The sequence below is a fragment of the Protobothrops mucrosquamatus genome, unplaced genomic scaffold (assembly GCF_001527695.2).
Source record: "Protobothrops mucrosquamatus isolate PMUCROS unplaced genomic scaffold, P.Mucros_1.0 scaffold511, whole genome shotgun sequence".
Taxonomy (NCBI): domain Eukaryota; kingdom Metazoa; phylum Chordata; class Lepidosauria; order Squamata; family Viperidae; genus Protobothrops; species Protobothrops mucrosquamatus.
The window spans coordinates 212,006-284,094 of NW_015386825.1; the positions used below are offsets into that span (position 1 = coordinate 212,006).

The window sequence follows — 72,089 nt, forward strand, 5'->3', positions numbered from 1 at the left end:
CAAGTAGTCCTTGACTTATGACTGCCATAGAGCCCCAAATTTCCATTGCTAAACAAGACAATTGTTAAGTGAGTTTTGTCCCATTTTATGACTTTTCTTGCCAGTTGTTCAGTGAATCACTGCAGTTGTTAAGTGCGTAACATGGTTGTTAAGTGAATCTGGCTTCCCCGTTGGCTTTGCTTGTCAGAAGGTTGCAGAAAGTGATCACATGACCTTGAGACACTGCAACCATCATAAATACATGCCAGTTGCCAAACGTCCAAAATCTGATCATATGACCATGGGGATGCTGCAACAATTGTAAGTGTGAAAAAAGGTCCCCCAACAACAAAAGGCCACGGTTTTTTTCGTATGCTGTTGTAATTTCAAATGGTCACCGAACAAATGATTAGTGTAAGGCGAGGACTATTTGTACACAATTGATTTTATCCCACTGTTATGAATCTGGCCATGTCCACAGGTATAATTCATTTGTTTTAATGTCATTGAAGGCTGTGCAAATAGAGCAGATTTTTATGCATATTGCCAGGCTCCTTAATTTCTAATGCAAAATGTCCAATCATTTTATTATAAGCGTTCCTAATTGTATTGGTTATACTCCTATTAAATTTTGCACTGTAGCTTGCTTTTAGAAATCTTTTGATTAATTAAAGGTGAAGTTACCATCTGTACTTTACAAATAGTCCTCAAGCTATGACCACAACTGAGCCCAAAATTTACGTTGCTAAGTGAGTTTTGTCCATTTTATGACTTTTCTTGCCATATTTGTTAAGTGAATCACTGCAGTTCTTAAATTAGTAACATGGTTGTTAAGTGAATCATATTTCCCCATTGATTTTGCTTGTCAGGAGGTTGCAAAAGGGGATCACATGACTACGGGACACTGCAACCGTCATAAGTGTGAGTCAGTTGTCAAGCATCCAAATGTAAATCACATGACTGTGGGGATGCTGCAACGGTCATAAGTGTGAAAAATGATCGTAAGTTGTTTTTTTTCAGTTCTGTTGTAACTTTGAACTGTCACTCAATGAATTGTTGTAAGTCAAGGACTACCTGTATCTTATTTTTTTTTATAATATTGCATAGTCTTTACTTTTGAATTGCTTTAGTTTTATTTCTTCTGTAGATATTCTTAACTTCCATCTTTTCAATGCAAGCTGCCAAGATTCTTTATGTGGTTGCATGGGCATAGAAAGGTTGGAATTTTTCCCCTCTAAAACAAAGTTTCATTATAAGTAATCTGTAACAAACATTATTTTTTCCTTAGAATGATTTCTAGAAGTTTTACTTCTGATAAGCCCTGAAAGAAAATGCTTATTATTATTTACCAAGTTCTTTGAAAATGTAGTATTCCTACATATGCTTGAATTATACAATAGTTTGCCTCTTTTGAACAATGCCCATTACAAGTATACATGTTTTGAAGAAATTACAATATTATTTGAACATGTTGAAACTTGGAAACAAGGAATCTCTTTGTCCAATTATATCACAAACATTTTCACTTCTCATTTTTATTATTTGGGTTTTTGTGATATTCGTAGATTTAATTCAGGACTGGATTCTTTTCTGTGTCTGATTTTGGGTGAGAAAATCAAATAAGATTTGCATTTATGTTAAGGCTTTTTATATCACAATAGCAACATATAGCAAGATGATCCACTTCACCTGCTGTTAAGTTTTTTTAAGAGTAGATTTCAAGTTTTGGCTCCTTGACATTAAACCTGATTCTAAAAAAAGAAATCTAGAACTAATATTGGCCTAGGAGCTAAGAATATGCAGGGTTACAACTCTCTGTAAGAGAAAAAAACTGGCCATTATCCAAAATTTGATTATTACAAATTATCATTATAAAATTTCTAGGTTGAAATTTTGCAGGAGTGTCATCAGGTTTGACCAGTGGGGAGGTTAGAATGGACCATGAAAGTCCATTTAAGTCATTAGGAGCAATTAGCTAGCATAAACATTCGAACTTTTCAGTCCACATTACAGCATCAGAAGATGAAGGTAAGCTGCTCAATAAGAGGCAAAAGCACATCAGAGATTCTCTAGCTTGCAAAAAATTTAATAAGCAACACCTGGACAATTCTTACAGTTTCAAATCATCAAGGATATTAGGGCCACCAACCCAATCTCAATGTAGACAGTCAAAAGTTGGAACAAATCACATTATTGAAGGGAAAACCACTTATACTTTCTAGGTACCTTCTCCACAATCTATTACACAGAGCACATAACAGGAGAGGCAAATCAGGGCATGGTTCATAATTACAGTGAAAATCAGATCTGAATGGAAGATTTTTTTAAAAAAACGAACCAATTAGTTCAAAGGGCCATTTAAAAATATCATAGGTGCAGCAATCATTAGAGGAAAGGAATCAATTTCTCTGCAGAACTGAGAGTGTCATGCAAGTTACGCATGTTTAGGAAATCTACATTATCTAATCACATACTTTTGTAAAAACATGGAGAAAACTGAACCCCAAGATGAAGCAAAAAAAACCCCACAAAATCCCCATAACACAAAAAAGAAATAAAGCAAATAAATTCAAAAACATTTATCAAAATTAAAGTACCCGAATTATGCATTTTATTAACAAATGCATTTTTCAACAAAGACCACAGTGCCTCAACCAAACTATATCCCCATGCAATTCTGTAATACAAAAGTTGTATCTACAGCAAACAGCAAGTTTTAAAAATTCTTCACCACAAAGAAGAGGGGAAGAACAAACCTGGGGAGAAGGTGGACACAAAGTGGAGAGAGAGAGAGAGAGAGCATAATTTGAAGAACCTCCTAACTCTTCAGTATACTTCAGTCAGGGATCAGTTGCATATAATGTATTTGTTTAGAAAACCCAAACTGTACCTGCATATAGATCTGAAACGGATTATATTCCCTCTGTACTCCTGTATTATTTGGAAATATTATGCAATAAAGGCCCACAACTGCAACATGGAAAGTTGTCGTTAAAATTATGTTTTAATGGTTCAGTTCTTCCAATTGTAGTTTGAAACATTTGACTTGAAAAATTCTTGTTATACCATTGAATTTCCAACAAGCTCTATTGCTACAACAAGAATGATTTAATTGGCTGCTTCTTAGTTCGAGTGCCCGCTGGATAGAAGTTTTCTACAAGCAGGAAAGACAATTGTAGTAGTACATTGGTCTTAAATTGCTGGAAGGAACAGAAGAGGTAACAACCATTTCTCTTGCCTAGCATATTATTTCTGTCATAGTCACATAATACAAAAACTGATTCTGATGTTATTTTTCTTTCTTTCTTGAGAGCTGGTTTTTTTATGTGTGCAACCAAACACTGTGAACAGGACAGACAAAATACTCTGCTGCTTCACTTGTCTGTGATTATCTGCCATGCCATTAAAAATTATTGGCAAACAAAGGTCTGTATTTACATAAATAGTGGGAAAAAATCCTGACAGAGAAAATGAGCAATGGCCAACCATGCAGGCTTGTTACATTATACCTAAATCTCCCTAGGTAATTGGCAAAGGTGACCACTAATTGCATGCTTGAGAATTATCTCACTGCTAGAATAATTCAATCAAGTTTAAAGGCATTTTCCCAAACAAAGAATATCTTGTATATGCAGGTCTTGAGCCAGCTTGCTAGTCAATCAGATGAGAGGGATCTATTGTAACACTACCAGAACCCATAACTGCAAATAAAATGACTCAAACATCACTAGATTTTAAGATAAGTCTTGAATCCAGTGATGAATGGAGGTACCAAAGTTACTCAGATAAGCCTAAGAGTTGAGCTTAGTGCTGAAGGATTTCCTCTAAGTATCTCCTTACAGTGCTCCATTTTAAGTTAGTTGGTCTTTCCACTTTCACAAACACAACAAAAACAATAACACCAAAATACTTCTAATTTTTGTATATTGGCTTTCCTTCCAATAAAATGTTTATGGTAAAACTCAGATTCTATATTCTCATGGAAATGTATAAATACTATATAAAATATGTGGGAAATTTTTTTTTTCAGATTTTTAATCTCACCTTTATTATTTGTATAAATAACTCAAGATGGCAAACATATCTAATATTCCTTCCGCCTTCTATTTTCCCCATTACAACTCTGTGAGGAGAGTTGGGCTGAGAGAGAGTGACTGGCCCAAAGTCACCCAGCCAGCTTTCATGCCTAATACAAGACTAGAACTCACAGTCTCCTGGTTTTTAATCTGGTGCCTTATCCACTTGACAAAATAAAGTGGAAGAAATTATCACAGATTTTACTGTAACATTAGGTAGAGTAAGAAAGAAATTATAAAGCTTGTATCAGTCCAATAAAACAATCTGAGTGCCTTGTACAAAGCTGTGTTCCTTTTCAGCTACCATATATATATATATATAGTATTAAACCATTGTTGTTAATAATTTATTTTGCAGGAGTGGTTCTTTTTCTTTCTTAAATATCAGCTCATAGAAAAAAGACTTTAGTAGTCCTGCATTTGCTTTATTCATTTGGGATGGGAGTGGGGGTTCCCAGAGATTAGATTGGCTTGTAGTTAACACATTCAGAACTCATTCTATATTTAAAACAAAGAAGTCTGGTGAGCCTATTCCTCATTCATTAAGTCCCAATGGCCTTATTCATCTATGGCATCACTTCAAGTAGCACTGTTAAGTTTGACTAACTAGATTTTGCCCTTCCTGCAAGCCCTAAGTGTGATGCTAGTTCAAAATTACTGTGGTACATTAACAAGTGGCTACTTTAAACTATATGTAGTATCCAAAATCAGATTTAGAACACCTATCGAGTGCTGTGGATGAATGTTGAATGCAATTTGTTGGTCATACCTTATACGTGCCTAAAGACTGGCATCCAAAAATTGTACTACAATGGATACCTCCTAGATGAGGAGTAGGGAACCTTGGCTCTTTTATGACTTTGTGGACCTCAACTCCCAGAATTCCTGAGTCAGCATGGCTGACTCAGGAATTCTGGGAGTTGAAGTCCACAAGTCATAAAAGAGCCACGGTTCTCTACCCCTGTCCTAGACAAAAGAGGAAACGAAGCCAGCCTTGGAAAACCTAACGCCAAACACTTAAAGATCTTAAGATTATTAATGTCTCTTGTGACAAAGCTGAAAATGTTGCGAATGATCAAAATCACTGGAAATCATTTACTGCCCAATGAGCTCTGCATAGGACCTGATGATGTTGATGATGATGACTGAAAATGTCAAATGCTGACACAAGCTCTGAATATGCTAATTCTTGTTTCTATCTATCTATCTATCTATCTATCTATCTATCTATCTATCTATCTATCTATCTATCTATCTATCTATCTATCTATCTTTCTATCTATCTATCTATCTATCTATCTATCTATCTATCTATCTTATCTATCCATCCATCCATCCATCCTATTTCTAAACCACCCATCTCCCTCAGGGAAGGGTTCCGGGCAGTGTATTTATTGTATTTGTATGAAGCTATATGTTTCCATGATGAATGGTATATGATACTACCAAATCCCACAGGTCAAGAAACTCAAGAGCCTTTAGAAATGGAGCAGCATATAAGATAATATATAAATTTAAGTTTTATATAAATAAATAAAAATAATCATTTCCAATTAAAGGTTTCTTGTCGACCTACACGTAATCCTCAATTTCACACAGTAAATAAAATATACTGTAATTATATTTGTTTATTAAGCATTTCTTCAAACCAAGGAGTGTTGGGGGCAATGTCCAAATGCAGTAATACTGAAGATGATTTCTTAGAGGGGAATGGCCATTGTCAGTAAATCCAAATCAGAGGGTATTCAAAATAGTCCCAGAATATAATGGCGAATTTTACTGAAAATATCAGTTATTAAATCTTTCAGCAATTTTTTCAGGGGCAAAATCAGTGTTTCCCTACCTTGGCAACTTTAAGGTGTGTGGACTTCAACTCCCAGAAATCCCCAGCCAGCATGTTCATTGGAGAATTCTTGAAGTCCACATATCATAAAATTGCTTAGGTAGGGAGACACTGCCTTAGATTGACTGAGAATGTTTAGGCATGGAAAGATCTATAGAAAAAAAAGCAACATGCTATTGGGGAATGGAAAATTGTGGCAGTTTGCTAAGGGGAGATGGTTGAGCAGAAAAAAATCTGTTTTTATTTTTTTGACAGCACTCCCAAAATGTGCAAATAGCCAAGGAAGCGGAGTCTGATTTTGGGGGGGACAATTAAAACAATATGTAACTCTTGTTTTAGGCTTAATGCATCACATGTACATGGATCAAAAATCTCCGGGAATCTATTTCAATGTCACTGCATCTCTGCCCTGTCAAAGCTTCTTTCCAGCTTATTTTTAATCTGTTCAAGTCATCAAAAGTTACCCATCTCTCCTCTGGAATTAGAACTGAGTAAGGATCCACCAAATGAGAGTGGAGCAGGACAGCAAGATGATGAAACCTGCAGCTCTCCAACTTCTATTGGATCATGTCTTTCATTCTTAACTGGTAATTCTGCTTACTGATTCATAAGATTTGGATTCCAATAGCGTTGGATACACTGTAGATTTCTGACCTACAGTCTGCCTAACCTCTATATTGTTTGTGAGAACTGACTTATTCTCCCTCCAAATATGAGGGGGGGGAAATCCAGCGTTTAGGAAACAAAACTGTGCTTGCACCAAAACCTGTTGCCAAGATAGTGTTTTCCTATTAATAAAAATGCGTGATTTGCAGTTGGTGTTATTTAGTTATGAATGTAGAAAGATGGACTTTCTACATTCATACATTCTTTTATGATATCATTAGATATCATAAAAAGGTATCTGATGGATATAGCAACAACTGCATTCCAAAATATTTTTATGTGACTCAGAAGCCTTATTAAAAAAATCTCTTTTCCAAGAACAATCATCTGATCTACAGACATCTAACAAAACCGTAGTTGTTAGAAGAGGCACATAAACCTCTTGAATTGGTCAGAACCAGGGTTGCTGTTTCATTCATTTATTTCTTTTATCAGACTTACTTCTGAGCTTTGAACAACTTGAGACATAAAATTGAGCGTGTGAAACCTTTATTCTTCAATAAAGTATCTCTTTGGATTCTTTGCTCAAAGAATGCAGCCACTCTTGCGTCCTGAAGAGCTACTCCCAGTATTAGACGATCCCTTTCACCAGGGACCTGTACCAGAAAGAAGAAATGGGCAAAATTTCCCCTGGGTCAAGAAGTAGGGACAGTCTGGGCCTAGATACCGTTGGTTCCAGGCCAAAAACATCTAATTACCTTTGGACGGGAAAATCAAAACAAGAAAGGATGGAGGATAAAGCTGTTAGTACATGGCTTGTGTCTTGCAGGAAAAGACAAGGTTAGGGATGCTTTGAATCCACTGTATGGGGACCAGACAGCCATTTTGTTTTGCTTCTTTGTCTAATGAGTGGTTCCAATAAAGAAATACCCTTATTCCCCACCACCACCACCTCCAAATACCTTTTCCCCAAAGTATTTCCCGCAAATACTATGATTGTCTAGTACAGTGTTTCTCAACCTTGACAATTTTAAGGCATGTGGACTTCAACTCCCAGAATTCCACAGCCAGCATTGCTGGGTGTGGAATTCTGGGAGTTGAAGTCCACATGCCTTAAAATTGTCAAGCTTGAGAAACACTGGTCTAGTACAACATGGGAAGTTACCAATTTATACTTTTGTGTATTGTGATCATCCCATGTGGTTGCATTAAGTAGAGAATGCAGCATCCTGAGAAATGACCCTTCAGTATAGAACTATTATTTTTGCAATTTTAAGCCTTTTCATTCTAAAATGGAAATAATACTGGATAAAGCTGCAGAAGCTAGGGATAATGCAGAACAACCAGCACAGATTCAGCTGGATATAAACCAGGAACCTTCTGATTTACAATTTAACATCCATCCTTAGTGGAATTCATACGGCAAGAATATCAAAAGAAGAGAAAATTTACTCCAGTGTAATACACTAGCTTTGATCTTACTCTGTTAGATATCAAGTTTTGCCCATAATAGTTCAACAGTGATGACAATATTGTTTGGATTGTTAACTATCTCAGCTTGAGTTCTTCCAGTGAAACCCTAGACCACCCCTTCCTACAGTCTGCTTGTGTGCATCCATTCTTAAGTCTAAGCCTTGCTCACGTAGCTACCCCAATCCAGATGCTGATCTGATTTTGATTTGCTCAAAACATTCAATCTGACTCATTGCCTATAATTCACAAAAAAATGTTCCAGTTTTTGCCAATACTCTTCTGGATTAGTACTACAATGTTGTGGAACTCCAATTGCTGAAAAGTTGCATTTTTATTTATTTAGTTTGTAAACATTGTTAAGTGAGGATCAGCAGATGTAGCTCTTACTTAAATGCCACACCAAGTCATATATTTCCTACATTCATACAAAAATCAATACAAATATTTCAAAACAACATGTATCTGCATGCCTCATTCCCTGGCCTCCCCCCCTCCCGCCCCCTAGTTTTTACTGTCCAGATCACAGATCACAATGAAAAGGGGGGGAAAACCCCACTAGCTTTTTCAACACAGCATCTTTTGCAAACTACCCTCAAAGTAATAGCTTTTCTTTTGAAGAACATTTTAGAAATTAGATATGGATTTCCAACAAATCTCCATCATGCCTACAGTGCTCAGCTATCTGGGAAGAAACACAGGTTTTCAAGTATGTTATAGCTTTCTTGTTCTTTTTTGCTGTTATAATTGATGTAAATAATACCAACAAGTCCAACGTGAGGAGCGGGCATGATTTCTGCTTTAGAAAGAACAGAACAACATAAAAGAAAGAAAAAACAGGAAGGGAGGGAGGGAGGGATGGAAAGAAGGAAGGAAGGAAGGAAGGAAGGGCAATCTTTTAAAATCCCTCTATCATCTTACATTAGCTATTTTTTTTGCAGCAAACACAGAAGAACCATCACAAGTCAAAAGCCACATTTTCTCAGCATAATACTGAATAGATCTCATCCTTCCCTTGCCCCGAAAAATCAGCAAAATATTGATTCAAATAAATTTAACCCCAAACCAAAGGGTCTCCATCCCATCCCCCCAAGTGTTTAAAGTTGATGCCTTCCTTCGGGCACGTGTAGACTTTTCCAGTTGCATTTCCACCTTTCCTCCCAGATTCCTTTGTGCAACTCTATTAGACCTCCACTCTGACATTTCCTGGGCTGGCCCTTATGAGAAAGCTCCATTGGGTGGGGTGGTTTTTTTTGTTTTTTTGTTTTGTAATCCTCTCTAGGCTGTTTTTCTCTTTTCATTTCAGACGTTGAGTCACATTAGCCAAAGCTACAGCAAAAGCCTGCACCGCTGAAAATGGATATTGAAAGTCCAAGATATAGGCATTGCCATCAATCCGTCCAAACTGCATCACCTGAAAGATTGAGGGAGAGGAGGAAGGAGAAAAAGAATAAAATTAGTGGCTAAAGAGAAAGAATAAGTAAGTCAGATGAATAGAAAGTGAGCCATTAAAGGAAGAGAAGAAGTTCACAATCCTTTGCCTTCTATCATGAATTATGTTTTATTTTTATTTAATTGTTGCCCTGCCTTGCTTAGTTTATAAGTAACTTGAAGCAGCAAACATTTCTAACACTCCTTCTTTCTCCTCCTATTTTTCCTCTAACAGCAACCCTATGAGATGGATTGGGCTGAGAAAAAGTGATTGGCCCAAATCATCCATACTTGTAAATCATAAAATATTGTTCACCAATCTCCAAATGGTGGATTTGAGTTCCCAAAATTCCCCAGCCAATGTGACTTCTGCTAAGAATTCTGAGAGTTGAATTCTACATATCTGGATGAGGAAAGAAGGCAGGATTCCCATACCACATTAGCCCAAAGTCAACCAAACCGTATTAGTTATTTTATTTGTAGCCATTTGTTATTAATTTTAAATCTTGAAGCTATTTATAATGAAGTTTTCTATTTCAGCCGAGTGTGGAACTCATTTTAAAAGCCAAAGAGTATGATTTTTCTCTCTCTTAAGAAAAACAAACAAACACTGGCTTAATTTTGAAAACCACTTTGTGTCCGTGTTTATGTACTTTCTATTATTAAAGTTATGTAATATAGCAGCTCTTGTAAGTGAGGAAAAACAGTCAGAATTTCAGATCATACACTTTCTTCTTAACACTTCTGTTCACACTGTTGTTTTTTTGTAGCAGAAATGTTTATATGCCAGACTGGTGTCAAGTCTTCATTATGTAAATTAAGCAATTTGCATCAGTCACATATTGTTTCCTGTTGAGTTATAGAAAAGCTAGAAACAATTGGCTTTTTAAAGAGACTCCTGGAAGGAGATAAGGTGTTAATTGGGAGCCATCACTATGGGTTGTGATTGGTTGCTTAATATTGCTCAGTAATCATAGTTTCCTTTGTAATTGGCTTGCTCCTATGAGGGTCTGTTTGTGTATGTGAGGATGTTTTGTTATTTTAATCTTACTTGAAAAAAAAGGTTTACTCCTTGGAGCAACAATAAAGGCTGAGTATTATCAATAAATACGATATGACGCAAATTACATGATTCATGTCATTTGTGTGATGATATCATAAGGCAAGAGATGTCACAGGGACTTCCTCCCAACGCTTATCATTTCACTGTGGTATTACTCAGAGACCATAATAGTTTCTAGTAATTTGGCTTAGTAATTTTTATTACGGAAAATATCCAGAAAAAATAAGGAGTTATTTTACCTTCCACTCTCTTCCTGGAACAAAACAGATTTATTTTTATATAGTTTCAAGACTTCCATGCTACCAAAAAATTGCAGGTATCTCAAAGAGAAATGTAAAGGTGGGAAATTATTGCTGAACTACAATTCTTAGTAGCCCTAATTAGCAAGGCTAATCATTAGGGATATCAGAATTTGAGGTGCAGTTACATCTTAAAGGGCTAGGGGTTCCCTAGCCATGATCCATACTTATTCCCATCAGTACTTAAACCTCTGGTACAAATCTCACTCTAGGATCAGCATTACGTGTGTGTGTGTGTATACACGCATGTGTCATTCTTTGCAAGAAAACAGGTGGACTGTTCAAGAGCAGTCATATGAAGCTTCACCTGACATATATGTTAAGGCCAAACACAAAAAAGATTTTCCATTTTCTCTTAGTTAAGCTTACCTGTCTTCCTTCCAGCTCAATTTGGAAATTCTTTGCAGATTCTTGAGTCACTCTCCCTCCAAAGTCCAGCTGATAGACTTGGGTTGCCTCATTCCACAAGGGCTGTTTATTTGCCATCACATACACAAATCCCTGGTTTCCCAGCCGCCCATCTTCCTTCTCATTTGCTTTCCGGCATTTAAATTCATCCAGTTCACTGGCTGTCCTCAAGTTTCTTTTAGTTTTCCATCCCTTTTTACTGCCTTGGCTCTGATTCATCAGTTCATCCCCACTAATAAACAATTCGGGCTCACTTTCTGAGCTGTCCTGAAATTCGTTCATCTTGTTCAGTTTTTTTGACTTCAGCTGATCTTTCTGACTCTTGAGTTTCTTCTTCTCCCTGCCCAATCTTGGGCTGGCTATCAGTGAATTGAAGTCAGTCAATGTGGTCCTGGCCTCCTTTTTAACTTTTCCCTCTGTGATAGCCTGCATATTTCCTTCCTCTGCCCGGCTATCCAGTCGCTTGCGATTCTTCTTCCCAAACTTGTCTGTCCTCTGAGGGATGGGACTTTCAGTCAAGGAGAGCACTTCTTGGAAATTATCTGCTGTCTCTGCCATCACATCAGAGCCCACATGACCTGGAGGCTCTACCGGTGGTGGAGACATTACAGATTTGTCCACCACAAGAAGTGCCTTGGGTGGCAGAGCATTCTGGGTACTCTGAACAGAAGGTGGGCATGTGCTATAGGAATTCCATGGATGCAAGGCCATTGGTGGCAGCTGTAAACTTGAGCAAGTACTATTTCCAGGATACATGGGAGGCAAAGGGCAGTATGAGAGGTTTGAGGGATAGGCTGGCTGAAGAACAACAGATGGCTCCTGTTGTACAATTTGGGATGGGGCCAGAGCTTCTTTGGGAGAACAGGTGACCTGCATTCCTTGAAGAGGAGGAGGTGGTGGAGGAGGGATACTATAATTTCCCAAATATGGTGCTCCAACACCATAACTCATCTGGAAAGTGGCAGTGGGACTGGTTGGAGATTTGGGGGAAACAAAGGTTGCTCGGGATATATCCAAATGTTGAGCTTGGCCAATGACTAGAGGGTTGGGTTTACCAGGGTTAGGCAAAGTACTATGAGCTATCCTTTCTTGAGGAACCCATATCTCCTCGCTCACCATAGGTTCCCATTGATACGGAGGTGGCCTTTTTACAGCAATGTTAGGTTCTGCCATGGCTACAGGGACGTGGCGTGCTGATTTCTCCACAGGGCAGTGTTGAGAAAGAGCCTCATCCTCCATGAAGGCAGAGTTTACGTAATCGGTCCGCTCCCGAGAATTGTCAAGTGGGTTCAGTAAATTGTAAGAGGATTGGGAGGCCAAAGGTGATGTACTGGCTGAGTGTGCAATGACTGAATTGTGCTGAGAGCTGCTCCCTGTGGTTACATCAGGCCTCATAGTGCTGATGCCTGATGTGCCACTGCTTGCGTTGATATTACCGATGTTCCCATTTCCATTGTTCGTGTTGCTGGTGCCATTGTTCGTGTTGCTGCTACACTGGCTGCATGTGTACAGGGCAGTTGGCACTCGCTGCTGGTACTGGGCTCCCACAACATTGCTCTTCAGTTTCAGTGGGAACTGCAAGGTGGCCCTCTGGCTGTCCACCAACTGAGCCATTTTCAGGGCTGCCTCCCTACTATTTCTCCGCAGTGTAGCATGGATGATGCTATTGTCCAACCTCTGCATGATACCCCGGCCTTGAGATAGCTGGGCTGCAATTTCTGGATAAGGGGGTGGGTCCCCTGTTGGAATGGAGTAACGAGGAACTGTGAGCCTGTTCAAGGTGGCACTGGTACATGGCTGCTGAATCTTCTTCTCTGATGAAGTAATCCGTAAAGTGGCAGAACTGCCTGGCCCGGGCAAAGTGTATGTGTTCTGGGCACACACCATCCGGGTTCGGGGGCGGCACACCTCTTCGACATTGCCACTGCTGTCGAAGGTGGTGATTCTCTCATAGCCAAGAGGGGTCTGGTAATGGGCTGCTGAATATAGAGAGAAATCACCTTTTTTCAAACAGAGATCTACAGGAGGTTGTGGAGGTATTGGAGGAGGTGGTGGTGGAGCCGTGGTAGGAGCCGCAGGTATGGTTCCGGGATATGGAGGAGGAGGGTTTATTTTGTTCAGTTGAATTTCTTGGGCAGTGCTGAAGACAGCTGGGTCTCCTTCAGCCACCTGGGGAATGGGACGCAAAGCCTTAGCTTTTTGGAAGTGTTCGTGGTCTCTGTCCCCATCTCTGTGGTCCACAATTGCCATCTGGATGGCATTCTGGGGTGGCAAGGGTAACTGAGGAGGGACCTGGAGGATACGTCCCATTTCTACTCCTCCAAAGATCACTTGGCCTGGGCTAGAGTACCTGCTTGGGACTGAATAATGGACTGCATTATCAGCCATGTGGTCTGCTGTTGCCACAGCTGTTGTCTGATTTGCAAGGACATCCAGTTGCACATTCTGATTAGCTAGCAAAGACTGCACCAACCCTATGCTCTGAGTTGGTGACATTGCTTGTGCTGAACTGTGAATAGGAGCAATTGGGATGTTTACGGTGCAAGGTGGATTATTCTCAGGAACTCCTGATGCTCCAGTCACTGTCATATAAACAGATAGTATCAGATTATGATATTGAAGTATTTATTTTCAATAAATATATTAGACTTATAATATCAGATTTATAGTATGGTTTACAGATTGTCCTATCCTTGTCATCTCTAGAATTCATTTTGTTAATCTACCACTTAGCAAATACTTTGATTTACTCCACCATTGAATTTACATTGTTACTCAAATGAATGCATCTGTGTAATATTAACATCTTGTCATGAGAGGCAAATCAAATAGCCGGCAAATATGCTTTACATTCTTCCTGCAAAGCATATTTACCCCAAATCACAACAAATATCCTGGTCTAAAGGGAATCTTGGTTGGCTGAAATTCTGTTAAACCTTGGTGCTAACTAACTGCTTAGTTAGAAAAAAGGATAATGTGAATTTGCCCAAAGGAGAAGGCTAGAATTGAATATAAATAAATCCTTATTAACAATCACCTACTGCTCTTTTATAGTGTGAAAAGAATGAAGAATCTGACTAGAAATGAGTAGTTTCCAGGCTGCAGCGAACCATTATGTCAATCAAACACAATATACCTTCTTCCCAAAGCGATCAAAAGAATGGCTAAGTATTTAACAACTCATAAACATAGGAACAAACTTTCTAGTATTCAAACCTTGGAGCACAGACATCCATAAAGGCTTTGATTTCTATGAGCTGCTGTGGAGAAATCTATGTGTTTAAGGCTTCCATTTACCTAATAAAGAAACTAAGTCATGTTTGTGAGCCATCTGCCAAATAATCCAATTCTTGAATAAATGCTTACGTGACTAAAGAGCTGAGATTTACAGATCAGGCAGGTGTGAAGCCAGACAGTCTGTTTAGAATCAGGGGTTCTCAACCTTGGCAACTTTAAGACTTGTGGACTTCAACTCCCAGAATTCCTCAGCCAGCAAAGCTGGCTGAGGAATTCTGGGAGTTGAAGTCCACAAGTCTTAAAGTTGCCAAGGTTGAGAACCCCTGGTTTAGATAAAATTAGGCTCTTTGATGTAAATTTGGTAAAGTGAGTAGTCATATAATAAATTGTAATTTATTTTATTAGAGCCAAGCAATTATGAAAACACAATAATAATATAACCTCAAGACTGCAAATGCACCTATCCACCACTTTAATCTCAACAATCTTTAAAAAATAAAATTGTACTAGACGTGAAAAAATGCTACCATTAAAGACACTTGAACATAATTTGAAAAAACAAAATACTGATTTGTTTTCTTCCTAGTTTCAGTTGCATTTTGATAAGGTCTTCAATAACCTGAAATGATGGGGTATCCAATTTACACAGCATGTAAATATTTTTCTATAAAAGCAAGATTTCATCTGTCTTCCTAAAACGTGGACATGGAAAAATAAGACGAACACACAAAAATCTAAAATTTCCTGGCAATATTGTTGTTGCTTAATCTCCGGATAATTTGGCAAGAGTTGTATTCAATCAAGGCATATTGATTTTATCATTAAGAAATGCTACTATCTTTTCCAGGTCTGAGTAATTGTTATTGCAAATCTTTGTGCCATATTAAAACTTAGCCTCAGAAAATTCGCAAATTCGTAAATGATGTAATCCTAGTGGTGATGATTAAATTCCCAAAATCGCTGTTAAGTTCCCAAAAGTCCTAATTAGCAATGGTTGGATCTCATCGGAATCCAGTTCCTGCATAAATAATAACTAAGTCAATTAATTAACAGCATACCCACATAATACATAGATTAATTATACTTTGTTTACATGTATAGCCTGCCAACCTTTCTTTGCCCTCTTGGGTTAGTTCTTAATGTTATTCTTCAGAACATTATAAGAACTAGAAGCTCCACCACACTATCGAATATATTTCCAGCTTTACATTTCTTATAGGATCTTGGCAAGACAAACTAGAAAGAACTGACAAAGTCTTGGACACTGCCAAGAATCCAAATTCTATCAAATTCCATAATTGATAGATGCCTTGTACAACATCATCCAGTTCCTGAGGCTCTTCCCTCGCTCAGCCTTCATCAGATCTCTCAGCCCAATAAGCAACATAAAGCAGGTGGTTGACAGTGGGAGGAATTATCTGCACTGGTCAGGATTCAGTAAAGGCTTCTTAGGATCTGTTAAGTCCCTGATGGAAGCACTGAAATAGATTATCAGTTTTGGAGTCCATGGCCTGGTTTCAAACTCCAAAGCAAGGAGTGTGCTCACAATGTCTTTATACATGCTTTAAATCACGTTAATAGAATCGTGTATCCCAAGCTCTTTATTTCCAGCAGAACCACAGTTTGTGTACTCTGGAAAGGAAGTAAATATTCAAGTTCAATCTCACCTGGCAAATCATCTTCATCTTCACTAAAAACATTGGGATTGAAAACAGGTAGGTTGATATAATCAGTGGAAATCTTCCGCACTTCTGGGAGATAAATGGTCATTTGCCTTGGCTGAAGATGCAACAAGCTGGTTTTATAGATAACTGCAGAAAGGATGCCAAAAGAGTGAGGAAATAAAAACCAAAAATCCAAAGATGAAAAAAAAATATTGGAAATTTCAGGCCATACAGAGACTCAATAAATTAACAATCACTACACTTCTGATTTGGGTGAAGCGGTCCTGTGAATAATGCAACAGGAACTGACGTGTCACTCAGAAGCCTTTAGAGATTTTGAAGAATCATTTCAGATCATTCACAAGGCTAGTCATCTCCCCAAATAACTAGAGTGAAAATCTGTTCATAGTAACTTCATCACCTAACATGTGATTATGGGAATTATCCCTTCCTGCCAAGATATAGCAACTGGCATCAAACCATAGACAAGACAGAACATGACAAATCCCTGAGTAAATCTGGACAATATATTATCAATTTTTAATGCAACCAGACACTTCTATTCTAAAATGTTTTTGTTGCCTGTTCCATTAGCTAGACTTTTACTATTTCTGAAAAAAAGTGTCTGTTTTTTTCTAAAACAACAACAATAACCTGTATGGTTAGAAAGAAACTGAAATGAAGGAAAAGTTCAAGACTAAATTTTACCTGCACCGAGATTGGTTGGTAGGAATGCAGCCAAGCCTACAATTTTAAATTTGGTTCCCCAGATATTTGATGTGACCTGAGCAAGGTAATTGTGCTGCAATGAAAAGATATGGAAAAAAAAATTATAAAAATAATTTTAGAGCATTTATAAACATTATTTTAATCAGGATCCAATCTGAGTCAGTCACTGGGATCAGGGATTTATTCTTCCAAGCTTTCGGACTTGTACTGGAGCCCATCTTCAGGGAACTTCTCTCTCTCCAAAATGTGTGCACTGGGTTGTTTTATGCATAGTATTTATGTGGCGCTTGGTTGTGTGTGGCCTTTCAGTTGTTAATTGTTTTAATTATTTCAATCAGTCCTATAAGACTGATTGGAATTATTATTTCCAGACTGTAAATGGGGCCACTATTTAAATTGAAGGTGAAGTCATTTTAGATCAGATATCAGATTAGAACCATTATCTAAATAGAAATTTCAGCTGCTATGACCTAGCTCAAAACAAGGAACATTTTTATGGGAATGCAGGTTCTTCATGGAAGGTTATTGACTAATTTATCATATTAGCCCAGATTGAGCTGATTGATAGATGCTTTTAGACTTCCATGTCTAGGACAGAGAAAGTGTGATTGGCCCAAAGTCATCCAACCAGCATCCATGTTTAAGAAAAGATAGAACTTCAGTCTCCCTGTTTCTAGTCCATAATCTTAAGCATTCTTGAGGAACATTTTAATTTATTGGCTACCCAACTCCAGTGGACTCTGGGCTGATATAATGCTGGTGAGTAATAAAAAGCTGTGAAATACCTGAGTGATGTCTTCCAAAGGAAATTCTCTACGAGTTAAGCTAGGTGATCCAATGGAGGGCTTCCTTATTGGCAATCTGGGAGATCGTGATATCTCCTGAGCAGCTCGTGACAACTTTGGAGATTTGCGAGCTTCTATATTAATTCTGTAAACAAAATTTCAGAAGTTACTTATGCACAAATAGATACGCTCTGTCTCTTTACAACACAGTAGTATGCTGATCTATGGCCTGCTAATAGGATCAGCAAGATACAAGGAACAGTTGTCTCTGGGAGCAAAGGAAGAACAAAATTCCTCTTTTCTCCTTTCCTTTCTCCCAGCAAATGGATACAAGCATGGATTCATATTTTCTATCGGCACGAGGGATTGAAAATCAGTGCATTTTCACTGCTTTCAACAAAAGAAAAACCATAGGGAGTGAAAAAATGGGAAAATGACAAAACTTCCCAGTTCCTCTCAGACTAAAAAAAAAAGGGCATTACTTGTGCTGCTGGAAGCAAAAATGCAGTTATTTTATTTTTCTGGTTAAAAAAAAAGTTGTGCACATGCTTCTATACACATATGGGTGCGTTCAGGATGGAGTTAAGAATTGGAGGAAGGTTACTTATAGACATCCTAAGGGACTAGCTAATCTGCATTATGTGCTACTGGCTTTAGCAGGAGATTTTCATGTGAAAAAAATAGTTTTAGTGTAACAGTATTTTTTTTTCTTTGCTGGGTAACATTCAGGTTCAAACGCAGAACAGTTTTATGTCTACATATCAAACATGAGCATCAGACTTAATACTCTGTGAAAACTATTCTCAGGTCAACAGAGGTTAGGAGAGGTTTAGGTAGGGTAGTGTTCTGTAACAGGAACTTTATGGCTGAAATACTGAATGTTCAAGAAGGATAATGCCCTTTTCAAAATAATTGATCCAGAACCAATCAAAGAACCACTCAGTTCAGCCCAATAGAGATCAACAAAACTATAAAGCTCAGTAAACAGAGAGGGGAAAAATTCCTCACGGCAGAAAATTATTCAAGGAACAGAATGGAACCAACAGCGAAATAAAAATTCTCTTGGCAGTGACGATGAACTGTGGGCAATCAATCTGTCAAATTAAGAGCAAGGGAAGAAAAAGAAAAGAAATGTGTCTGAAAAAGAACAGAAAACTTCCCAAGTCCCTTGTCACATTTTATGTTTTATCAAGCATCTGAAATGGTTCAACATCAGAGAGAGAGAAAAAATTGGTATTCACTTTATGCAAGGCTTGGCACTGATTTAATGAATGTTTGATAACAAACCTGGGAATCATGGCTATTTTACTCTCTTAATTAATCACAGAAAAGAATTCTAAGGTTCTTAGCAAGCTTTATATGAAACAACAACAACAACCCAGCATTTTTTAAATGGCCAGTTTCTTATGTCCTAGGAATATTACTTTTTATTCTAATTTTATAGGACACCATCTTTGCATATTCATATACATAATAATACATATACAGATGGATATGTATGCACATGAATAAGAATAATATATTCATATACATATACATAAAATTCATATACAGCTGGGAGAAAGAATACCTGGGAAGTTTGGGTGATTTACTAGCACGAGTGATTTTGGGAGATTTTTTCCCAGCCCAGTCATCACTCAGTTCAATATCGCTGGAATCAGAGCAATTGCAGCTATCAATCATGGTGGAAATCAAGCTGTTACCATAGACTTCATCTATTATATAAAAGGGGAGAAAAGGAAGACAGAAGCATTCACAGATCAGATCACAATTATAACTCAGTCATCTCTAGCTTATTCTATAAGTAGTAGCTGCTATATAAGTGCCATATGGAACACTCTGAAATCAAGCAAATAGTGTTCAGTTATCTGAATTGGCAAGTGTCTCTTCAGAATTGAAAAAAAAATGCTTTGAGCAGTTAGTGATATGCCCTTGCCCCTTCTGTTAGGTCATAGAATATTATAATAGACTACAATTTAAAAGACAAATGGAAGTATAACAATTATCTTAAGTTAATTTAAAATAGCTGATAGAGGAAATAAATAGCATGACTATTCTTAAGCAGATGAACTAGTTTTATGGATTAGCAGAAGAAAAATTTCTGTATGACATTCTCATGATTTGTTCCATGAACAAGATATGAAGTTTAAGGCACATTGGTACTAGACAATAGCAGACCCGCTGTAGAACTTCTGTGCATCTTAAAACGAGCTATTTCTAATACAATACATGATATTTGCATAATACTCTGCTGAGCACCTAAATCCCACAGTACTATCTTATATTTTCCCATGTGGTGTGACTATATTATTATTATCCTTCTCATCTTCTTTACTACTTTCTCTTATCGGTATCACTATTGTGATTATCATTACTCTACTGTAATAATTCCTTGTGTGTCTAATTACATTTGGTCAAATAATGTTTCTATCCTATCCTATCCTATCCTATCCTATCCTATCCTATCCTATCCTGTCCTGTCCTGTCCTGTCCTGTCCTGTCCTATCCTATTTCCATGCACAACATCGCACATCAAATAGAACTGGAATATAAAAACAGCAAACTCAAAACTCTTTACCTGCTTTTCCATCTGTCTTAGGATCCATGATGACAAACTCAGGCCTGAGTTTACTAATTCGACGTCCTTTCAAGATAGGCACCAGACCACCTAAATATTCTAAATACAATGTATAGCAAGGACCTCCAACTTCCGGGTCATCTTCTGTCCGCTTCATTGTACAGTGAAGCCTTTCATTGCCAGATGTTGGGTAGCTAACAAAATCTCGCATGTTGTTAGGGTCTGGGATAGGAGGCTGGATTAAATGTAGAATAAAAAAAACAAGTCATACCAGCCATTCTCCCACCACCTTTCTATCTTCCAAGAAGATCTGCTCAATGTTACTCTGATTTTTGCACATACTTCAGACTAATATGATTAAGCATTTGGCCTTATTCAGTTGTAATGAAAGCTTTGTTGTATGCATAAGTGTAATAAGCAACAGTGATGTTAGATAAGTGGAGTTTTTTAAAGTAGTTCCTGTAAAAACCAAGCACAAAGGTTTTATGATTCAGCTAGGAGATGAACTACATTAATGTTTATGCAGGTTATTGAACTAAACATTGCTTTGATTTCTTCTTATGAGACTTCGAACCTAGGCCAATGAATTCATGGAAATTTCTCTCAAGTAAAGGCAGGGGAGAGAAGTGGCATTTAATCATGGCCAGTGATATCATAATATCTGCATAACAGGGACACCAACTTTCTGGTCTGTTTTTTGGGCGGGAAAGGGCATTTAAGGGGTAGAACCAATGTCTTCATTCAAGCCATAAAATAGTTTTGCTTGCCACTTGAACACCATGGGGAAAAAATTAGTTTGATCTGGGTTATTATTTCTTAAAACCTTCCCCGACATGCAAACAGGTAAAAAAAATTAGATTCCCCTTATTGCAGGAGTGCTCTGAGCGTCAAAATATGGCCGCTTGGAAAATGCATACAGGTTGTAGGTCATCCACCAGTGTTGTCAAATATTGCTGCCTTAATTTACAATGTAATTCTGTACTTCATTTTTTAATGTCAGCTCCTTCTATAGTTTAAGCTTTACCTATCTTCCACTCCATACTATACTTCCGTTCCATACTATACTATACACACACCATAGTACTGATGATGTTACCTAGACGTAGGTATTGAAACATATGCAAGAAAACAACCCAGCTCAGAATGCACCAAGGACCCCACATACTAATTTTGACAGGTTTATCACCCCACCATTTGTTTACCTTGATTGTTGGTGTAAAGGCAGTAGTTAGATATGAACAAAGCCGAGGAGGGAGGGTTAATTTACTGATATCTTTGTCATCCCGCAAAGAGCTGGCAATTGTTTGTTGGCACAGAAGCTGTAAACTGGACACTCGATGCTCTATTCGGACAACATACAGGGCAGGGCCAGAAGCCATGAGCAGACGTGAGTCTCTATGACCCCAGCAAATTGAGATTATGGGACGCTGTGTGGGGGAAAAAAAATTGTTAAGACTTTTCTGTATCAATCAATCATATTTTAAAGATTTTTCAATAGGATGTATTTTATTGTCCACATGTCTTTCCACATGACTCAGGCCTGAGATGCATGTTCAAGTGTCTATGTCTTTCTAGGATTCTATTACTCCTAACTGTACCAATCTTCAGTTGCTCGGATAGCATATTAGCCCACTACTGGAAGCCTTCTAATCATTTCAATCTTTTCTCCACTGTTTTATTAACAATAGTTAAATAAGTCACAGTGATTCTGTATAAATTCATTCCTATCTGTACTACCATGCTAGCAATTTTTCTATATGAGAATATATGTCTTGGTTTTTTTTTAACCTTCCTGATTCCATGCTCTTCAGCATAACTCTTACTTGTACAGGGGTCTCCAGAGTGTAGATGTGTTCTCCATGAATATTGTAGAACTTGACGAGTGCACTTTTCAGAAAAGAAGCAGCGTTAAGTTCAGCTAGTTGGCTTAGTTTTTCCATGCCTGCTACAGCCAGCAAGTCTCCTTGCGTGCACCACTGAGCCACTACATCTAAAGCCACAAAACAGCAGAAACTTAGCAAACAGTTCCTCTCATAGGTACATACATTTATCTTAGACCCTTCTTCCCCACAGGAATGTTTAATAGGGTTGCCTCTAATTAAGAAATAAGCAAAGCAGCATATGAATGAACATTATGAAAATAACAGTAACAGTCCATCCTCCCTAATTGTTCTTCCTGTTTCATCCTACATGTTGGGGCAAGCCTTTCAACCGCGGTGGGACAATTTTCAAAGTATTTCACTTGACAGAAAAGCTGCATTTAGTCATCACGCAAATTCATAAGTCATGGTTGGCAAACTACAATAGTTGGGTTCATGAATCAGGCTAGGCCACCCCCATATTGTGACCTTATGTTAGCATGGAGAAAAAGGATCATGGAAAAGATATAAATTTGACTTCATCTTAGTTACAGTTAATTAAAACAGCTAATTTTGAGTATACTCCAGTTGCATATTTCCCACTTCTAACACTTTAAAATTTCCTTTGTTAACAACTTTCGATAGTGTGAGGGAAATAGAGTCAAAGATTTTGAGAGTCTGAATAACTGAGCTGAGTCCAGGATATTGAGCCAACAGACTGTGGGGGTACAAACAATAACAAAACTAGCAACCATTTTATTTGAAAAAGAATCCCTTTGTTAAGTTATCCTTTTGACAGGTAGGTGTCACTACCGGTAGCAGAAAATATGCAGACAGCTGCTGAGCTTCATGGGACAGATGCTGTCAAAGCAATCAAAATTAAAGCAAACAAGAAGCTTCCCTTTTGTACCTTTTAACCCTGAGCGGATGATGGTAGGAGATAAGTCATCATAGTTATTCATTAAGCTAATATCTCCTGATGTGAAGCTGACAGTGAGAAGCTGTTTGGTGTTCTGAACGAGGACTGGATATACCGCTGGACCATCTGCAAGGTAAATTAGAAAGAAAAACAGATGTTGAAACCAGATTTCTAGTTCCCCATTAAAGTCCTGACAGGACTTCAAACATCACTCTAGATGTATTCTGCTAAGTTGTGGAGATCTGAAACCCAGCATCATATAACTGGCACTGTTCTATGGATCTAATTCAAGCAACCTACTCCTACTCTTCTGTGTGAGTCAAAACCAGATCAATGGAACACACAAGGCTTCATAAGAATGTGTCATGTTAGCATAATCAATAGAAGTAGGCTTGAACCAGGTTCACCCACTGCTGACTGACTCAGCATCATTTACACACTTGCCAGCTTTATTCTTCTACAGCAGGCGAATGGCACTGTAAAGCAATCCCAGAATGAACCTGCTGTCCTAATTTATTATAAATCAGAAGTTTTCCAATGAAGGGAAACAACAAAGTTGGGAGCAGAAGCCTGTTTTCATAGGTTCATCTGGCGATGTCATAAATATTGGAGTTTGCATGCTCAAAATGAAAACTAAATCCTTGGGATTTTTTTTTATTTTGCTTTCTCTCTTTGACCTTGGGAGAGAAATTGTTTTCTTTTACTTGATAAGGCAGAGGTAGTCAACCTTGGCTCTTTTATGACTCGTGGACTTCAACTCCCAGAATTCCTGAGCCAGCTAAGCTGGCTCAGGAATTCTGGGAGTTGAAGTCCACGAGTCATAAAAGAGCCAAGGTTGACTACCCCTGTGATAAGGCATGGGCAAAATAAGGCACCTTGATTTACAGAAAGGAGTCCTTTCAGCTTGACAGTTCATGGAGGTGGAGTGGATCTGTCTTGATTGGCCACTTTGTTTTGCTAACAAGGCTTCTGAACTCATAATGGAAGCCTGTGTTACTTACAGAAGTGAAGCATTTGTTCCCCTCCCCTCAAGAGAAATGAGATACTATTTTGCCAAGTCACTTCAGTAGACCTCTTCTAAAAAGTGCACGGTTCTAAGGGCCATCTTTTAAATTTGGTTTCAATCAACTCCTTTTTCAATTCATATAACCAGGATGCAATTGATATGTTTATTATAGTGGTGAGAGACAGGGGTTCAGGCTAAAATATAACACCCTTCAAAATTCTGAGTACTGAAAGGCAATTACTTAAAATAGCCTCTCATAGCTTCTTAGCTTGAAGGGACATAATATAAAGTAATCTGGGGATTATTCACTCAAGAAACTTTGATTTCAGAAAGGTCCCACAGATGTTGGAAGATCGTCTTTGGGATACCTCTAAAATAAATATATCAGGAAGAGTAAGAAACTGTTTTAAACTGAGGAATATGCTATTTTTCTCAGGATAAGAACGTCACAACTTAAGCACAGCTAAGACCAACCATGTAGTTGGGGCAGAATCTAACAATTGTTTCCACCTATCTAATGATATCATCCTACCCTCACATTAAAAAATGACTAAATTTTGCTATTCATTAATTTTTGCTAGGATTCTGAGACCACACCCATGGCTTCAGTGGCTGCACGTACTCCAGCTTTAATTGCTTCCCTGGTTGAAACTAAGTTGGAATAGTCTAAGGAAGGCTGGTAGCTAGAGATTATCTCTTTCTACTTCCTTTTTGATAAACAAGAAATCTGGTAATTAATAGCAGTCAAGCTTCAGATTAGCTTTTGAAATAAGTAAAGTACTTGCCCTTTTGAAATTCATGCTTATTGTCTTTGTGTCTTGGTTCTGAGAATAGAAAATCGTGCAAGAACTGATAATGTGAGTTAATCTAGCTGTTCAATAGCTTCAGACAAACAATTCCTTAGGTTTGTGCTTTTGACTGGAAAATGTGCCTAATTAAGCAAAGTATGCACGCAATGTACAATGTGCAAATACAATCCTCAGCAATGATGTGGAAGAAATGTAAAAATCTAGTTAATATACAAATTATGCCATTCTGTTTGCAGATGTCTTAAACATTTAATGCTCTTGTTTGAAAAATAATGCAAAAATGTTTTTATATCACTAGAGTTATTTAGAAGAGGAATCAGATTGCCAAAATATTACTATATTAAAGTATAAGAAGATATGTGAACTATAAGTAAGAATTTCATAAAAAAATATAAAAACAAGAATAACTCTCTACATGTTATATCTCAGTAACCGATATTCAGCAGCATATAGCCTTTGATCCTGGTGGAATCAAAGTAGTATGATTCCAGTTAGTGAGTATTGATAATCTGATCTTCTCCAAGTTTATTTTATTCACCCTTAAACTCATATAAATTAGTGGCAATGACAATTACTTATGAAAGCAAATTCCATAGTTTATGCATTTCTGATTTAATATACTTAAGGAGTTCTACAGAATTTGGAAACCTTTTCACTTGTTATGAAGATGTGTTGACACCTGAAAATAAATCAGAGGTCTATACAGTATCTCTTTTTTCGGCTTTGTTGATCTCTGACTATGTCACCATGGATTATAATTGAAGCCAGAGTGCAAAAAGTATTGGTATATATGTCTGCAGAAGGCATGGGAGGGGAAAGAGATAAAGCAAACATGCAAAATTTGAGAAGATACTATTAATTTATAAATCTTCCTGAACCTGGGACTTTCCTGGTAGGGTTGAAACACAATTTCCAGCATTTCCAGCATACTGCAGTCCCAATACATTTGGAGGGCACTAAAGTGGAGAAGACTGATCTATAAGATACCACTGTATAATCAGAAATGCATTACAATATGCAACTAAGAGGTAGATGAGTCATACAGAATGTAATGGTAATTTAGCGTCATTGGCAACTTAAAATTAAACAATTCTTGCAGTACAAAATTCCTTAGAGGAGATGCATTTGGAGAATACTCCAGCAAGGATGTGAAAATAAATATATACATATTGGAGCACTCAATACATTGTTTTACCATCTCAGTGAGAAGCAGAAAAAAAACATACAAACACTGAACTGAAAAAAAAGTGACCTTGTGGTGGGGAATAATCATCTGAATCTGTATCACTCTCGCTACTGTCTTCCACCAAGAAACTTGGGTAATTCCAGGACATACTAAGGATGCCATCGGACTCATGAAGAAGAACATGTGCCAGCATTCGGCCATGGCAATCCATAACAATAACTTGACCATCAGCAGTACCAAATAAGACCTAGGGAAAAAATATGCCATCATTAGTAAAAGTATAAAAGAACCAAAATTTAAAAAGCTGGAATGACTTTTGACAATCTTATAGCTCAAATAATTTTCAGATTGTAAAATGCTGAATAGTCCACATTCATAATGGATTCAAACTAGGTGGTGCAAGAATCCTCTTTATTGGCCTCAAATAAACTCATCACTTGAAAAGTGCATATTCTCACTTAAAGTCTATCCTATGATAAACAAATTTGCACTGCCAAGAGATAATTTCTCTTCCACAACATTTAATATTTCCTCTTCTGAAGATTCTTTTTCCTCTTTGCTGTTTATTCTCTCCTTCAGAAGAGAATATTTGTAGATAAGAGTTTGATGTTACCAAACTAGGTAACATCATCAGTGCTAGTACAAGGTCCCCACAATTGTCTCCTTTCCCATAGAAGGTTTTTCTCTCTCCCTGTTTCTACAGTATTTAGCATCCTGTTTTCTTCCATTTTTCTTTCCATTTCAATATTTGGCCATCCTATATCCTTTTTCCCAGGATACCACATTTCAACTTGGAAAAGCCTTCCTGTGTGGAATCTAAAATCTAACAATCCAAAACGGTTAGATAAAGGCATACTCTGTGGTGTTTCTGTAATTCTGAAAATTTAGTCCATCCCTTTATGTTGATCATAGTTAAACACTTTAGGCAAATAGAGGCCTGATAACAAAATATTAAGTAACTGGACATAAGATGTCTGATTTAGCAGCAATTAATAGATTATGGTTTTTAAGCACAATAGAAACGACCAATTCACAACCAATTGTGCATCTCCCTGCAGGAAAATTTATGGGAAATAATCAAGTGAAACTGGAATGGAATAGGAAAGCTACAAGCTCCAGTGTTTCTCAACCTTGACAATTTTAAGGCATGTGGACTTCAACTCCCAGAATTCCACAGCCAGCATTGCTGGCTGTGGAATTCTGGAAGTTGAAGTCCACATGCCTTAAAATTGTCAAGGTTGAGAAACACTGAGCTAAACAATCACAAATAAAAAAAAGTTCCCTCCCACAATGTCAGTTACTAAATGGTTAAAGCACAGCTTTTATTTTGTTTTTTAAAAGCAATTAATATGCCTCATGCCTCACACAATATCTCCCCATCAAGCTTCTTTTGTTTTCCAATGCACCGAGAAAGCTATGATTTACACATTTTCACTGATTTTAGAACATACATAACATACTGCACAAGAGAGGTCACATGTGAAAAAATACCCAGGCAGACTTAAGTCACATAATCATCCGCTTTCATAGAGGTTTTCACAGGTTGTAATATAGACTTCATTTATACTGAATTTTGAAACCTAAATATATTCCAGAGACTGTTCAAGGAAACTAAAGGGATAGTATTCTGTCTTCTATATTGTAACACACTGTTCAATACTTCCTGTAGAACAAGCAACACTCATTATTTATTGTTAAAAATGCTGAAGGTTTCTTCAAAGATCAGTTATGTCATTAGCAATGCTCAATTAACAACACCAAAGAATTATTAGAGAGGCAACCTTGTATAGTGGTTAAGGCATCAGGCTAGAAACTAGGGGACTATGAATTCTAGTCCCACCTAAGGCATGAAGTCAGCTGAGTGACCTTGGGCTAGTTACTCTCTCTCAGCCTAGGAAAGAAGCAATGGCAAACCACTTCTGGGAAACCTTGCCAAGAAAACTGCACTAGTCTAGGCAGTTGCTAGTGCCTAGACCAGGAGTAGGCAACCTTGGCCTAGACTCAAAGGCACCAAAAAAAAGAAGAATTATCAATCAATAGTTGTTGCTATTATTAGCTTGACTTGTGTTCTCTTATTGTTTTGATGGATTGTTTTATTGCAATGTTTTGAACAAGCAATACTTCATATTTTGGCGATCCTAATGTCATACTGTAATCTTGTGCATAATTCTCTAGGAGTGATAATAATCGGGTTAACTTCTAGGTAAAGATGCAAAATGTTTCATTGTGCATTTATCCAACCTTAGAAAGCAAGAAACTAATAAAGGTATTAGCCGGAATCAATGCTGAGAGGTATAATTTTGGATCTACATCTATGCTCCCTTCTGAGTCATCTAACCCTGTTGCAAGGTCACTGACAATTCTATGTTATTCTTGCTTCTCTGGGTACTGTATAATTAGCATGCTTGCAGTATTGTAACTGCCTTTCTTTGAGCCCGATAGGTAGACAGAGGTGTATTCAAACAAGGCTTCTACTTTCTCAGTGACTTCTGCACTAAATAGGGGGTCTTGACTCATGAGAAGTTTTTAATCATCATTTTTAACTGTACTGTACTGTACTAAGTCAGTAAGTCACCAAATGTGAGATAGGAAGTACAGTACAGCTGCCAGGGGAGGTGGGAAAAGCCCATTTAGGACCACTAGGAGAAATAATCATAATTCTACTTGGGAAGTGGCTCATAATCAAACTCTACTTGGGAAGTGGCTTTTTGTGAAAAACAATAAATTACCTTTCTTTTGTGTTGTTGTTTGGTTACAGATACTATGTGAAAAACTATAGTGCAGGGGTATCAAACTCGCAATGTCACGTGACGTGTCGCAACGTATCGCGACTTTTTTTGCCATTGCCGGCAATGGGGTGGGCGCGGTTTCGCTATGATGCATCTGGCCCATAGGCCGACAGTTTGACACCCCTGCTATAGAGGAATCTCTATTTCCTTCAGTTCACCCATCTGAGTGTTTTATTAGAAACTAGACTCCTCATACATTTCACAGATCCATAGTAAGAAGTGAGGAAAAGATAAAAAGCATTCCTTCGGTCAGAGTGGCTGAAAGGATAAGGCCCAGGTGAAGGCAACCCACGTTGAAAGTTAGAAGGACAGTTCTCCTGTTCCAAGTCTCTACTCAATCAATAATCCAGTGGGACATTCTAGGATACATTTAGTATATGCAACAACCCAAGAGAATATAGATCCATTCTGTGCACCTACAGTACATTCCAGAAATTTCTGCAGTATGTGACAGGTTCTTTGATAAATTAGTTGATATGTCTAACCCAGGGCTTTTCAACCTTTTCACCCATTGTACCACTTTTAGGATATGGCAATATCCGAGTACCACCAGTCGCCTAGCAAGGTGTCAAAAACTTGATGACCAAAAAAAAAAAAAAAGGAAAAAAGTAATGAAGTACAGATAGTCCTCGACTTACAACAGTTCGCTTAGTGACTGTTTGAAGTTACAATGGCACTGAAAAAAGTGCCCCCCAAGCCACAGCCAAGCAAGACACCTGCCTGCCCACCCAGCGGCACTCTTCCTCCTGTCCGAGGTTTTCATTGTTGTGAGCATTTCTGTTGAGGATTGGCAGCGGGGGTGGGGTGGGGGGTGTTTGGTTTTTATTCCCCTCCGTCTGCTGGGTGGTGGCAGCAGGTTTTGGTCACTTCACATGACCCTGGGACACTGTGACCGTCATAAATATGAATCAGTTGCCAAGCATCTGAATGTAAATTACAAGACCCTGGAGATGCTGCAACATTCCAACTGATTGGCGCTTCTTCTGGGCTCAGCAGAAGCACCAGGATCAGCGCCGAGCTCCAGCTGGAGCCTGGCACTAATCCTGGCACTTCCACTGAGGCCTGACAGCCCCGAAGAAGCGCTGATCCTGCCACTTCCGCTGAGCCCTGACAGCCCTGCAACTCCAGCCATCTCTCGCTCAGGCTTGTGCGGTGCTGCCACCGGTTCAACTCATTCCCCTCCCCCCCACTTTTCTAGGATGGTTGCATATCACCTGCCAGGTGCCAATGTACCACAGGTGGTACCCGTACCATTGGTTGAAAAGCCTTGGTCTAACCCATTTGTTTGGCTTGAAAACATTTCTCAGAGAGATTTGAAAACTACTGAAATAACAAGTGCCCTAGCCATGTTGGTATCTTAAGCAATGAAATTTTGAAATTGCTATTATTTTAAAAGCTAAGTTTGTTCTTGCCCAGCCAAGAGAATGTTGTCCTCCTGTGATCAGAACAAAGATGTATAAGCTTTATCTGGTTCCAATCCAGGTGCATCCATCAATATCCTATTTGCCATCCCTGTCTCTCAAAATCCACTGCTTTTTCTTCACATTTTGCACTTGACATGAGCAGCAGAGTTTCAAACAAACATGGGTAGCTGTTGATTCAGGCAAATGTGGATGGCCAATGATCAAGTCTATTAAGTAAGAAGCATTCTTCTGGATTCACCCTCCAGTGCTATGCACATTCATTCAGGTGGAAACCCTGCTCCAAGCAAATTATTTCTCAGTAAATGTGCACAGGTATGACTCAGTGTACATTTGTGCCATTCCACTCATCTTCAAAAGTTAGATGAAGGAAGGACCTACTTGAAAAAAAATGGGACTAAATATATAAAAATATTCCCCAATCTGGCACCCTTCAAACGGTACACCAAATTGTAGCTCAATACATCTGGAGTACACTAGGTTGGGATAAGTTGGANCTTACAACAGTTCGCTTAGTGACTGTTCGAAGTTACAATGGCACTGAAAAAAGTGCCCCCCAAGCCACAGCCGAGCAAGACACCTGCCTGCCCACCCAGCGGCGCTCTTCCTCCTGTCCGAGGTTTTCATTGTTGTGAGCATTTCTGTTGAGGATTGGCAGCGGGGGTGGGGTGGGGGGTGTTTGGTTTTTATTCCCCCGTCTGCTGGGTGGTTGCAGCAGGTTTTGGTCACTTCACATGATCCTGGGACACTGTGACCGTCATAAATATGAATCAGTTGCCAAGCATCTGAATGTAAATTACAAGACCCTGGAGATGCTGCAACATTCCAACTGATTGGCGCTTCTTCTGGGCTCAGCAGAAGCACCAGGATCAGCGCCAAGCTCCAGCTGGAGCCTGGCGCTAATCCTGGCACTTCCACTGAGCCCTGACAGCCCCAAGAAGCGCTGATCCTGGCACTTCCGCTGAGCTGACAGCCCTGCAACTCCAGCCATCTCTCGCTCAGGCTTGTGCGGTGCTGCCACTGGTTCAACTCATTCCCCTCCCCCCACCACTTTTCTAGGATGGTCGCGTACCACCTGCCAGGTGCCAATGTACCACAGGTGGTACCCGTATCACTGGTTGAAAAGCCTTGGTCTAACCCATTTGTTTGGCTTGAAAACATTTCTCAGAGAGATTTGAAAACTACTGAAATAACAAGTGCCCTAGCCATGTTGGTATCTTTAGCAATGAAATTTTGTAATTGCTATTATTTTAAAAGCTAAGTTTGTTTTTGCCCAGCCAAGAGAACGTTGTCCTCCTGTGATCAGAAAAAAGATTCATAAGCTTTATCTGATTCTAATCCAAGTGCATTCATCAATATCCCATTTGCCATCCCTGTCTCTCAAAATCCACTGCTTTTTCTTCACATTTTGCACTTGACATGAGCAGCAGAGTTTCAAACAAACATGGGTAGCTGTTGATTCAGGCAAATGTGGATGGCCAATGATCAAGTCTATTAAGTAAGAAGCATTCTTCTGGATTCACCCTCCAGTGCTATGCACATTCAGTCAGGTGGAAATCCTGCTCCAAGCAAATTATTCCTCAGTAAATGTGCACAGGTATGACTCAGTGTACATTTGTGCCATTCCACTCATCTTCAAAAGTTAGATGAAGGAAGGACCTACTTGAAAAAAAATGGGACTAAATATATAAAAATATTCCCCAATCTGGCACCCTTCAAACGGTACACCAAATTGTAGCTCAATACATCTGGAGTACACTAGGTTGGGATAAGTTGGAATGGAGGGAGGTTTTCACATTGTGATAGCATCCTTATATTTGTAGCTGAAGAAATGACAGTTTAATATAAACAGTTAAAAGAAGGAAAAAGAAAGCTACTCCAGAGACTAGCTTCACTTCTTTTTCATTTCATTAATCATATCGTGCAAGCTCATAAACATCAAGCATGGAAGGAATGAGTGTTCTCTGTTTCAATAATTCATAACAATTTAAAAGTCAGCATTAAAATGTTTCAACGTTCTAAATATAGAAAGAAAACCATTTCCTGTAGCCAGTCCAGAATGTGAAACACTGGAATAATACATGCACAAAAGAACATCAGCAAACAGAAGTCATTATACTGAAATAAGAAAAATGACACAAATAGCAACACAAAAGCTTTTTATAATAACTCAAAATATTATGTGTTGGTTGGTCTTTTTGTTAAAACTGAACTTTCTAGACGCCTCCATTATTGGTCATTACAACTGCTCTTTACTACAGCAATTTAATTCTTGCTGTCATTCTACACATATTAAGCATACTGTCTAATTAATCACAAATGCTTTTTTCTATTCCGTGTTTATTTGCTATTCTGTGTCATAACAATTAAAACGTTGGAAGAAATATTATGTTTGAAATTGACTTTAAACATAGGAAGAAGAAAACCATCATTTCTTGCTACTATCAGTACAAAAAAGGGTCCAAAGTCTCTCAAGGGAATATAAAGTTCGGGACAGCCACCTGATGTCACTGGCCATGATATTTTAAAGGCTCTATCAAGGAGAAGCTTATAGTGAACATATATGAGGAAAAATAGAGAGTAACCCCTCCTTCCTTTGCACAACAATAACAAAATTAAATGATTTAAACTTATGTATATATTTTACATATATGTTTTAGACACAGTAGATTTTACATTCCAATAACACATATTTTAAGAAATTGAGACATCAGTTTGCTCATTCATTAAAGCACTGAAAAGTCAACACACTCTGCTTCTGCATTTTGAATCTTCCCAAATTCTGTTGTGCTCAAAATAACATTTTCTCTATCTTCAGCTGTTCCTTAATCTATAATCAAGTTGAAACATCTGTTGCACAGAGGCTATTCTAAAGTATCTGGTTTTGTGTCAAAATTTCAATAGCAATTTTCTCTTACATTTATACAGGCTGCAGCACATTTTTACGAGATAATATTGTATTAAAGGAACAGGAGCCAGAGAAGTAAGGATGTATTTCACTGATTAAATCTGACACTAATACCAAAGCAAACTAGCAAATTTGTGTTCTGAGCTTAACATTCTCAATCAATTGAGAGCTAGATAGAATTGTACCTGGTCAGAAGTCAGAAGTAACCAAGAATTTACTGATCTTGTATCTAACAAGATACAAATTGGTTCAGCCAAAGAAATGGGAACATTTTTTTTTCTCTGTCTCAGCATCAAAATGAAAAGCTAACATACCTCTGTTAAGAGTGATATAAATATATATAATATTTGATGACATTTGCAGTCATAATGAAATTGTTACCATTATAGGTAGCCCTTGACTTATGACTATAATTGAGCCCAAATTTTTTGCTGATAAGGGAAACTGTTGTTAAGTGAGTTTTGCCCCATCTTATGACCATTCTTGCCAGAAGTGAATCACTGCAGTGATTAAATGAGTCACATGGTAGTTAAGTAAATCTGGCTTCCCCATTGAATTTGTTGGTCAGAAGGTCGCAAAAGGGAATCACATGACCCCGGGACACTGCAACGGTCATAAATATGAACCAGTTGCCAAGCATCTGAATTTTGATCACGTGACCAAGGAGATGCTGCAATGGTGTGAAAAGCAATCACAAGTCACTTTTTTTTCAGTGCTGTTGTCACTAAATGAACTGTTGTTGAGGACTACCTGTACATACTTGTGTTGTGATCAATCAGAACACAATCAATCAGAATAGAGCTGGAAGGGACCTTGGATGTCTTCTAGTCCAGTCCCCTGCTCAAGCAGGAGAACCTCTACTATTTCAGCGGTCCAGTCTTTTCTTAAAAACCTCCAGTGATGAAGCACCCACAATGTCTGAAGGCAAGCTGTTCCACTGGTTAATTGTCCTCACTGTTAGGAAGTTTCTCCTTAATTCCAGGTTTTCTCTCCTTGATTAGTTTCCATCCATTGTTTCTTGTCCTGCCTTCAGGCGCTTTGGAAAATAGTTTCACTCACTCTTCTTTGTGGCAGTCTCTCAAATACTGGCATACTGCTATCATGTTCCCCCCTAATCTTTCTTTTCTCTAGACTGGCCATACTCAAATCCTGCAACCGTTCTTCATATGTTTTAATCTCCAGGCCTTTAATCATCTGAGTTGCTCTTCTTTGCACTTTTTCCCCAAAGTCTCAACATCTTTTTTGTAATGTCAGCCATGGCATTACAAGGATGTCATTACATCCTTATATTTGTTGCCCCTGTGGATTCCCATGACTAGTATTGTATTTATACTTCTTTGAACTATCTACTGTGGATAGTACACTTTGGAATATATGAATTGATTTTCAAAGCCTTTAAAATAGCACCTGGTCTGAGTCCACCAATATATTTGCCAGTTTGCCTACATCTATGAGATAATCTGCTGAGCTCAAAGGAGTTGAAGTGCACTGTTGGCCACAATGAAGAAGATAGTATTGCCATGGCTTGACTAAATATGTTCACAAATCTCAAGCAACTTCCAACATTCTAAACAGATCAAGTTGATGTATACAGGAAGGTTTATAAACACACCATTTGTATTATCACAAAATATTTTTTCATATACCTGAGGAACCCAAGTAGATCCAATGCTCTCCTGTTTTATGTATAGTAAAAATCAATAGTTAACAATAAAAGACAAATGTAATTCTTGCTTTTAGGGGGAAATTACCTGTTGATCATCAGGTGTCCATATGCCACAGGTGATCTGACTCTCCAGGTTAATCTCTGAAGACCAATGTCTTTGTCCACTGACTGATCCAACCAGCACAAATCCATCTCTGTAGGATATAAGTGCTTGTGTTCCATCATGGCTCCATGTAAAATCGCTCACCTTAACATATAAGATTAGACATTATTTTGACTGTGTATTCCAGCCTTTTTTAAAAGCACACAACATAGAAAAAATAAATACAGATTCAATCCATTAGCATCCATATTTTCTGAGACTTCTAGTTCACAAGATCATCAAATTTCTGTCATGAAAAGGCCCACAAATAAGGATCTTCAATGCCCATAATTCTGGCAATGCCACCATATTGTATCATTTTATAATTCAAGTTTTAAAAAAATCTACCTGTATCCTCCAGATTAAATTGATCAAAGATAAAATCTGAACTAGCTAGAATATGTAGGTGTGTACTTAATCTTTCGTACTGAAATTTATGAGATTTAAAAATGATTAACATTTAAGTATTTTAGGTTGCTTTACCTTTTTTAAATAAATGAAGATTAAATCTGAACTTTATACTAAACTATGGTTTAACCATAATTTACTGAATACATTGGGGTTGAACAAGACACATGACAGATATTCCTGCAATGCTCTACGCTCAGGGCATCAGCCTATTCAAGTGGGTAATTAAAATCCTGCTCTTCTCTATATCCTTCAGGGAATAAACATTACTGTTATGTCCAAGTTATAGGTATCTTATCCAGGGAGTTTACACGGCATAGTTTCATTTAAATTGTTGAGTTAAAAAAAAAACTATTGAAAATTGAACTATTTTGGACAGCTGAATGATGTTGCTATATCTATAATAGTATATAACAGAATAACAGAATTGGGAGAAGACCTTCTAGTCCAACCCCCTGCTCAGGCAGGAATCTATTTTTATTTTCTATGATTATTATGATTGTTTTGTTGCCCTGCTTTTATTGTTACTATTTATATAATTATTGGATTATAAAATTGTAGCGTGGATGCGTTAAGGTGTATGATATATTCTGTGTAAGCCACTGAGAGTCTTGATTGTGGCAGTATAGAAATAAGTTTAATAAATACATTAGTTTAAATGGTGATAATTGGTGCCCTGGTTTAGCAATTAGTTGTTATTCTACTATGCTAGAATCTATAGCCTAAATATCATAATGAGAAATAAAATTTATGAACTCGCCCTATGTTCCTGGCCAAGAAATCACAAACATATGCTAGGATTAGCATTACAGTTGCATGTAATGTTACTTGGAATAGTAACAACGTAAAATTGAAGTAACAAAAGATTCATTGGCATTTCAATTATTATTTATAGAAAAGTTATCAATGACTTGTAGGTAGATCCATATAGTCAGAGTGGAAATAGCATAAGACTCCAGTACATTCAGCCTCTTGCTCCATTTGTCCTTGTGGTAATTCACCCATAAGCATTTGTTTCAAATTGTATTCCAGAAATAGCATACTGTCCTTTTGCTACTTGCCTCAGGGTAAGCTATAGAAAATATGCTAATTTTATATGCTTTTCAGTTAAAACATTTCTCTTAACAATTCCATTTTCCTACTTTCTCCAGGCAGTTTTTCTCTCCTCTTTATTTTTTTTTCCAAAGTCAAGACAATTCCCAAGGCCAAACCAAGTGGTGTTTACTAACCTGTGCTCCACGATCATTCACAAGCTCCACAGACCATCTGCCTTCATACTGAATCCAAACAAATATTCCACCATCAGCATCACAAGTTGCCAGCTTCTGAAATGGTTCATTCCATCGAACAAGAACCACCTAATATTTCAGAAATCACATTTTTTTTCCTCAAATTTTATTCTGGATGCCAACAGACACTTTATTAGAATTTCAGTTATTATGAAGAGAATAAATAAATATTAGGTTTTAAATTAGGATTACAAAAATTATAAATCTTCACCATAAAAATTATGCAAGTGAAAAAGCAACTAAGAATATTCATTAACACAAGTGTAATATAGTTCAACTCTCTCCAACACTTTAAAATGGAAACTAAAGAACTTTTTAAATATGTAACTTTTTCTCATCTCAATTATTTCTTCAGAGCTTTAATCAACTTCTTTTGTAAGGCCAATAAAAACTCCTTATCCAAGTCAATTTCTTGGCTTGTTATTCATATTTCCAATTTAGTTGTTTTCTGTTTCAGAGTCCATTTTTCAGTACTTCTGCAAATTCTTTATGTTCTGATATTTCTGATTCAGGCAACATTTGTTTTATCTCTTTACCTTGTAAATCTTCCAGGATGTTCTTGTGCACATCACTAATTTCTGCTTTAATATCATTCGGACATAATATATTCATAGAAGCATGTATTATTGCTAAGATTAAAGCTACTATTTTTTGTCCCCATTCTTCAAAAATCTCCTGTAGTATTTTAAAAGTCAAAGTGTTTTCTGTCAATTTGCAAATTCCAAGGCTGACCAAAGACAAGCGTCAGGCTTTTCACTTTTTTCTCCTTTCCCTTTCAGCCTGGAATCATCAGTCCCCTCTAGTGTTCAATTTCTGAAATCATAAAGTCTCAAGTTTCTGTTTGGACTTAGGATAGACTACACAAATGGGTTCCCACTTATATAATTATTTTCTTAATCTTATGACAAAAATCCTAATATTCCATTTGTAAAGGAAGGTGTGGACGACTTTGAGGAAAGCAGGGAAGAGATGCTGTCTAGGAAACAGATGAGAAAGTCAAGATCTCCTGGTGGCTTAATGGTAGAAAAGGAAACTTAGGAAGAAATGCCCCAATTGATCAAAAACTTAAAAGTGTTAATAGAAAGTTTGTACTTTCCAACTTGTAAGGTTCTGTTAATGTAGCATTACCATAAAGTAGAATTAGTTCATATAGTTGTGTTTCCCGTCTGGCCTAACCGGGACAGCTGACAATTACTTCAAGTTTGTCTGGTCCTTTAATTTGTTTACAGATATTCCACACTTAACTACCATAATTGGGACTGGAATCTCAGTTAAGTTTCTTTGCTCAACAACTGCAATCCCAGCACTCCTGGTTGCAGTCATTTAGGGATCTACCCTTTAGGTAGACCAGAACAAGAAAACATCTCCACAGGAGGGCTGAAACTATTATATTGAGATTGGGTTTAATAATTGAATCTTGTAAGTCTGACTGGGATAACTGTGCAATGGTGGTATTGCTCCCATTTGAACAGGTGTGTCTAGATTAAGAGCTTAATTTAAGAGCCATGGTGGCACAGAGGTTAGAATGCAGTATTGCAGGCCAATTCTGCTGACTGCCGACTGCCAGCAGTTTGGCAGTTCAATTCTTACCAGCTCAAGGTTGACTCAACCGTTCATCCTTCCGAGGTCGGTAAAATGAGAACCCAGATTGCTGGGGACAATATGTAAACCACTTAGAGAGGGTTATAAAGCATTGTGAAGTGGTATATAAGTCTAAGTGCTATTGCTATTCCTAGATGGTGGTTGTGGCAAAGACAGAAGATCAGACCCACAAGCACTTCATTACAGATGACCAGTCCTTTCCCTGGTTATCCATTGGTTCAGGAAGCAGTATCTTCAATATACAGATGATATTCAATTATACATCTCCTTCCCAGGTCAGATGGGAGAACTGGGGGGAAAAACATGAACAAGTGTCTGGAGGCTGTCAGGATGTGGATGGGGAAGTGTGTGCAGAAATGTAAAACTTATATCCTTTGATACTTACATCCTTTGACAAACATGCATTCCTCACAACAAAGTGCTAACATCTTACTAGGAAACTTTTTTGCCAGTTTTTGGAAATGTTATTAATTTAAAGAGAAGTCTCCTCACAAGCACCTCACCTTCTTTCATGTTTCACAGTCTTTACTTGAAGAGCATTAGACAGCATGCCTCAATGTAGCAACATATTCAACACCCACACCTCCACCCCCATTTTATTGTATTTGAAAACTTTTAAAGATATTCCTGCTATATAATTAATTGGATTTCACAAAATTGTCAGAAACTGAAAGCTATGCAGACTTATATCTGTCCTTCTTTTCAAGAGAAACCAACCAATTATGGCAACACCTTATACCTATGAGGTGTTCTGCAAGTGGGCTGCAAATGCAGACTGAACAAAACCATTCTAGTTGTATATAATAAGTTCAAATGCTGGATTGCTTTATGTAACATAACTCAATCTCTGCCCATTGGATGAAATGCTTGATCAAATCTGACAGCATATATCCAGGGCATCTACAACAGTATCACGAAAAACCTTGTGTAGCACGAGGAGAATCCAGCACATGGGTCGGGATTTGTTTTCACGCTGGGCCAGTTCCAAAATATGTTTCTAACTGAAAACCAAGAGCTGCCATTTCATCACTGACAAGCGTCTTGAAATAAGATTTTATGATGTAAGAGTGAATGAAATGAACAAAGATTTCATTTCAAGCCTCAATTTTCTCCAAAAGAGACAGGGAGCACAGTTCCAGTTACAGGAGCTGCTGGATTTGGCTGAGGCTGTATATAAAGGGGCAGCTGATGCTCAAGAAGGTAGCAGAATTTCATGAAGCTTTCACTCTCCTTCATCCATTCAGATGGCCTTTGATGCGCAATTGCTTGCTTCTATGAAAATACAACTGATGTTACACCACTCTATCCTTGAATGGGTAGGGCAGTGATGGCGAACCTTTTAGAGACCGAGTGCCCCAAAACTGGTCCTGCCCCCCGCTCCACCCCCTGCCCCGCCCCATCCCGTCTGCCTGCAGGGCCACTCACCGCCTCCAGGGCCCGCCACAGATCGCCCAGGCAGCCCAGCAGCGCCATGGCGGCCACGCCCTCTGCCCGCGCCCCACAGCATCAACTTTGTGCGATGGGGCATGAGGGCACTCTTGTCTACGCTGCCTGGCTGCCATGTCCTTGGCTGTGCTGCTCCGCGTAGGCCACGCCCAGGGGCGACTCTCCTCCAGGGGGGCTGTTGGTGAGAAGGGAGTCGCAGGGGGAGGCAAGGCTGGGGCAATGGCATGTGTGCCCACAGAAAGGGCTCTGAGTGCCACCTCTGGCACCCGTGCCATAGGTTCGCCACCACTGGGGTAGGGCCTCCTTGTCCCTTGCATTAATCAACTCCCATCTTACCCCCAGTTCTGGTGGATTGGGAAGAGGAATATAAAGTGGAGTATATCCTAGGTTCTAGATGCAGGAGGTTAGACAGAGATTGTGTGAAACAGAGGCAGATGTACACATACCCAAAGTGGTTTGCCAGTTGCATTTGTAATTTCTGTAGAAGCTTTGTTTCCCTAAACTGCCAGACTTTCAACAAACAGGAAGAACGTTCCTCATTCCTCTGCCTCACAACTTGCTGCTTTAGACTTAAATAAGTCTGGGGAGTGTGGGCCACATTCCAACTTTGGTGGTGTCTTCCATTTCAAACTTGTCTATTGACCTTGTAGAGATAGATACCTGGCCCATCTTTGCAGGGGAGTAGAGGATATCACTCTCTGTGCTTTTAGTAGTGTGCGGAGGTTGGGTGGGGTTGAAGGAAAGATAGTGTGATGAAATGTCTATGCCCTGGGTATAATTTGATTTTATTGGGAGCCACCCAGATTTGTCTAAAAGATGGGCAGCTACATAAATATTTTAAATAAATAAAAACATGCAGGGCAGAGCAAAATGTTACTGGGGGGATTTGGATCTTTTACAGATTTTAGTTCAAGGGAAGGGAGAGAGAACAATTCTGCCTTATAATTGATATAAATATAATGGGAGCTGAAGAACTGCTTTGACAGGCTTTCAAAATTTTGTTACATGACCTTACTAGCATTAAAGTTCTTTCCAGAAATCCAAGTGATTGTTGTTCCTTGGGTTTGCCGCCCTTGGGCTTGACCGCATCACTCTCACTCAAAAATGCATTTACCTCTGCCTGCATCCAGACTCCTGACAGCTCTCTGGCCACTTTCACCAATCAGTAGGGCATCTAATCTATAGGTAGCAGAGCTAACAGCACTGAGGTCCCTATCGATTCCCTCAATATCCACAGGCTCAAACCAATCTCAGATAATTTCTCAGGATGAAGACTCTGTCATCTCAACTTGGTTTGCCCAGCTGGCATTCAACCCCAAGCAAATGCATACTATTTTACCCAGTAGAGTGTTTGGTAAATTCATCATTATGGTCCAGCAGACAATTGTCCTGCTCAGTTTTTAGTCATTTTAAACAATGCTGCTGAGTAATACTTTCCTTTTCTTCAAGATTTCCTGTTGCCTTTCTAGAACAGTTTCAACCAGTGTAACTTCCTAAAGATTCCCTTTCTGAAGGAAACAATTTCCTGGAGTTGAGCTTAGCACTTGGCTTAATGTAGACATCCATCTTGATTTCTTAAATATATATACCTGTTTCAACGATATAGAAGTGTTTTGCTGCCGCATTTTCCCAGGATTATGGTTTTCAGTTTCTAGTCTAGCCTAAGGACTTCTTGATGCTGTAGTCTCCAATCTAAAGGCAGACCAGATATGAACCTATTTGTTTTTTTCAAGGCAAGGCAAGGGGAAGTTACCTGCTGTGAGTGTTGACTCACATGTTTTACAGATTAAATATAAAATTCCGATAAAGAACAATTTATCTTTCCAGACTTAATTATTCACAGGGATGTTAATTGTAGTTATGAAAGAAAAAGAAGTCTACTACTTCGAAGATAGGCTATGTCAGATTTAGTCAAAATATTAAGTACAGACACATCACATTGACAACAAAGGTACATCTATCAGGGCTTGTAACTTGTCCAAGTGGCTTGTAACCCACTTGTGATATATTGATTTGAGTAGACACTTGATATTTCTATTTCTTACTAGCTTTTTGTCAGTAATTGAATTGCTATTACTTAACAATATCTTGGGAGGCACATGTACATCTTTACCTGTTCACATGTTTTCCCTTCGTTTTTTTGTGAACTCCCGGGAATATTTCAATGTTACTTTGACTGAGGAAAAAATTCAGTGCTAAACAGAACCAAATATAGCCTAGAAACTTCAATAGTGGAACAGGCAATTCTATTGTGTTCTAATACAGAGTAACAAGTTCAGCTTAAGAAATAAAGATAATACAGTATTTCAGGAGTCTAAAAACAAAAGAGTTTACTGCCTCTGGTCATTACGTTGGGGAAAAAACGTATTACTATTACTCTTACACAATTTTATCTTAACCCGTCAAATATTCCTTAACAAATAACTCAGGGGACATCATAACGCATGGTTGACCATAATGGAAATATTGCATGTGATCCTTCTTGCACAGTTTGTTTTTACAGTCAAATGCTAAATTAATTATTTGTTGAGAAATACTCGTCTTGTCCTTATAAAAGTTCCATGGGCTTTAAAATGTGTTTTAAGATTTTCTCAGTTCTATTGCTAGGATGTGGAATGAGCAAGTGAAAACTATAAAAATCATCATTGAGTCACAACGATGTAAACCCATTCTAAAGATTTCTATACCTATTAAATATAAATCAGAAGCTGTTCAATTTTGCAGCCAATGTGGCACTATGGACAGAAAGATGAATAAAGGTTAACCAATATTTAAACTGCTCTTTAGTTATAAAGGTCATCGCTAACACAGCAATTACCATTTGTTATTGTTATTAAGGCAACATGGGAGAATCCCAAGCAGATAACCCCAAGCCTCTTCTAGGAAAGGCTAAATGCATAAAATACTAAATAAATTAATAATTAAGCTATGATAATTTTATATAGTACATCCCGGGTTTATTTATGACATTGTCTAGAATATTATTTCAAGCTACATCAAAAATACAAATCTCTTTCCTAGACCAAAATTCTTTCATTCTGCTAAGCCTTTCATTGTCTGTAAGTTAGTGTTTCATAAAGACTTTTAAAAAGCAACACAGATAAATCCTGACAAAATTGTAAGTCATGTCTTGTTCCTTTTTTTAAAAAAAAATTCTTAGAGCAGTTTTATTGCGTGATATATCTTTAAACAATGAGGCCAATTTAATCCCTGCTTCAGCCATCCATCCCTATCCTGTCTGTTTCACCAATAGAAATGCCTCTTTTTATTTATAAAAGAATCACAGAAAGCAGTGTTTCCCAGTCTTAACTGGAGATGGCAGCATTCAAAACTAGAATCATTACTGGTAGTATGGTAAGCCTTATATGTTACCCATCAGCTAGGGCAGTGGTTCTCAACCTTTTTAATGCCGCGACCCCAACCAGTCGTAAGTTGAGGACTAAACCGGTCCTAAGTCGAGGACTAAACCGGTCGCAAGTCAAGGACTACCCAACCGGTCGTAAGTCAAGGACTTTCCCTGCCCGGGAGCGCCGCGCATGCGTGGTTCCGCCCCCTGCGCCGGCCGAGGCGTAGCTGGCAAGCGGCAGAGACGGAGCAGGCCGACCACCAGCTGGCCCAGCCCAAGGGAGGTAAGGCACCCGCCGGAAAAGGGAAAAAAATGGCGGACAAAAAAAATGGCGGACAGCCTTGCTTGGCGACCCCCGTGAAATGGTTGATCGACCCCAAATGGGGTCCCGACCCACAGGTTGAGAACCACTGAGCTAGGGAGTGGAGTAGATAATTGCCCTTAGAAGTTGAAGCTATTACCAGAGCACCAATCATTAACCTATAGAAAATATTTAAGATAAAATTATCTGCAGGAAGTCACAGCTTTATTACCGTATTGATGTTTGAAGGGGGGAAAAAAATCAAACCAGGCCAAGTAGTTTTTTTACTACAATAATGATCTTCCAGAGACAAGAAAACCTATTGAATGTATTTGTTTTTTCAAATGTCAGTGCAGTCAAATACAGCTTTTATTATATAAAATGCATGTCATCATTATCAAAGCAATACCTTAATTGCATTTCTGTGTAAGGCAAGCCATTTTTTTCTTGAACAGTATTACTGACTAGTGTAAAAATATACTCAACTTTTCATCATAAGAAAAGAAGCAGCTATACTTTTAATATTTGTAAGTGGCTGCTAAATTCTTTACAAAGCTGATTCTAGAGATAACTCTTCAGGATGAGGCATACAGGGTTAATAGCAGTGATTTCCCCACATATGCCTGACTGGTTTCAAAAAAAAGAAGACAGCCTTTAGATCTTTTTGTGTTAGAATACAGATCAGTGAACTGATCATCTGCTTCCTACCAAGCCTTTATCATTCTTTCTTTTTGTTGTGTTGATGCTTTGTAGTAGCTTTGAAGACAGTCTCTGCAAACTTAAGATTATGAAGCTATTTTATAAAAATCAACCACTTTGGGGGGGGGGAAGGGGAGGAAGAAGCACTGTTTATATAACAATAAATATTCCCTGTGTGCTTTGAGTGTGTGTGTGTGTGTGTGTGTGTGTGTGTGCGAGTGCGCGGCGCGCATCATGGAAATAATAAAGCAGCTAATAACAGCTATAGACAAGAAAATCAGCAGATACAAGCTCAAACTGCATATTATAGGCATAATTTCAGTCGAATCAGAAGCATTTCTACTAATTCGGAGACTATCTGAAGCTACAGTAAAAAAATATCTACTGAAAGTAGTACACCACGAAGGCTTACTGAATCCTGAAGAAACAAAACTGGTCTACAAGAAAGACCAAATGAAGAATGGAAAAGAGACATTACAAGGCCAAGTATTACATGGCCAGTACATTAGAAACATAAATAAACTAACAGGCAAAGCAAATGACAACATCTGACAATGGATATTGAAGAAAGACAGAGAGGGGACTAACTCTGGACGCAAGACTGTGCATTAAGAACAAATGCATACTAAGTCAGAACTCAGAAAGCAGCAAAAGGCAGCAAATGCTGCCTCTACAAAGAAGCTGAAAAAATGGTGGACCGCCTAGTTAGCTAATGCAAAGAGATTGCACAGGCTGACTACAAACAACAGCATGACAAAGTAATAACAATGGTTGGTGCATTGCAATATCTGCAAGAAATATCACTTGCTTCTCCACCTCCCAAAAATGGAAGATATGCTTCATATTGCTGTGATAAAGCTCTCATACTGTATATGCTGAAAAATTAAAAACATTGTGCCTCTTAAGGCTAGAGGCACAAATCATACAAAAGATTTCTGCATGGTCCCCCATGGACTAATTGGGAGACCCTATTGTCTTGAAGGAATAGAATCACATTAATGGATAAATAAAATCAACTTTAAGTCAAGCTCAGCTCTTGATGATATATATGGACATATCCAAATACTGTGTTTCCCCAAAAGTAAGGCCTACCCCAAAAATAAGTTCTAGTTTTGGGTTGAGGCATACACCTAAAAATCAAGCAAAGGTGGGGATGGGGAGCTGCCTCACGCGCCCCATACCCACTTACCTTGCAGCCAGGCATCTCCTCACCCGCCAACTTGTTCTGTGGCATCTTCTGCAGCCAGGCCTACATTTCTCAATCACAGGCCTTTCCGGAAGGCCTAACTGCAACCAAGAACTGAGCTAGGGATTCAATCCATAGCTCGGTTCTGCAAAACCTCTGCAGCTGAGGACCAAGCTATGGATTGAATAGATTGAATCCATGGATTGATAGCTCAGCTGCATAGGCCTTCGGCCGCAAAAGAGGTGGACCTGCTATTGGTACCAGAGGTGAGTAAGACCTGGTGATTCTTTTGGAGGCCCCCCAAAAAACCACGACCCGGTCTTATTTTCAGGGAAACAAGGGTAAGTATCTTGGCACAATATGGAAGTGCTTTGCAAAGTGGTGTTATCTGACACATGTTGATCTTAGGAGAATAAAAGAGAAAAAATGGTAGTATATTTCTCAACCAAAATTACTTGACTCATAGATTTTAGTTCCACTCTGTTAATCAATTCCTCGCAAGAACCCTTCGTTGTTCTTGCACTCTTAAAAATAGAGCAATCGATTTAGGTTTGCCTACTGGACCCACAGATTTCACCTAGGGCCTGGAGAAGTGGTTGGATTAAAACTGCATTACCACCACCACCACTCACCCCCATCAGCAAGGCCAGTGATTGGAGATGACAGGAGTTGTAGCCCAACATTGAGGAGCTACAATTGCAAAACACTGTCTAATCATGAAATATTGAAATTTTAATTATTAAAAGAGATCAAAATTGATGATTCACAATGAAAACAGCAGCATTTTTCAAAAAGAAAAGTAATAATTATTTGAAATATAAGATCTGGAAATTAAAAATTCAAATTGTGACAGGCACCATTTTAAAAGAGAGATTTCCCCTTCTCTTACATTTATTTCCTCAAGAATGACTCTTCGAGAAAGGATCTGTGAGAGAAACACTGGAGTTCCATCTTAAAGTCAAGTATAATGCCTTTATCTTCAAAATAAATAAATTCATTTGTATGTATGCACATTTAATCAGTCGATTAGTATACTAAAACTAACCAAACCAATTGATCAAGATTTCTTTAAATTGTTGAAAGTCCAACTAATTACCTCATGTAAATGAATAGGAAAAGAATTATATTACTAACATGCTGCTTCCCAACAACTATAAAACATGTATTCTCCTGCAGCGCCCCCAAAAGCAAAGCAAAGCAAAACAAAGCAAAGCAGTTAAACTGATTCTAAATGAACTTCTGAATATATAATTTTTCAGCTGAAAAGATCTGGCTTGCTTGTGGGTAGTTTTCTTTTTGCTATCTGTTTTTGTAAAACTATTAGATGCAAGAGCCATATTTCAGCATCTCTAAAATGAGGTAACTACCATATGGTTGTTGTTTGCTAAGCTATAATTCTCCCCCCCCCCCAAATGTTGACTGAGATTCTGGCAGCTCTTTAACCATTTGATCTAAAATATAAACAAACAACTCCAGTAATCATCCATCTGGGCTTTTAAAAAACATGTGTGTTTTCTAAACCAAATCCTCCATAGCCACATAGTGTAAGTGTGAAGCAAGATGGTTACAGCACATCTGATACTCCATTTGAAGGAATAGGGAATATCATTGCCCTAAAGAAGTTCCAAGTGACATCTAACAGCATTTCTGGATCTGGGCCAGCACAGAAGCAGGCATATCAGAGATGGCTGTCTTCCCATCACTCCTAGCACCTTGAACATTTCAGAAAATAATAAAAACAAGTGTTGAAAGAAAAATCTTCACCAGGGTCCAATCCAAGCCGGGAATAATCAGAATGGAGACTGCTTTAGAAAGAAGGTTGTAGTTTATTGAAGAGGAGAGCCAGACAGAAAGATAACTCTGGAAAAACTGACTGACCACATGGAGCAGAGTGGTGGGCTTTTATATCTTCTGCGGTTCTTGAGGTTGTTTCCTGTTCCTGTTTGAGGCTTTGTATTTCCTGTGTCATGTACTTTGACCTGAGTCTGAGTGTGCCCTTTTGGTATTGGTGAGTTAATCCTATTATGTCTCCTGTCCTTAGAATTTGGGTGGGGTTATGTAGATTTTAGGTGTCTTTGTCTTCCTAATTTCTAGCTTCCTGGCTCCAACCTTCCTGAATGGATTACTGAGTTTGCATTTCTAAAAGCTGGCCTCTGCCTAGGAGCTGGGGCTGATTTCTGGGGGCTGGTTTCTGTTTTTTTTTTTTTTAAGATCTTCTCCATTATTCCTTTGGGGAAATATAGTCTGCCTTTTTAATATTCCCCAAATTATTTCTTCTCTGGATTCTTCCCACACAAGGCAGGACTACATTACCAGACCTTCTAGCAGAACCTGATGTCTTTATCAAATAACCAGATGAGTTACCTAGATCCTTGGTATCCTAACAAGTACAATAGGTAATCATGAAGGCAAACCTCTCTTGAACTGAGTTTGCCTCCTAATGACTAAATGAACTCATCCATATGGTTGACAACAATAAAGAAATTATTTACCATTTCCTTCTTCTGGATTTTTTTTTAAATAATAATATCCCAGTCTAATCTGCAGTCCTGAGATTTTCTACTGGTTTCTAACCCAAATACTAATCAATTCTGACCCTTATTTAGTTTTTCAAAATCAGTCACTATTGGCTCGGTGCTGCCAACTGCTGTAGGAATAACAATATGTAATCAACTTTTAAAGCACAAAACCAGGTCAGGTAGAATAGATGTGATTAGATGTTTTTGTACATTTAAAAAAAGAGATATGAAGGGGAACCCAAGTAGGAATGAAGCTACTCCTATATCTGTGCTGTTTTCCCAATCTATCTGTTATTAGCTGTGGGGGGTAAAATTTATTTTTGATGTCTCCCTGTATCCCCAGTTAATAGGAACCTCAGTCAGGGAGACCTTGTTGTTGATTTTAAGCCGAAAAGAAAGGAAAAAAAAATCTAACCACAGAACTTTCATATCCTGTTCTGTGGATTTCAACTCTTGATTAGTTGGTGAAGGCTATATCATGGGGATCCTAAAGGGGATCCTGGCTGTCTTTTGGAAGGACAGATGCTGAAGCTGACACTCAAATACTCTGGCCATCCAATGAGAAGAAAGGACTCATTGGAAAAGACCCTGATGTTGGGAAAGACTGAAGGTAAAAAGAGAAGGGAACAGCAGAGGATGAGATGATTAGTGTCATCGATACAGTGGACATGAGTTTGGGCAAATGCCGGGAGACAGTGGAGAACAGGGGTGCCTGGCATACTATGGTCCACGGGGTCGTGAAGAATCGGACAAGACTTAGTGACTGAACAACAACAAGTATCATGGGGAAACATTGCAATTTCTAGCCACTTCGGTTTTGGTTAGAAACATTATGCTTTTTGTCCATCTTCACTTTAATCAATTTATCACATTTCCTTCTGTGATTAGGTACCTAAATAGTCACAAACTGAAATCCATTATCCAACAACTAATCTAGCATGCGAAAGAAAATAACAGTTTCCCACTGTGAGTTAGATGCCACATCATAGTATGAAAACCTTAATATTTCTTTTGCAAGCCAAAGGAGAAACAAAGGTAGACCAACTTACCCTCTAGGAGTTACCATTAAATTGATGAGAAAAGAAAAATAAACTATTATGTTTATGTTCTGCAATAGTTTTGTTTCTCCCAATAATTCTGCAATAGTTCTGCAATAGTTTTGTTTCTCCCAACACATTTTTCTTTTATTGCACATTCTACCATATCTCATTTGTAGTTTTTAACCACATGAATGGATATAATTTGTCAATTTTTCATATTGAGAATTGTATGCAAAATATATATTCATCACACCACTTAGCTTCTTAGCCTTATGAGCAAATGCAGAAAATAAGAAAACCAATGAAGAAAATTAATGCTTGTCTTTGCAATGGATTAGAATCTGCATTTGGTCTAGGACAGGGGCTCCCTGGAGTGCAAAAACTTGAGTTTTCAAAATTATAGTGTATATGTATAAATCGTTGCCGTTATTTCCATCTTTTGTTAAGTGGTGCGAGAATATATCAGAAGCATTCTAGGGGTGCGGGGTATAGAAAAGGTTGGGAGTCCCTGGTCCAGGAGGAGAGACATGCTTCAGGTCCCATCAACTATAGAATGGCATCTGTGGAATCCAGGAGGAGAGCCTTTTCTGTCATGATACCCACCCTGTGGAATATCATCCCCCCAGATGTCAAATTAGCCAAAACTCTACTGGCCTTTTGCAAGGCCTTAAAAACATGGCTGTGCCACCATGGAAGTAGAATGAAACCTGTAAAGGAGTTATACAAATAAATGTGATGTAATTGTGAGCCAGGCACCTGAGTACCCAGATTGTGATCATATGACCACAGGGATGCTGTGGTGGCTGGGACTTCAGGAACCGATCATATGTCCATTTTTTTCAGCACCACCATAACTTTGAATGGTTGCTGAACAAATGGACATAAGCCAAGGACCACCTGTATGTTTGAAGTGCTACACAGCTGTGAAAGGAATTTTTAATAGGAGATGGAATGATGGAATGAATCATGTTTTCCGAGCAGGCTTTTGTCATTTAATTAAAGAAAAAAAGAATGAAAAAGAATAATTCCAGCTCTTCAAACTCCAGGGAAGAAAAACTGACAGTGAAACAAGTTAAAGAGGTTATCCAGGATGTAAATCAAATGCTATCCTTCAATATTTCTTCAACTAGGATTAATAAAAAGAAACAAAGTGAGCAGTTAAATTTATCACAACAAAATGCCCATGAAACCAAGTGTGCCATGTGTACACACCTGCCAAAAAAGCCAGTAGGAATTTCAAGCCATGCTTGGGGATGATAGGGCTATACATGCAAGAAAATTGGAGTCTGTAGAATCCTTGGTGCTCTCTGGGCCTGGTTGTTTGCTTGCACACACTTCATTACCTGACTAGGTATCATCAATGCTAAATAGTATTGTTCCCTGTAGCTTGCCCTGCTACAGTAGCTTTCCCTGCTAGTGTTGGTGGCGATGTGATTTTCTTCTTGGTAGTTCCTTGGGTATTGTTTTCTGCTTGATTGTTTGTCTGGTGTTAATCCTTGCTTATCTGGATGTAGGTTGTTGGGTATAGGCAATCTTCAGGTTGACAGAACTTGGGGTAAATAAGGGATTCTCTTTCTTTTGAAATCCATTTCCTGTTCACATTGTTTGCTGAGACTCTTGGTCCAAAATGTGGATAAAACTCTCTCTCTCTCCCCCTCCCTCCCTCTCCTCCCCTCTCTCTCCCTCACACGCATGCATGCATGCATACATTTTTAATATTTGTATTTTAAAGATGTTTAATTAAGTATGTAACTATGTAAATAAGAACGTAGTAGGAGCTGAAGAACTACGGAATTAATCTGGAGGTTGGGACAGTGTAGCAAAGCTTGCAGTGGCTAGGATTTCTATTTAGTTTGGCATAAGGCACACTGGGATCAGGCACCTACTTTGAACTTGGGTCTGTAATTGTTGGGATCTGGGAATGGAAATGGGCTTCAGGCTATGGGTAGCATATGGTGAACCATTCTTCTGGCTCCTGAATACTTGGGGCAGGAACAGTTGAGGACAGTGCTGAGATCTGCTCTGAAGAGTAAGTGTGGTTAATGGAGTGGACTTTCAGGAGTTCGTGGTAGACTAGGAGGCGAGTGTGAATGCATGGGTTCTTTGGCCTGGAAGGAGACTGAGGGCAGAAGAAGAAGGGCAGGCGGTAATAATAAAGCTACTCTCTTAGCGACCTAGAAAGCTCTTAAGGACTTCTACCGCGTTTTGATTGCTCTGGTTGTTTTTTCCTCGACTGCTATTATCCTTTCTTACATTCTGTTATTCTGTTTTTAATCATATTTTGCAAGGAACCCAGAGTCTTTTGAAGTGAGGCAGCTGCAAAAGATCTAATTAGTAATATGCAATGCTTAATATTCTTTTATAAAACCAGATTGTGTTGGATGGATTACTGAGAGTAATTTATTCTAAGGCCTTCATGCCAAGTCTGCTTTTCGGGTCTTGCATCTCTTTTCATGATATCTCTCCTGAATAAACTTATCTAAATCCTTCCACATTTCTCTATGGTGGTAACATTTGGAGATGGATAATTAATGTTGGCTTTTGTCCAGTAAGACTGGGAATCTGTTAAACAAAATAATAACCAATATAATTTGAATGTATGTGGCATTATTAACAATATTTCATCCTATTTTTAAACATCTTCTTGAAGCAGCTTAACAAAAAGAAAATGTCCCTCTGGATTATATGCAATAAATCAAAGACTGCACTTCTACATCTGAAATTGGGGGATTGTTTTATTTAAAGTGTTTATTTTATTTGGAAGATTTTTAATATGCCACATTGTTTTCATATATTAAATTGTAATAAGATTTGTAATACATTGTTTTAATGCATTTCCCCTGTGATGAAGTATAACTATGATTCACAGAGAATGAAGTACAGGTTCAATTACTTCGAGTTTTATGATTGAAAAATTAAATAATTTGGAAAATTATTCTATAAATGAGGAGTATTCATTATAGAGATTTAATAGGCCGATATGGAAGAAGATCTAGTAGGCTTGTATGTAAACAGTAATTTCCTATTAAACAAAGGTTTTCAAAGTAGCACCACACAGATACTGCATAGATTTAAGGTTACTTTTCCACTACTCTACTCTAGTCTCTATCCCATGAGTTTTTGATTTATACTGTATATAAATCTTTGAACAATCAAAGATTAAAACAAAAACAAAACATCTGAAAGAACTGTACTGTGTTTGGCATTCAAGAAAACACTAAAATACCTATGTTAAAATCAGTTAAAAATAACATTAATAAACAAAGCCAAATTTATTGTCTTTATCCCTTATTCCATTGGTTTTCTATGGTATGAATCTAGATTTTAAATCTGTAAAGCACAGTTTTTATTCTATTTTATGTTTTAAAATATAATGGAAAGATATCTGCACACCTACGCATACAGACACACAAACACCAGTGAACTTGCTATTTTAACATTAAAGAAAATACATGGGTTTAGAAGTACGGATGAACTAATTTACAGTTATGTGTTAATTCATTATGAATTTAAAGGCCATTATAATTTAATAATGTATTGTTTAAGAATCCTGGTTTAGTGTTAAATGTGAAATGGCAACCTAAAGATAAATACATAGAAAGGTTAGGACTTAATAGCTCTGCTCAATTATATTGTTGGAATATTCATGAGCAGGAAGAGTCATGTGGTAACTCAGTCAGCCAATGTGAAGAAAGTGCTACTGAGTCTGTGCAAAAAAGGTATTGAGTTAGGAGCTGAATTATTTGTTCAGTCTGGTTTTGTGTCTGTATCACTCTGTAAGAAGTCTTCATTGTGCTATGTTGCTGTAAAGAAGAATGTATGGTATTGTAAATATTTTGATATAAATATAAAGAAGTTATTTGAATCAGCTAAAATGCAGTCAACTGTGAGAGCTTCTGATTTATTTTTCACCAATAGAGAAATTAAAATTTTCTAACATATATCCAAAGCAGTTTAATTAAGTTCGGTTCCAATTATAGAAAACCTAGTGGTGATAGAATTGTGCTTCTGCAATACAGAAATATTTAAGTGGGAAAAATATATAACTTACCACAGTAAGGCAGGTGAACATTGTCTACTTCAGATAAGCATAGACTGATTTTTTGAGAAATGCTTGGTTTCCTCCTGATATGTTACACCAAAAGTGTAAATTCCATATTTGACTTTTTACTACAAGATAGTGCCCAGCACTACTATCAAAAGGTAATAGCAACAGCTGTAGCACTATGCAAACTGAAACAAATAAGTACAGTAAATGCAACTCACACACTAAGTGCATTTTAAAATATTCACTACAGTGGTGCCTTGGTACTCACCATTAATTGGTTCCGGGAAGCATGATGAATACCAAAAACGATGAGTACCAAATGAACTTTTCCCATAAGGGATGATGTAGTCATTACTTGTCGCAAGACAGCAACAAGTTCTGGCTTGTACGTTGAGTACCAAACAAACAATGAATACCAGGACAAAATCTTTGTGTCAAAATGCACTGAGTACTAAAATTGACGAGTTTCAAAACAGTTGAGTACCAAGATACCACTGTAGCTCATATCTTTTTATAAAATAAAAAAATTCTGTTTTACAAAATCAAAGGACATTCTATCAGCATAAGTGGAAGTGCAAGATGAAACAAAAATCACCTGCATGTTTTAAGGTACTAGAAATAGCATACTTTTTAAAAAAATATATATCCTGTTTTCTATAAAACTTTTACAAGCATCACCCAGTTACTCCCTAAGAGATGAGCGAAATGTCCAATTGTTACTTGTACACAGAATATGAAAAGGCCTTTTTATTTTCTTTTTCTTTCTTCCTAAGGCGCGCGTGCGCACGCACACACACACACACACACACACACACACACACACACACACACCTATCCTATAAAAAGATTCACCTATGACTAAAAATCAGTTTATTCCAGGTTTGTGAGGAGTTATTTTGCAAATCATTTTTGGGCTCTTAATTATTCAAGTGATGTATTGTAATGTAAGTCAGTTTAATCAAGGCAATATCTATTCCATATAACAGATGAGAAATTCAGCTTTTGTACTAAACTTTCACCTATGGGACATTCTGGTCAACTTTACTCTTCCATGTTTGCCATTAAATGGCAAGATATAGTTCAGCCGAGTCACTTACTGAAATATCTCAAACAAGTTACACATAACAGAGAGACCACAGATTTCCAACTAATTAGACTTCACTAGCTCTCTCCAGGATCTCACTGCATCCTGCAGAAATGAATGCCAAGTCATGGCTGCCGAAATCAATTTCAACAAATGAACAGAAGTTAAAAGCAAATTAGTTCTTCTGTTTTACTCAGCACACTAACAATTTTGGTTTAATTCCTGAAAATAGAAAATATGCTGCATGCAGACAGGAATCACTGGGAAGACATATGCCTAACCTCACACTACATTTTACTCTGACAGATTGATTTTCTAGGCACACAGAACTCAACAAAAACTGTGGTTAAATTATGAGAAATGGCATATTAAAAACAAATGCGTATCCCTCCTCTCCAAAAATCTAAGAAGGTTGCCACAGTCTCTCTATGATTAGCAACTATAAAATTTGATTATTATATTTCTTACAGACCATGATTAATACAAAATCAATATTACATTGGAATACAACAGTTCAGGCTCTATATCTAGTGCAGTTAGCCATCCCAAGGCAGTATGTTGCTTCTTGATCTACTCCCCAGTACTTCTTCCTAACCCTAGATATAAACAATATCTATTTATTCTTTATTCATCGTGCAAGTACCCCCAGTGAGTAACCAGCCATCATTTTAACCTACCCTCATTCTCAGCTTTCCTTACCAAATTCCTCATAACTTTCTCCCTCTAAATTAAATTCATATTCCTTACCATTTAGCCCAATTTCAGACCGAGGTTCTCAAGTATTATAAGCTGTTATGCATCTCATACCTTTCCAAGTGCAGGACATGATTCTCATGACAATAGACACAGACCAGTCTCTTTAATAAGAATGGCAGAATATCCTAGGTAGAGATCACAGTTTGCCACTTTCCTAGAAGTCTGAAAATTCAGAGGTGCTTTAAAAGATCATTCAGCTTCTCCAGAAGAAATGGATAGGTGTTATTATCAATTAGGTATAACTGCCTACTTGGCTTTTGTTTCCTACTAAGAAAACATATACCAGTATGCATAAGGAAGAACTTCACCAGAGCTATCCATGGTTCTGGACTACAATTTGACATACTTATTTTGATTGCCTTCTTTTTATTTGACTCAACCTTCTTCATCCACATTTGACACTTCCTTTCTAAATGAGGTTCTTCCCAATAATTTTTTAAGCAATCCAAGCAGCCATGGTTTTTGTTTGTTTTTTGCCTTAAAAAAGGAAGCAGAAACAAGCTGCCATTTTAACAGAAGCAGCAGCAAGGGTGTAAGCCCAAAGGTTCAGATGTAAGGAAGCAAGTTAAAATCTGACAAATAGAAAAAGAAGCTTCTCAGAATTATTTGAAAATTGCCTGCTGCTGGTGTGCTAATTTTCTTCCCTTCTGCATCTCAAGTTTTAAACAAACTAGAATTCTGCTCAGGCAAAAAAGTCCGATATGACTGAGAGGAAAGGAGAAGGTGTGTATATACCTGGTTTTTTACATAGTGAAGAAGCAATGCTTCCCATTATGTATGGGCAGGGTTTGTAGTCCTATATAAACTAAAAGCTCTAAACCAGGGGTGTCAAACTGCCGGCCCAAGGACCGGATGTGTCGTGCCGAAACCGCACCCACCCCATTGCCGGCAATGGAAAAAAAGTTGCGATATGTCGCGACACGTCATGTGACATTGAGAGTTTGACACCTCTGCTTTAACCAACCATATATATAAATCACATCTACTTATATAACCATCATATTTATTCTAGTTTTCCATCTAGCCATCCTTGAGATTTGCTATGATATCAACTTGCAGAATTCCTATGAATTCCAGTCTGTACACATCTGAATGTTGAACATATGCCTATTGCCATAAAAATAAATTTCCATTACTTAAAAACCAACCAGGTTTCATTCACTGTTGCCTCTTCTTTTAACATACTTTTTAGTAGTTCAAGTAACAGCTTCTTATCCCATTTACAGTGGACATTTCCTTTCCACTTTTAGTTAACCATAGTTCAGCGTGTTGCAAACATTCATGATAATTAAAGAAGCCAACTCCAGAAAATAGGTTTTGAACTTATGTTATTTTAAATAACGATTACTCTAATGTTAATCATAGTTTAACTTTTCAACCAGCTCTCTTGAAAGAAAAAAAACCACGAAAGTTATAACACCTAAAAATATAGGAGTAGAAATAGCATAGCAACTCCCAACCCATTTAATTGTACTTGACTCTGTATGTGGGGATAAATCTTAACGAGCCAAAGAAAATCTTCAACCCATGTAACTATCTTAACAGCATTCGAAGTGCTGTCCTTTATCCACTTTGTCTGTGTGTTTTGATGATAGTGTTCTACTTCCTATATTGAACATTAGCAGCTGAGAGTTTACTCACCTCACTGTTGTGGCCTCTCAAATTAAAGTTGATTCGTTGGGGTGTGTTTCTGTCCTTTCTACAGTGGCTGGAAGTGAAGGTAACGCCTACTACTCCCCTGCCATTTCCTGTGGCCAGCCAGCCTTCTTCGTAATATCGCCTCCGGCATACAGGTTTCTCCTTTTCACTTTTTGGAACCCTGCCTTTCCACGAGAGGCAGAGGATGTTGGAATCGCTGAAGAGAACGGGCCCATGTTCCACTGCTGCGTACATGCTTTGTTGTATTTTTTCCCTTTTGACATAAGAAAAGTACTATGTCTAGTGCAGCAAATATAAATAGATCTCTTTGTAGTTGTAGTTTCTATTGATAGGACCAAAAGTTTTAAGACAGATCAGAATCGGGAGGTGGGGGGGGAGGGGGCTGAAGCAGAAGAGAAGATCAGTTTTTATAAATATCCACCAAATGCATAGTGAAAAATTTCCTTATAAAAGATGATGACAGTTGGCTAAGAAAATGTAACACTTAAAAAAATGAAAATCAGTCAGATTCATCTTGATTCGGAGTCAGTGGACTGAGGGGTACACTTGTCCTTTGGAGAAACAGCTACTGCAGAAGAGAAGCCCAAAGAAATGGCGAGCCGTCTTTTTGCTCAATTGGATAGAACCACCATGCGGCCTGAGATTTCCAGTATAGCATTACACAATTCCAGAGACAAAAATTTGCAGAAGTGTAGGTTTTCAAGTAACTTAAGGCTTTAAAAAGATTTCCTCCAGTCGGACTTGCAAACATGGTGCGTATTCATTTATCTTTCCCCAAATCCACCCTCTGGCATGTTATTCCCACCAGGCCAAAACATCTGCTGCTAAAGCTGAGAAAGATTGCATAAAGGGGAGAGAAAAGGCACACAGACTGTGCAAGACCACAAGCCAGAATTCGGTGCAGCTAGCAACGTGCCAGGCCGGATGGAAAAGCCCTTTCTAAACTCAGCTGCTCGCTGTTCCACCCAGACCGTTCGCAATCCAAAGGAAGTCCCGTTTCTTTGGCAGCCGGTGGCATTCCTGCCACTTTCGCAGGTGACCCAATTTATTAAGCTGCCTTGCCTGCTTTCTCACAAACTGTTGCCGCGCACAGGCGTAAAAGCAAAACTGTCTTTTCATTTAGCAGGTGTTTTCTTTTAAAACTTTTTAAAACCTTTCGAAAGGTTTTAAAGCGGGAAAGTTTGCCTGGGTGACTTATGAAGCCTTCTCCAAGACAGAGGGCTGTTGACTTTCCCCTTTTGCTGGAAAGTCTATATCCTCAATGCTAAAACACAAATCAGAATTCAAAGCAGATTATTTAGTTTACTAATCGTGTGTTAAAAAAAAAAGGAAGGCAAAATGGCCAGTTCAGAATAAATGTTGGGCTAATGAAAAAAAAAAATCCAACTTCTCTTTTGTTGTGCTGTTGCCCACGTTGCTCCCTTGGTTCTTCAACAGGCTCCTTCCTTATTGGGCTTCTTTAGAGCTCAAATGCATAATTCCAACAAATACATTTGTGGCAGTGGAGTGTATTTTTAAAATGTTCCAAAAGCTTTGAGTAATGTCGATGATCAAATATTTATTTGTATTTGTACCATGTTAACAAGGAACAGATATGGAAAAATAGCAAGCTCCATTGTCAAATTTAATACAAGTATGAAAACCAAAGGTCAACCTTGAGAGTCTTCCCACTGCCCCTTAGCTTGTTCTTCTTTAATCATTACTGTAAAATTATTTGTCACTTCTTAATTGGCAAACGTATTAAATCCAAGTGACTCCAATTCTAATACAGCAAAAGACATGATAATGTCACATAATTCCTCCTCTGGGAATGACAATATCACTCTATTTGCTGCTCAAATTTTATCACTTTCTTAGATGTTCGGGGGCCATTAACTCTGTTCAGAGACTGTATAGCTCTGTTTACTTTTTGCAATTCTTTTCTTCACTTGTTGCAGATCATTTGGAAGGCTGACCACTAGCAGCAGATGGTACTTCATGGATTTTTGGTCCGCGTGCTGTCAGGTTGCTATGCTGGTGCTTGCGATAACTTTCATAAATCGCAAAAATGTTGAAGTTTGCAACAACCAATTTGAATGGTTGCAGCAATATGTTGGTAGGTGTGTATAAGGACCCACACACAGACACATACGTTATTATAATCACACCTTCAAATTGGTAATTGGACTACATCTGGCTTCGCCATTTAACTATGGCAGTTGTCATTTCTCACTCAAAGTCAGGATTCTCTGGATGCTTTCAATTCTGTAAAATAAAAAAAATAAAAATTACATGCCTGTCAAAATAACAGGGGACAATGCCAATCGAGTAAGTCCTCGATTAGTCGTATTCACAGGTCTAAATTTATGATTTTTGTGAATCCAATATTTCATACTGATTTCAAAAAATGGCAAACACACTTAACAAAAAAAGAGCATAAATTTTGGTTTTTTGGATAAGGAAAGATGGATGGAGTATGATTAAATAGTGAAGGCAGTGAAAGATAACCACCTTTAAGATAATTTTTAGGCAAAAAACATACATTTAAGAAAGGTCAAAAGTTCATATTTTTGTCTTTTCTCTCCATCCTTCCAAAATACATTTGAGGAATTGCTAACACAAAATTCATCATTAGCTCCGCAAATATTAAAAGCATTTCCATATTATTTGAATTTAAACATAATATTGGAAAATCGAGTAAACTATTCTTTAGATACAATATTAGTAGCTTACACTACTCAGTTTTTATTATAGCAAATACACTGGCTGAAATGTGCTTGGTGTTAGAGCAGGGGTCCCCAACCCCCGGTACGTGGACCAGTACCTGGCTGCGGCATGCCAGCAACCGGTCCTCACAAACAAGCAAAGACTCATCTGTGGGATGCAGGCACACAAAAACACGCACTCTCCGGTCCGTGGAAAAAACTTTCTCCACGGAACCGGTCCCTGGTGCCCAAAAGGTTGGGGATCTCTGTATTAGAGAATAATAATATCCTTTTGTATTTAATTCTAAATACATTAAATGGAAATAAGATGGGTTAAAATAAACATGGGATGGGGGAAGAGAATGGAGAAAGAAGAAAAGAAAGGAAGAGTTTATTTTCAAAAGTAAAAAAAAACATTTTATCAATTTTTAATGCATTAAAGCTGATCTAAGAAAATGCAAATATATATATACTGTATACCAATCACTTCTGGAGTATTCTATGTAAATCCAAAATTCTATAAATAGAGAATTTGTACTTCCTAGCAAGCAACTGTTGCATAAAATACAAAATCTGCCTTCATTGTTTTGAAACAAGAACTTCTGTGCTGTTTCAGAGCTATGTACTTTTCCCAAAATGCAGTAAAAATAATTATACTGTAGCAAGGTGAAGTTAAAGAAGTTCTTTTCTACTTGAGGGCAAACTCTCATCTAGACACTTAGAAGCTTCCTGCCTAAGTAAGACACCTCAAAGTAAGCACAAATATGTAAAAGGGCAAAAATATTAGGCAATGGGCTGTTGGTTTTATCAGACATTGCTGGTATGATATGGGTCCTATATGAATTGGACATGCTGTGCGAAACCAGGCACAGCTGGAAGAGGAACCTGCAGATGAAGATCTGCAGAAGCAAGCAAGATCTGAAAGAGAGGTCCACAAAGCAGACAGAAATGACAGTGTCAAAGTTGAATCGCTATGATGCCTGCTAACTTCTATCCCTACTCAACTTGCCATAGAAATGGGGGGGAGGGGTAGAAAGCATAGGGAAGAAACGGGATTCCAAGAAGCTGTCCACAGTCCGCGAGAGCCTACAAGAATGCCGAGGTCACTAACGCAGGTGTCGGATGGAGAAGTGGACTGTTTTCGTAACAAATCAAAGATATATGATTGGGCAATGTGAACACCCAGTGGGTGTGGGTTAAGGAAAACTATTGTTAACTAGGCAACTTTTCACACGGGAACACCAGACCTGGTTTTGCTTCTTCAGTTCCAAGATGTGTATTCAATAAAGTTTATCTTTAATGGCACTTGCAGGTTCCTTGATTTTGAGTTTGCTAGCCAGATGGTTGACAGACAGCACAATTCAGAAAAGGCAGAAAGCTTGACAGAGTGCTACAATTATAAGAAGCTCATAGCATTCATGTTTTCCCCCGTTTCTGTTTTTCTCCCTGTGCTAAAAGCAAGCCCACAAAAGTACTAAAGCGGTATCAAGGTTGTGATAAGGAACACCAGTGTAAATGAGGAAAGGGGGGATCAAGACAGTTAAGAAACTGTAAAAAGCTTAATATAGAGATGTCTGTATAGTTTGTTAAGCTAAGGCCACTGTAGTTATTAGAAATAAACACAAATTATTTACCTAAAAGTACTGTACCAAATAAACATGGATCATAGCCAGCTCCCACTGACTGTCACACCAATTCTATCTGGAATTGTAGCAACAATGGTGGCAAAAGCAACTTCAGTCACCACTTTATGACCCCCTCCGTTCTTTGCCTGACAAGTATGGTGGAAGCCCAGAGAGGTTTATGATCTTTGTAATTCAATACAAATCGTATCTCCTGGAGACTCTTGACCCAGAAGATAGAGACTGGAAGTCTTCAATCATTGGATTTTCCAGACAGAGGCAGGTCCTAAAAATTTCAAAAGAAATTCATGCGCCCTGCCTTCTACAACAATTCCACTAGTTGTATCCCCCTTTTGCTTCCTTAATAACTTTTAGCTGGATCCAGAAATATAGCATTAATCCTTAGTCCTGAAATATGAGTGTATATCTCATTGTTCAGTCAACTCTTATTTTGCTTTAACTCCTTCTGTCAATGTGTATTATACAGCGGCTCCCAAATTCTTATTTACTGATATTTTATATTTCCCCAGGTAGCTTGCATGATTGCCAAGTTTATATGCTGCAAAGCTTGCACATCAATAACTCTGACTCTGTTAAAATAACAATGTTACTTGGAGTTGCACTTTTGAAACACTGTAATCAGGTATACACCTAGGTACTGATTTTGGAAGGATGCCCGCTTCCTTACTAAGAATTTTAGTATACCTCTTCGGGCACTGCATTATAAACCATTATATCTGAAGCATTATATGCTGCAGATTCATAAAAGAATTATTCTAGTACATAAAGTAACAGTAAAGTTACCTAAAATTTTGAAGGCGGCTAATAACATAAAATGGCACGTGGCAATGTAACTACTATATAGAGAAACATTTTAAGTGGGTTGAGAAAGATTTAAAACTTTTGAAATCTTAAGGAAGTTGCAGTATAAGGCTTTCTAGGTGCCTTATACTGCAATTCCCTTAAATCTCAGCCAGGCGGCCTTGGGATTTATGTGAATCAAAGTAAAAGCTGTGGCTGCATTGTATTAGTACTTCCCACTACTAGTATGTTCTCTTTCTAAAACCTAAGGGAAAAAATCCACATAAATAGTGAGGCTCTCCAGGAGAAAATATATGTGATATTAATGTTAACTACTTTCATGTATTGTGCCCTATTCCATGCTCAGTTACACACAAATGCAAACTAGAAATTACCTTGGAGTTAAAGATTCACAACAATAATATGCAGGTGCCTTATTCTTATTAATTTCTCAAATGGCAATTGTTTCCTAAGAACATCTGGCCGTTTATTCAAGACATTATTCAGTGTTTGCACTTGAGATCTCATTTGTTAATAATTTGTTATAAATAAACACCCAGAAATTATTGAGAGCTGAGCAGCAAACAAGTTTAATAAATTGCTATCATAAATTGGCATTATTAAAGTTCAAGGGTGCAAATCCCATTACTCTTAATATACAGCATTGGATGAATATATAGTAGCGTTCTAGGTTCCAATTCTAGAGCCACACATTTAAGCACTGAACTCTATGGGATTTACTTCAGAATATATATGTATAAGATTATATTGATAGAAAATAAATGTTGGTTTAACTGAAGAGACTATTTTCCACATTATAGAAGTAACAGAAGTGGTTGCTACTTATCTTCTACTGAATTTAAAAAAGAAAAAGAACCAAAGGGAGACTCATAAGAAACTGGAGAAAAAATCCACACAGTTTTTCCATTTTTGGAAATAATGGATTATATTACAAAGTTGAATTGAGTTTTAATGTTGGTTTTAATATGGTGGTCAGATTGTGTTTTTTTTTGTTTTGTTTTGTTTTAATTGTTCTTCCTATTTTAGTTGCTGTGAATTGCCCAGAGTCACATACCTGAGTAGCTATACAAATGGAATCAGTGGATGGATGGATGAATGGAGATGGATAGATAGATAGATAGATAGATAGATAGATAGATAGATAGAGAGAGAGAGAGAGAGACAGAGACAGAGACAGAGAGAGACAGAGAGAGACAGAGAGAGACAGAGAGAGTCAAAGTGGTTCAAAAACCATAAGACTTTTATAGTTTTTATAAAAACTAAATCTTATATGGTGTTTTCTGCATCATCATATTGATGTTGCAAGATCCTTATGTGGCTATTGGCCCAACATGTCCTGCTCAATGCCAGTTTATCCCTCACTGAAAACACTATGAGGAATCATCAGTAGGTTTTTCAATTATTGCTATCATATTGATTACATCCAACATGCATATTCTCTTACATGCTCTTTTCATCTAAATACAGGAAAAATAATTAATTCTAAACTACTATCTAATGATCAGCAGCTGGTTCTCCTAATCAGCTAGAAAGCAGGTACAAAAATAAGGATTTAATTTTTCTTAAGTGAAATGTAACTTCATTTGAGTATGCCATTCTTGGTATGGAAGCCAAAGTTTCAGCACTGGCCTGATAAATTTAGTACGCCAACCGCATCCATTCCTAGAGGTTCAGAACTAGCCATAATAGTGCACTTTCCATTGGTATACTGTAACATGCACTATACAGTATAGCATTTGAAAATGTTTAGAAACCTCAGGGGCTCCAGTTGCATTTACACTGTTGATTGATATCAATTCTAGAGCTAATCCTCTGCTTCAGTGGATCCTGTTCCAGGTGTTCCAGGTTTGGCTTATGATCACTGTCTCAAACACTCACAGCCCTGGAAAGCAGCCACGCTCAATTCACTTTCTACCAAAACTGAGGCACAACCAGTTCTTTGGAATACACAGAGACCCAGTGAATTGAAAGTAACAGCAAAATTTTACTGGCTGCAATATACATTTGCTCTTTTTTACATGCGCGCACAACACACTCATCCACACTTACCTACAACCTTCTCAACTAGGCTGGCAGGCACTAGCCAGAGGGATGGAAGCCTCAGAGTCTGGATCCAAAAAAAGACTCAAAGAATGGGCAGGCTTCCAGGCCCCTTTTATTCCTCCAAAGTCCTTGCTTTGATTATTCACAAGATTGGCAAGTATTCTTGCCTTGTTGATTTTCAAGTCTGGTAGATGTTCATGGGATTGGGGGGGGGGTTTTCCCAAGTATTAGGGTCAACTTCTTTTGTCTGGTTTAAGTGACATTTTTCCTTTGTTTCCTTAACAACTTAGTTCCTTCTTATCTATCTCCTGAAGGGATCTTTTAGACAAGATTCCTGGCTTTTTGTCCTCACCTCCTTATGTGTCTGCTTCATTTTTAATTATGGCAGCTTCAGCTTTCACTATATCCACCTATTTATGTTAGTTCAAGGTGAAGACAGGATGGGATAGCTTTGAAATTCTTCAGACCTGCTCATATTTATAAAATGCTGTGACATAAGTTTTGAAGAAATTTTGTACCATATACTCAGTCATCAAAATTTCTTCATAACTTAGATCAAATATATTTTTTTTAAAAAAAATAAGCGTATCTGAATAATTTCAGTTATCCCATGTTGTCCTATGTCAAGCTACCTTTCATTATTTTCAAAGGCCAATTTGTAGGTAGTTGTTTCCTGTTTTGGTCTCCAAGGAACTCACACATGAGGGTTGAAGGTAGCAAGGACCTAAAACCAGAAAATATTGTTATTTTTTTTTTAAAAAAGGTTTGTGTGTGATATAGATGCCATTCAAATCCTTGTCTATAAAATGAGTGGCAGGATGTTCATTCACATATAAGGGTAGAAGAAATAAACATAAGCTTTAAACTGAAGCTAATTTTCATTATTGTGGGTTCTTGCAGCCAGTGAATTTATCCTGTGGCTCCTGTGTCCCCTGCTCCAGATCCAGCAGCCATAATGGCAGCAGCAATTACACTTCTTGTCTGACAAACATGATGTGTTTACCACTTTCTTTGCTCAATGTGATGTGAACATATCACAAAGACCTGAGGATATTCCCATGTCATGCAGGATTTATAATTGGCCTCTTGATAGAGGAAGCGGCAAAGCTGACGATCCCTCCTCTGCCGCAGAACAGCTCAAACCTGGATAACCATGCCAATTTCTTGATCCTCCAGAGGGCTAATTTTGACGATCTCATCAAACACGTGACAGACAACTGCAAAATGTGTCACCTACTATAGGTTAAGTACTTTGCATGAGAATATTTTCTAGACTTGCAGTTGCTAGCTAAGGATGCAGGCTGGAATTTAAAAAAAAAAAGATTAACTGACTACTTTAAAGAGGAGATATTAAATGAAACAGGACCTCAGAGACTGCATTAATCCAATTCTACTTGGGGATCAATGGAAGACTCAAAGAACTGTGGCAAAGTACATGCGAGAGAGGAAATGCTGCTATTATAATTAATTTCTTCTTCCTCCTGCCCATTCAGTAGAAGCTTCAGATATTGAATTTATGCAGCTGGAATCCCATTTTCCTGCTCATTCCAGCATACATGGAATTCCCATCCTAAGGCTGATTGTGCTGATTTGTTTAGGAAGGAAGGGAGAGGAGATTCTGCTTTTAATTCTCTGACTGCATCATAAACCTGGGACACAGATTCCTGGGAAATGCTGCTGTGTTGTGTCAGAAGCAGAATTAGTTAGCCTAAAAAATTCTTGATGACAACTTGCAGCGAGCTTCATCCAATCATCTATGTCCCCAAACAGTGCTCCTACTTTTTTTTTTTTTGCTAAAAAGTCTGGTTTCCTACCATCTTCTCAGAGTCACCTCGAACTGCGAAATGGGTGACAAACAAATGTAGTAGTAGTAGTAGTAGTAGTAGTAGCAGCAGCAGCAGCAGCAACAACAACAACAATAATAATAAACCTATCTTTAACCGGTAGTACAGAGTCCATTGTTAAAAGTTCCTGAGCTCTATAACTCTTAGGGATCACTAAATCTTCCCCTCATTTCTGCACTGTCAAAATAGATGCAAAAAGCACCTATTTTTACAAATCTGGATTTCAGAGGAACTTAAATCAGGCTCACATGACAGAGGGTCTAGAATAGTTGACATCCAATATGGAAAGTTTTGCTGTGATATCATATTATTCATATGATGTCACAGCAAAACTTCCCATGTCTGGAATCTCTCCTAAGATTTATGATTTCTACCTTTCATAGCCCATTTAATAAGTTTTTAATCATATGTTGGGATAAAATACTGATCTACAGTAGTATGAGGATCCTGCTATCTATAGTGCACAGTTTAGGCAATTATTTAACTTTTCCCATATAGTGCTAAGTTAGAAAAAATGAATTTGTGGTCTGCCTGTCTTGAACTAGTGGGTTTATTACATTTCCTCAGGACATGGAACATATTCCGGGGTTTGCTAATTTTAATACGTTTGTCTCTAATTTTGTTGCATTTTTCAGATTGCTCAGTCACCTTATCAAGAAGGGACTTCTTTAAATGGAATTTTGACACGGAGCAGACATCCTACTCAAACAGCTTTTAAGTTTAAACCCATCATCCTTTTGTTCTTCAAACTAACACTTCTGATTTCTGTATTGTTACAATCCATATCAGAATTTGGAGAGAGCTTGCATACTTTCTAGACATCTTCTGCTGGCCAAGCAGAACAATGATGTTTTTAAAAAACTTTTAGTCATCAAAGATGCATTTCAAAGAGACTGAAAGAGTAGGTTTATCACCTACTAACAAACTCACAGAGGGCCAACCTCAATGAGTACAGAGGTTTTTCCCCATCCCAAGACCCATCACAAGCCTCTCTCTGAGGATTCACACCTGACCCATCACAAGACCCTCATTTGACACACCCACACCTGAAGCCCTTATAAACAGAAGAGTACTGACACAGACATCCCCTAAATGCAGCTGAAGATGTTACCTAGCCTGGTAATGAAACTTTCGGAAACCAACCCACAAGCCTGGAGAAGATTTTTGTTTTGTTTTGTTTTGTTGCCATTTTAAAAACCAACAACATATCCCCAGCCTGTGATGGCAAAATAATATTTCACTCTAAATGTTTGTTCCCTTCATTCTGGCCCCACCCCATCCCCACTCTAACTGATCAAATCCATACTTAATAAAAGCTCATGTATGCAGATCAAAATGGTCTTCAAGGAAATCCCTTATGGGCCCTGTTCCCATTTGCCTAAGAAGAGGGAATATTGCATCACAACAACACAATAGCTTTGTATCCCTCTTCCCTCTAGGGAATTCTGGAACAAGAGCTGGCAGTGGGACATTTCGGAAGTACTTAAAACAACCTGCCTCCAGCTCTACAACTTATAATGGCTTCACATTAGAACAGACATCAAGGCCTTTGCTTCTCCCTGCTACATGCATCACTACACCAAACCTCTAATCAGCAAACCGGTCAGGCTGCTACATCTTCTTTCTTCCCCACAAGTATCTTGGGACATTATTTCTTTGAGCTTTATTACTGTAATTATGTGTCAAGCCCCTGGGTACCATATTATTGATGGTACATCTTTTTCTTAAATGTCTCATTTCATCCCCATTGCACTTGAGACAGTCCATCCATTATTCACCAAGTTTTCAGAATCCCAACCTACCCAATCATCTCATCTCTCAACCGTCAGCCTGTTTGGGGGAAATGCTATTTGAACTACTGGATGCTACAAAGTGCACTGCACACCCCAGACTAAACTGAGTGGCAATAAGTCCATTATAACATGCGAGTGAGAAAAAGATATATGATTTAGACCCTAGGGGTGTTATAAATAGAGAGCCCTGGCTGTTTCATTCTGCAGTGGTAGAGCATCTTCATTATCTTCCCCATTATTAAGGCTTCTTGTGCCTGCAATAAAAGCAACAGATCTATCCACGTCTTGTCCTTGACTCTTACAATGTTAGCTCCTGAGCTGAGTTTCTAGAGGGAAATTTATTGCCACATTCTGAGTGAACCTTCAACACGACATAGACTGAAATCTGACATATTGATATGCAGCATATTCTCAGCCATGAATAGCACTATGCTATTTATTGAAAATGCAGTTAAAAAATTATATGTTGCAGACTATGGGTTTTAAATAATGACAATAAACTACCATTATTGAGATACTGTGGGAAGTCAGAGCCCCCTCCCCCCAGAGAAGGAAATATTAAAAGGGGCAGAAAAATATATTTTTCTTCAAAGGGATTTTTTTTAAAAGCAGAAACCAAATCTCTCTGGCCTCAAATCTCTGCCCCAAGCAAGAGCCAGCCCTATACAAATGCAGATGTAAAACCATCAGGAAGGTTGGAGCCAGGGAACTCAAGAAGACAAAGAAACTCTTAAGAGTCATTAGCCCAGCCCCAGGGAAGCAGGAGATGACTTCTGGAACATATTAGGACTAAACCACAGATACTAAGGCCTAGAAAAGCACTCAGACTCAGTTCAAAGTTCATGCCACAGGAAGAGGAAACTATTCCAAACAAAAAGCTTCTCTCCTCTGCTCTTTCCTGCAAGGACCATCTTTCTGCTTCTTCAATAAACTGTAACCATCTTCCCAAAGCAGTCGCCATGTTGCTTATTTATTCCCGGCTTGGATGAACCAGGATGAAGACTTTACTTCTGACAATACCAATCCTGATGACAAGGAAACATCCCTTCTGCTGATTAATCTTCTAATCAATCCCTCTGGCCTGTATGTCATCATCAAAGAAAGCTGGCTTCTTTTTCTAATTAGTATCACTGCACCATGAGAGCATCTCCATGCAAATACTGAGAATGCCTAGAGAACGTCTAGTAAGCTAAGATGTCCTGCTGATACAGAGAATATTACCTCTAGTATAATTAGCCCTATAACGCTTTGTGGCAATATCCTGTCATTAAATCTTTAAGTATTAAGAAAATCATCTGATTGTATAAGAGAAAATTGTACTGCTATTCCACATTCTCTTATCCTAATAATAAAGTACCTACTATTTTTAAACCAAATGTTCATAAAATAGGGAACCATCTATATAAACAATATCTAGTAAGGCACTGGTCCATCCAGCAATCTTAATAATTTAGAATTTGGGGAACCATATTTCCTAGTAGATACAAAATGCATTCTGTTTGTCCAAAAAAACGAGCTTTCCATCATGAAAATGGTTTTTAAAAAAAAACAAAAAACAAAAAGAAAACCCATTGGCCTTATTACAGGTAGGGCTTATAACTGGTTGTTTTACGACTGTTGGAAATTATGATGGGGGAAAAAAAACACCATCTTTTCAAATGAACGAGTTTCCTTAATATGGCATTTGCTTAATGACTGTCATGATAAAGGCCAGAAAATTACTTCTGGTCCCAATTATGGTTTTAAGTTGAGGACTAGCTATAGCAGCAACAAAGGGAGGCTTTGCGCATTTAATATACAAATAGATTATAAGGATTCTTAATGATTATTTGAATAGGTACTTCACACTTAGAAGATTAAAAGACTTGACCTTATCTGCCCATGATAAACAATTAATGCCACTTTGGGGGGCACTAAAAAAGCAGTTACTTTCCAATCATAAAAGAAGCACTCAGCAGCAGAGTTTTTGATACAACACTCTAAACACAAAAAGGGTATGAGGAATATTCCAGTCAGAATCTACTGGGAAGCATGTTTCTCTGGTATGTATTTTAGAAAACTTAAATGAATCACTCAAGACCAGCAAAGGCATTCCAAACTAACCCAGCAGGAAAACCCTATTTATTTTGAAAATATTTCAAGATCTTAAAAATGAAAGGAAAAAAGAGAAAAGATACCCTACCCCTTATGCCTGATTTTAGGAAAAACATAGAGGCAAAATGGGTGGCAGCAGAAGTGGCACAACGGAACTTTGAATGCATCCAAAAGAGAACCTTTATATAGTCTTTCCCTTCATCAAATTCCTCTAGCTAAATTTTTCAAATTGGGTAAGCCAGAAAGGGGAGAATGTTTATGCACTTTCCCTTTGATTAATATTTTTTCAAAGGAAGCAACCTTTATGATCCTATGTTCAGAAAAATAATTATCTTCACTGCCCCCCAAACAGCTGGAACCTATAACTAGCATGCTAGCTTCCAGAACATGTTAACTATCAACATTTACTCTGGATGAATCAGCCGAAGGCCCCTGAGGCTTGCTTTGACTGGATCTAGTGCCATATGATAAAATATACTGCTCACAAAAATAAAGGGAACGCAAACCTCTTCAGTTCCATGGTAAAATGTTCCCTTTATTTTTGTGAGCAGTATACATCAAATCCAATTCTTACATTTTAAGCATAACAGAAGGGTTAAGAATTGCTTTTATGAATAGCTACTCTGTGTTGCTATGTTTACAAGATTTATAAATGCCTCACTCCAAAGGCTTAGAAAAGTGATTGTGAATAATTTGTGGTGACAAATGTTATAGCTTGGTTTGTTTTATTGTCCACTGAAATAAACAAATATGAAAAACACCTTCACAATACTGCTTAAACCCACAGAACTGATTTTGTTCAAAGCTCCCTGGTTTATTTCTGCAATTACCTTCAGAATAAATAAGGTTTCTTAGATCAAGTTATGATATGAAGGAGATGCAAACCCCTAATAGATATTTAAAATATATGAGAAACTATTTCTATGTGTGTTAAGGTTATCTAGTAATATATCAGGAATTAAATCAGAATACCTGAGATATGGTACTTTTTCTAAATGACAAGCTTAGTTTCATAAATTACTGTCACGGGGGACAAGTGATATAACATGCATCAAGACACAAACACTGTTGCTTATGCATCTGCATCAGACTGCAAGTATGTATGGGTGGCATTTGTTTCATGGCATCATTCTACATGTAGTCTCCTTTTAGTATAATCTTGATTTGTTGTTGATGCCCATGATTACACAGACCCATTTCCACATTTTCTTAATAAGGTACAGTAGTCAGTTAATGGAAATATGTTGCATAGATGGCAAATTTGGTGCTGTTATTTTTCAGATGGCAGATGAGAAAAGTTTACAATGGGAGAAATATTACTATACAAGATAATTTGGTCTTTCAGTGGGCTTTGTCACACACACTGCTGATTCCCAAAGGTGCTTTTTCAAGAGGCAACTGGACTGTCTTGTTTTTCTTTGAAGACGTTTTACTTCTCATCCAAGAAGCTTCTTCAGCTCTGACTGGATGGTGGGGAATGATGCTGATTCTGATAGGATACGCATTATTTTGTTAGCACGTGATGCTATATGATAATTTGCACAGTCTGTTAATTCTCCTGTCTTTGATACGGTGAGGGGGAAAATTATTTGATCCCCTGCTGATTTTGTACGTTTGCCCACTGACAAAGAAATGATCAGTCTATAATTTTAATAGTAGATTTATTTTAACAGGGAGAGACAGAATAACAACAAAAACATCCAGAAAAACGCATTTCAAAAAAGTTATAAATAGATTCAAATGTTGTTTTTGTTCCATACAAAATATTATGAATTAGATAGGATAATGATAATATCATCCTGTCATAAACAAAATGAATCACACTTTTTAATTTTGACCACATAGTGCCTTCAAACTGTGGAGACTGACTCTTTTTCAATCAACTGTTCTTGAAAAGATTTCATCTTCTACTTGAATCATTCAGGCATTACTGTGGTCCAGATGATGTCAGAACTTTTGCCATCCTCACATTATGAACTTTACAAGGAGCTCGGCCAACAATGTACCACACATAACTATCTAAGATTATTTAGGATTATCATAGCAACTACCCTAAGTATTTGCCTCCCAGTAATTCAACATTTTATTAAGTGGGGGGGGTACCCAAAAATGTTTTTCAAATAAGCACAAATCTACACCCTAGCTCAGGGGTAGGCAACCTTGGCTCTTTTATGACTCGTGGACTTCAACTCCCAGAATTCCTGCCCTAATAAAATGGTCCAGGGTCATTCTGTTGGATCAGTAAAGAGTTATTGAAGATCCCAACTCATAAACAGAGAAAAATAAATTTGAGAAACTCTTAAGTATTATAACCTTGCAAGTTCTGATTAATCATTGATAGAATAGACTGGTGGTCATAATGGGGGGGGGAGAGCAAAGCTTCATGATAATTCTGAAATAAAGCTCCATTGTTTGCAATAATCACAGAAATGGTAAGGCCTCTCTTCTAGTTAATGACAGTGGCTTAGCTGTTTTTCCATCTTAATCTTGCACTTTATTCTCTTCAGAGATGGTGGTAGAATGTATATTAGATTGACTAGCTACTAGACAATCAGTGAACAGGGTTCTCCTCCTCTTTCTGTTGCATGTGAAAACAAGAAAGTGTTGGGCGATTGAAGAACACAATATGTGGCTGATAAGCCATGCAGTCATCTGTAACACAATCTCAAGCTAGCAGAGCTTTTTTGCATGAGCAAAGAAGATAAAGAATAGGAATGCTTCCTGACAATGTGAGTTTGTTAGCATAACAAGCTCTTTGTCATTTCCACTGGCAAGCAAGGAGAGCAATATATGTTCCCATGATTCCTGAATACCACATAAAAAGGAAGGGAATCTTCATATAGACCAATGAATTTTTTCAGTCCAAAGTTCTGTAATGCTGATGAGAATTCCTATAACTGGAAAGGAACTAGTAAGACCACTGTCCATTCC

The 72,089-nt window shown here is 37.9% G+C and overlaps 1 protein-coding gene across 2 annotated transcripts; it reads right to left on the reverse strand.

Annotated features, from left to right (window-relative positions):
• Nucleotides 1–9,265: 9,265 nt before the first annotated feature.
• Nucleotides 9,266–56,504, reverse strand: TULP4 (TUB like protein 4). 2 transcript variants are annotated; one of them, XM_015816850.1, is made up of 15 exons: nucleotides 56,239–56,504; nucleotides 36,511–36,639; nucleotides 34,817–34,978; nucleotides 26,014–26,194; nucleotides 22,938–23,072; nucleotides 21,992–22,158; nucleotides 21,371–21,595; nucleotides 20,169–20,403; nucleotides 19,161–19,305; nucleotides 17,591–17,735; nucleotides 16,785–16,878; nucleotides 16,080–16,223; nucleotides 12,662–13,757; nucleotides 11,137–12,553; nucleotides 9,266–9,388 (listed from the first exon to the last, which is right to left on the reverse strand). In XM_015816850.1, exons 1-15 carry the CDS (start codon nucleotides 56,488–56,490, stop codon nucleotides 9,272–9,274), a joined length of 4,644 nt encoding a protein of 1,547 aa, XP_015672336.1. In that variant the 5' UTR covers nucleotides 56,491–56,504; the 3' UTR covers nucleotides 9,266–9,271. The 2 variants fall into 2 exon arrangements, with proteins under 2 accessions (XP_015672336.1, XP_015672337.1); XM_015816851.1 differs by lacking the exons at nucleotides 11,137–12,553; nucleotides 12,662–13,757 and having other exon boundaries at nucleotides 9,339–9,388.
• Between the last annotated feature and the right edge of the window lie 15,585 nt (nucleotides 56,505–72,089).

Excerpts from the sequence above, each read along its gene's own strand:
- TULP4 (XM_015816850.1), bottom strand. The coding sequence starts at position 56,490 with ATGTACGCAGCAGTGGAACATGGGCCCGTTCTCTTCAGCGATTCCAAC. Across the intron at positions 36,640-56,238 it reads TGAGAGGCCACAACAGTGAG|GTGGTTCTTGTTCGATGGAA; the intron begins GTGAGTAAACTC and ends CTGAAATATTAG. Across the intron at positions 21,596-21,991 it reads CTCTGGAGACCCCTGTACAA|CGTCCCATAATCTCAATTTG; the intron begins GTAAGAGTTATG and ends TCCCCCACACAG.